Source organism: Plectropomus leopardus, chromosome 3 (genome assembly GCF_008729295.1).
Source record: "Plectropomus leopardus isolate mb chromosome 3, YSFRI_Pleo_2.0, whole genome shotgun sequence".
In the NCBI taxonomy this organism is placed as follows: domain Eukaryota; kingdom Metazoa; phylum Chordata; class Actinopteri; order Perciformes; family Serranidae; genus Plectropomus; species Plectropomus leopardus.
Genome location: NC_056465.1, coordinates 36,735,664 through 36,807,752, shown reverse-complemented (window position 1 = coordinate 36,807,752; position 72,089 = coordinate 36,735,664). Strand labels below are relative to the sequence as shown.

Here is a 72,089-nt window from a genome sequence, read left to right as displayed (position 1 = left end):
CAAACACATGGGCCCACGGGTTGGAAGGCATATTTTCTTTAAAAATGGACAGTCCTCATTTTTGTACCACCCCCTTCCCCTTCATAAATAACAAACAGTCCCTAACATTGATTAAAAGCCCTGGATCTAATAATCTGTCATTATATCCTGACTTGTACTTGACTAAATCTATTTAGTTGTAATCAGTTTTTCATTTGTTTTTTTGTGGCAGGATACACGTATATATCCCATGCTTTGGGTTTACGATTAAATCAATAGTAAACAGATCAATAAGCATTTTCATATCATGATTCAGCCGCTTTTAACACAAGCGCAAACTGTTTTTCAAACTTAAGTCAAAAATGTTCAATGATAGCAGCTGCAAAGTATTCTGTTTCTGCTCAATACTATTTTATAACTACAAATATTTATAGTATCACAGTTCATAATTAGAGTTTTGTTTTTTATGTTTTTCAGGGTAAATAAGGTACCAGAGTGTATAAAAAAGCATCAAATTAGAGCTTGTTCTTTAAAAAGGACGACCCCCCCCCCCCGGCCTGAGCCACCGACGTCCTGAAATCCTAGAAACGCCCCTGAACCCGCTTGACACAGACGCTGAACAAACAGATCAAAAACAACTCCCACGCAGTCTCACATTTCAGCCTAAATGCATGTAGTGTCCTAAACAGAGATTATCTGGGCCGCTGATCTTGATTGTCTTCCCCTTTCCGCTCCCAGGTGGCAGCGCGGCGGCCGCGTGTTTGCACAGGCACAGCAGCAGTCCCTTGGGGGCACTGCAGCTAAACTCTCTGATGCTTCTGATCGCACATCACTCTGTGTGTTTATCTTTCTGCGCGTACGACACACGGACACACACTGAAGGTACAGTTGATATCGCTCCCACAAAAAGATGGAGATAGCACCTGGTTGGCACGATGCTAATCTCCTTCGTGGAAAATGCAGTTTTACCTGAAACTCGCCAGATAATCAAACGTGAGGCTTCTTAATCTGGCTGCGTGATATAAACGATATAATATTATGATAAAGTAACGAACAATAAAATTGCATTAGTGGCTTTGTGCTGTGAAAGCTGACTGATTTGCCATCACTTGGATCCATGACAGTTGTTTATTGATGCCTTGGGGCCAGACGACAAAATGATGAATAGAGAGGAAGTAATCAGAAGCACTCTTGAGATGCACCACAGATACGCTGCCTCCACAGGGTCTGCTACACTGCCATATAACAATTAGACTGCCGGATGATTTTATTCATAGCAGACTTCAGACATATTTTTACTAATAAATTTCCACGACTATGGGGCAAATTTTAAAGACCATACATTCTCTGAAATGACCATCGATACTCCTTATCGTTTCTTTTTCTTTGCTATATAATATCTTTTTTAAATGTATAATATTTGAAAAAAATAATGAGTATTAGAACAAAATATTTTAATATATTTTATGGACTTTTTGTATATGTGAGAGGGGAAGGGATTGGTGCAAAACAGAGGGAGGCAAGTCAAAGTATTTTTTTTAAAAACTGGGGAAGGACTTAGGATATTTATTTTGGATTTGGGGGAGGAGCATACAACTATAAATGGTTGTATTTTGTCTTTATTTTTCTGCCTTTTTTTTAAAGAAAAAAATTAGCAATGTTTTCTACATAAGTGTTTTTGGCAATTTTTATTTTTCTTTAAAAAATTTGGGTGATTTTTAAAGAAAACATCTTTATTTGTTTTCTTAAAAAAGGCAGTTTTTCCAAGATTTTTTTTGTATTTTTTTTTTTTCCATTGTACATTTTTTTGCTAATTTTTTAATGGAAAAATGTTGAATTATTCTTCTTTAAAAATATTGCCTTTTTTTTCTTTAAAATCTGTGGTGCTTTGTTTTCTTTATATTTTGTGATCAAAGATTTTTTTGCAATTTATTTTCTTTTTTTAGTTTTTACTTTTTTTCAAATTTATTTTTATTTATTTTTTACTAAAACATTTTTCTTTAGATGTTTTTTTTGGTGACACCTTTTATCACAGCCAGAAACTGTAAAAACAGAAATTATCCTTGAATTTTCAAATTTCCTATGGTACTTAAACACATCATGCGTTATTATACAGGTTTGTGAAACACAATTCCATGACTTTAACAAAACTTTTCCAGGCCTGGAAATCTTTTTTTTTTTTTTCAAATTCCATGACTTTTCCAAGTTTTGATGACCATGTGAATCCTGTAATACTATTATTTCCGTTAAAATGCATCCAGTCAGTGAAAAAAATCATTTTGTGCTAAAATTTCATGCTTTAATGTTTCAATCAAATTCAAAATCAATACATTTTGTAAAACAATGCAGAAAAAATAGTTTATTTCTCACTTTGTAAATGACTATTTGTGCTATTTTTTCCGTGGTTTATCCTGAGGTCTCACAGTCGTGGTTTATGTGGGGATATTGGTGCCCAAGGTTAAACACATTACGTTCAGCCAGCAGTTTGCTCGGCTTCACACAATTAAAAAGAATTAAAGTCTGTTTTTTTTTCTTTCTCCAAACATAATTACAGCGTACAGAGTGAGTCATAGCCGAGTGTTAGCGTCTCAACAATGGTGGAGGAAAAACTTGTTCATCCGATTGTGACTGCCAGAACATTGCCCCGTGGAGACGGCAGGGAAACAAACACACACACGCAGCGACAAAAAAAATAAATCCAAATTCATCTCCTTATTCTTTCATTCTTTTATTTGAACACAGATGTATTCACTCCTGTGTCTGTCAGTCTTTTTAAAAACGCTCGCCTTGACTTTTTTACAGTAAAGCTGTGTTTGGGGGGGGGGGGGGGGGGGTGAATGCCAAAGATTTATTGTGACAAATTTCCTGCTGCTCGGAGACAAACTTTCTACCCCCCAAACTCCTTCTTTCTCGGGTAAATAGAAACACAAGGACACAAAGCGTGAGAGGGGGGAGCAGCGAGAGGTTGCGCGCCCTGTGGGAGGATTTGCCCGTGAAAATATTTTGCAATCAGGAATGAATCAAATAGATAATAAGTGTTTAAGAATCTGCAAACCCTATGGAGCGTGTTCCCTTCCCTTTTATCTGATGCAACTATCGGCTGTCTTGTCTTTATCAGCTTACAGTATGGGATGCCACACAGCAGCAGCAGCAGCACATGTCGGAGGGGAAAATGCTTGGCTGCAGTGCTCTCTTGTGGCGGCTGCAGGCATTTGGGTTGTGGAAACTTGAGGAGAAGTCCTCAAAGAGAGCGTGGTCATGCCTCAAGCTGTGCAGAGCCACCATAACCCTTTAAAGTTTTCACTGAGACACATTTTCCTTGCATTTTGTATTCCCCTGGGGCCATAATACCAAAAATCAGTGTTTATTTTTAAACAAACCCCATAGTTTGTTTCATATAGGACTCTACCAAACGATTAAGATGACTGTTCATCATATTAAACAGAAGGAAAAATCAAAATTACAAATTATTTACTGTTAAAATGTAAAATTGTAATATGTCAGTATACCAACTTATATCAATTTGTTACCATAGAATTAGTAGTATTACCAGTGCTAGTGTCACTTCCACGCATGTATTCAAGATATTTACAATTATAGTACTTGAAAACATCTCATAAATGGTGAAAAGTCATACTTATATCGTCATTTTCATCAAATATATAATGAAATAGCATTAAATATATGGTATTGAGACCCTAGATTAAAACCACTTTTCTTTTGCTGCATTCAGACACCTTTCACATGTATTTAAACCTTTAAACTCAGAGAAAATTGGTGCGATTTCTCTCAGAAACATGGGAAAAAAGGCAATGAGCAACTTGGTAAAACATTTGAATAATGAGAAGAAATTAGTAGATTTAGAAAACTGCTTTTTTTAAAAAGCTAGGGAAACAGCAGTGCCTTCTTTCAGTGCGTTTGAAAGAAATCCCGCCAATTCACTCACTTTCCAAAAGGCTAACAACAACATTTATTAATCCTTTAAAATAAAAAAAAATCTTACAAGATATAAATGTATCGCCTTTGCATCACTACTTTAACCATAAAAGGCCAAGAAAGCCATTTGGTAGAGCAAAGCTTTAGACAGTAAAAAAAATCAAACTTAGAAAATTATTTCACAATATATATATGTTGTATACCATTAAATTAAATATTTAATAGAATATTTTTTATTTCTTAGAAAATAATTAGTTTTAATGACATTAGTTTCGCTTCCCTATCTTTCCCCTAAAAGGATAAATGGACTGTTATGTATGTTTTTAATATTTGACCTTTATTAGATTCTTTTTCTATATAAAGTTACATAAATCTGTTTGGTAAGATCTCTGATGTAGAATAAACATGCATACCTTTGAAAATCTCATCACACAGAGCCCTCCGACACGTTCTCATCCCGCGTCCTCACGAAGTCAGTGGACTCTTACGTCAACATATTGCACTCGTAGGCTTTTGGCGTCGCCATCTTATGCCGAGATCACTGACAAATCGACGGTATTTGACGACTTATGAGAAGACGAACAGGCTGGAACTGAAAAGGCGGACTATTTTGAAGAAACAGCGACATCGAGTGGATGTTCTTTGCATAACAGACCTAAACTGAATGGAACAGGTAGCTCAGTCAGATGGCTCAAAAATCTGTCAAGTTCAGCACATTTTCATTGACATAAAGTGACTCAAAATGTCCTTAAACGGTTGAGCAGGATGTTAAAGAGATAAAAATGTTATTCTCTTTTGTGCATCACTTCTGGGATATTTTAATAGAGATTCACTGTGAGCGTGCAGGAAGAAGCACCACCGAGAGTCTGCCTGGTGCTCTGGTCAAGTTTAAAGCGTCTCTCTGTGCCAAAACCTTCGTTTGGCTTCTTTTGTCCGCCGCCTGCCCAAATGAGCCCCTCTGCCTGCTTCGGGGATGAGAGGACAGGAGATAGGATTATGCGATGACTTGTGTTGGGCGATGATGAACAAGCCCTCGTTAGCGAGCGCTTTAATGTGCGGACAGATAGCGCGCTCATTAGCTCTAGTAATGACCACTTCACAGTGTATTGCTGCTCTAATTGCATGTTTTGTTCTCGGCGAGGCTGCGGCGCCGCCGAGTGGAGCACATCTCCCCCCCTTTTTTCCAAGAAGTGCTATCGCTGCCTAACTTCCTGCCTTCTCCTCTGCCTCCGCCTCCGCCATATATCACAGTTTGAGGACGCAGCATATTTGTGGTCACCGTTCTGTCGGCAGATTAGAAGCTTCCCAAAAAATGGTAAAAAAAGGGAGCAGATGAGTGGATGGTTTTGTCCCTGTTAGCTGGGGCAGCGGAGGTTCCAACTCAATTGTACTTGTGTCGATTAATTCAGTTATGCAGCAGTAATAATTTTTGAAGATATTGAACGGAGAAATATGAAAAACTTAAGATCTCACCTTTTGATGCAGAGCGGGAAAAAAAGCTTCCGGCATCAAAAGCCCTAATCACATCATATTTTCAGAACATAAAAGGCTCTCCGCTTTCCCCATTTTATTTCCTCTGCTGTGCGGATATGTCATGTCAATCGTTATATTATGCACAAGTGCTGTCTTTTTTATTGTGAATTCCAGATCGGGTGGGACATTTGATATGGAGGCTCAGAGGATTCTGATGCCCTTCTATTTTCCTTGATTTCGTTACCAGTGGGACATTTTTGCCTCCATATTCTTTCATGTCCCTCCCTTCTCTGAAAGTAAGTTGTTTATTCTCCGTGATGACTATCTCCGGCTCAAAAAAATATCTTCTGAAAAGACTTCTGAGCAAATCTGTCCAGGCTTGGTCCCTTTTTTAAATCTAAGGCTTGGGTAGAAGCCTACAATGGCTTAGAGTCCTTGGAGGAGGCAGCTTTCTTTTACTCTCTTTCTCCATTCCCCGTCATCTTTGTGATACTTGTGAACACACAGCTTTATGACAAGGAGCTAACTTAAATCAATTTAAAACAGCTTTTGAAATGCCTTTCGATATGCCATTGTGTTTACTTGAAAAAGAATGAAAGGAAAATCTGAATTGTAACATCTGTCATATTGGTTGCCCCCCCCCTCCTCTCCCTTGCAGCTTTCGTCACACGCACAATGAGGTATTGATCGATTCAAGTCCATTTAGCTTTTTTTTTTTGAAATAAATATAAAAAAATATAATCTATCCGGGCTAGAAAGCAGAGAAAGCGGGAAGAAAGAATCGGAGGGCCTGCAGGCAAACAAACGCATTAAAGACATCCAGAGCACAGAGGCAGCCAAGCTATGCTAAGCCAGCGGGATGATTCATTTAAGCACATCTCTCGTCTCTGTAAGCGCCACACTCATTGTTGCTCGGCTGTGTACGCGCAGCAGCTTTAAGTGGAGGAGAACTGCGGTGGTCATTCTTTGGAACAGCGGTAAAAACTATCAAAGTTTGCTCCATAAAGAGACGCTCGCTCCGTTAAACGTGCTGTATTTCAGACCGAGTGCTTCTGCTGCCCGGGCGGATCAAGTGCCACTCGAAAATCAGAGGAGGTACTGACCATGAAAAAGACCTTATGTTCCACATTATATCTCGCAGACCATCAGCCTGTGCGCACAATACGACTCAAGACCCTTCAAGTGACATCTTAGTGCGAGGAGAGCGGGAGAATCGCGCCGAAATACCTCTTTGCAGAACCTGAGCTACAAGCAAATCCTTTTAATCCAGTACAGTATACTTAAGGACTGACCATTGGTAAACCCCGGAGAAGAGAGAAGTATTAATAAGCTGTCACAAGGCTTACTCATTCTGTGATTTCCACAGACACTTAACTGCCATGGTGAGAGGCAGGGGAGGGCTCGGGGATGAGTGCTCACCCCTGATCTTTACCCCTCTTAAAGCAGTAGGGAAAAATGGAGGCAGGCAGGGGATTATGGAGTGCAGTAATTGTGGAGAGGTGTTGGAGTCAGGATGCAGCGTTTCTGCTGGATTAAGACAAGAAGACAGGCTAATCTTGGATTGGGAGAGGAGACACAAGGGTCGGAGTTGTTCTGGAGCCCTGAGGCCGTTTGGAAAGCTTAAGTGGCAAAAAAAAGGACTGTTTATCCATACCTCTCTTGTGCTGCGAGACGGCCCTCTTCAAAATCATCTTTTAGCATATTAAACGCTCCCATATGTTGTCATTTAGTGCGATAGAAGCAGACACTGAATTTTCTTGCTTCTCAATGCAAAGGATGAGATCATTAGGCCTGGCTGTCCCAGTGTTTTACAGATAGTCCCCCAATAAAACGTGTCCCCCAATATAAACGTGTGTGTGTGTATATATATTACTCTTTTTAAAAAAAGAGTAGAGGGACTGTTCGTTATTTGTCTGTCAACGCTCCTCAAAGCTACAACTATACAGTTACAGGCTGTGCCAAATAGTGCACTTTTTGCAATCTTAATTTGTGGCAGGTCCACAGGTTTGGAAGGCATGTTTTCATTAAAAGTCACCAAAAATTTCAAAAGAGAGAAAACAAAAATGTTTAAAGAAAAAGAATTTATAAAAAAAGAAAAAAATCCTCAAAGTAAAAACATACCAAAATTTGTTAGAAAAAAAAAACTTTTTTTAAAACAAATCACCAATTTCTTATTAGATTGTTATATTATTATTTTTTATTCAAAATATTTTTAAAATAAAAAAGACATTATTTTTTTAGACAAAAAACCCCCAAAACAAAGTAACAAACAAGTTACTAAAGTAGCTATTTTGTTCTTATTTCTCCAAAAATGTTTAAAGAAAAAAATCACAAAAAGGTCCCTCCCCAGTACTAAGGAATTAAGAAAAAAACTGTCATTCTGTCCAAATGTGTTCTTGACTAAATGGACTTAGTTGGATTCAGACACTTCTAACAAAAAATACCAACAACTTTTCAAACTCTAGTCAGTACATTTTTAATGATAACAGCTGTTGGGTTTTCTGTTTCTGCTCAGTACTAATTACTAACAACTACTAATAAATCCAACATAACAATTCATGAGTAATTTTTTAAGTGGTTTTCAGGGTAAGAGTGCATAAAAAAAATCTCCAAAATAAAGCTTGTTCATAAAAAAAAAAAAAAAAAAAAAGGATCATCCTGGACCCCCCTTAAGGAGGTCTGGCCTGAGCCCCCAGCGTCCTCGGAAATGCTAGAAACGGCCCTGAATGAGAAAACGGCCACTGACATTCAGCAGCCCTTGATGCTTATTAGCAATAATAATAATGACGGAAAACGCTTGCAGATTGCATTTTCCCCTCACACACACTTTATTTCCCCTCCTCTGCCTGCCTCTCGACGCCTTTGTGCCGCCACAGTCCCCGGCTGCTTCCTCACTCCAGTTTTGTTGTTGTGCCTCCATTGTCTCCCTGAGGGGAGGTGACCCCGTGTCTGTTGGTTGTATCAGCAGCCCTGCATTGTACTCGGGGGGGGATTTAGACTCTCAAAGCATCTTCCCGCTGCAGCTTTCCCAGCAAACACCCAAAGTGGTATCTCGCCTTTTCTCTCGCTCAGACATTAATCTTGCTCTACCCTTCTACATCAAAAATGCTTGTATTGTCAGGGAGCGCTAATGTTTGCCTCCTATTCACTATATATACACATATATGTATTTTTGTGTCTGAGGGAATCAGTCGAATGCATTGTTCCCAAATCATTGTAATATCTATTTAGAGTGGCAACAGCACTGGCTGCCGATGCTCAGTATTCATGGAGCATAAACCAGCCTTAAGACTTAGAAAAGCTGAAAGGGCTTATCCCTATATTCTTAAACTCCCCTCTTTTATGTTGGTCTTAGGCATTAAGGATAGGATTGTGAATAGCAATTGTTCAACTGCTGCACTGAGAGTGAGTGTGTATACGTGGGTGGGGGTGTTTTATTCCCTGGCAAAATCCTTTCCCTTTTCTCCCGTTTTTTTTTTTTCTTCCAACTGTAAATATTAACTGTGTTCTTAACTCTTAACGGTGTATGGGACAGAGTAATGTGCTTTTAAGGATATATTATGTGAAAGATTTTCCACTGCATACACTGCTGCTTGAAATAAGAAAAGGCTATTTTATGGAGCCTGAAAACAAATTTGCCACGGCGGAAGAAAAAGACAGAAAAAAAAATAGATAGAAGTTTGCAGTATCAAGTCGTCAGCAAACAATGAAGGAGAGATCTCAAGGGGGCTGGGCGAATCTTAAAAAAAAAAAAAGGAAAAAAGATTGCATCCTGCTTTTACTTATTTATTTTTCTCTTTTTTTTGTTTCGTTGCTATGTATCAAATCCGTGCTTGGTCTTTCTTGTGAAAGTGTGTAGTGCTAATGCATTTCAAAAGCCCTTTTTCAAAGCACAATAGAATATCGCCATAGAAGTTTAGTGGTTCCGCTAAAGAAAGTGGCTCAGTCATTGAGAGCTGTACTCCATTGTGCCCGAGCCTAAGACGTTCTCGCTGAAAAGTCACCACCATTTTTTTTTTTTTTTTCAGTTTTCATAGCCACGGCTGGAGTTAAAAGGTTGTCGAAAAAGCTTACATATTCCTGTGTTGTAACCTGTTATAATAATTACTGTTGTGAATCTAATTGTGCGGGAGGAAAAATGAGATCTGCAGGAAAAGATTTCAAGTTGCACACAATGAGTTATTTTTTAAAGTGGACTCAATGCAGGGCCGTTTCTAGGATTTGAGGACATCAGGGGCTCAGGACAGACCTTTAAAGGGGGGGTCTGGGGTGGGGGGGGGCCCTCCTTTTTGATGAGCAAGCTCTATTTTGATGCTTTTCTTTGCCCTTTGGCACCCTGAAAAAACTTTTTTTTTTAACTTTGATTTTGAATTGTGATGTTAAAAATATCATTAGTGAAAGTAAAACTTTACGGCTGCTATCATTAAAAAAATAATTGACTAGAGTAGGAAAAATAGTCTGTATTTTTGAATCAAACGTAGTTCAAGTATTAACAGAGAAACAGCTCATTAGATCAGGGCTTATTATCATTATTAGGGACTGTTTGTTATTTATGAGAGAGGAGGGCCTCGGAGGAGGGGCCCATGGGTTTGGAACACACGTTTTCTTTGAGAATTTTGGTGATCTTTCTTTTCTTTAGAAATGTTTGGCTTTTTTTTCCTTTCAAAATTTTGGGTAACTTTTTATTTATTTTTGGTGATTTTTTTTTTATTTGTTTTTTTTTTGGGGGGGGGGGGGGGGGGGGGGGGGGGATTTTTAAAAATAAATTGGAATTTTTTTCTTCTTTTAAACCATTTTTGGTAATTTTTTAAAAACATTTATTTTAAATGTGGTGATTTTAAAAAAGATTTAAGTCTTGGACGCTCAGGCCTAATGATGCCACTGACTTCATGTATGTTTGCGTGTCCTGTATAAACATTTCGTCGAAGTGTAGAGAAGGGTCTAGAAGCCATTACTGGTACTGTAAGTGCAGTGGACTGTGTATAATCAAAACGGAGAGTGGCACTTGGGGGATTGTGACAGCTGCAGCCGCTCCTGTTGATATCAAATAAGACCTTCTGAAACCTTAAGGATGAGTTAGCATGAAACAAATTGCTCCTAATTGTCAGGAGGATAAATTGTGACTGTGAGCGTTTGTAATTCTGTCAGCTACCATTCACCCCCTCATCTCCATTCATCGAGGCCCCACCGCTTTAATTGAGAGGGTCTGGACCGGCTGAGTGAATTGGTAATAGAAATAAGGACCCAGTGTGGATATTTTAATCAGCGCTGACTTCTGTACCGGGGCAGAAATGAGCCAGCGCGCCACGGAGCGGCAGGCCATCCATCTCCAGAGCCTCAGGTGGAGATGGAGGAGCGGCGTCTCCATTGGATGTGACAGTCACTCAGGGGGGCTAATGGCTCAGCACTCAGCACTGATGGTTATTGGGATTTATGCTCCCCATCAAAAACAATAAAGTTACCTCTGTGAATCAGCGCAGGCAGCACTCGGAGATTCTCACGGTCACACTCACCAGGTTACTCTGGTTACTACAATACTGTATGTATTATTCTGCAAGTACTGCAGTTAAATGCAATATTGAACTTTTCACTCAACATCATCTCTTTAACACCTACACTTATCAAATTCATATTTCACAATGAAACATGTTATAGATTTAAGCAGAAATGCTCAGCCTTGTTTGGGGGCCACTTTTACAAATTGACAGGAGGCCAGGGGCCAGTCGCAGCGGACGTGTTTCTACGATTTTAGGACATTCCTATGATTTCAGGGCGTTTCGAAGATTTTAGAATGTTGCAAGGATTTTAGGGTGTTTCGAGGATTTTAAGACATTTCAAGGACTTTAGTATGTTTTGGGGATTTAAGTATGTTTTTAGGATTTCTGGACATTTCTAGGATTTTAAGGAGTTTTTTTTAAACACATGTCGAGGATTCAAGGACATTTTTGGGACATTTTTAGGATTTTAGGACACTTCTAGGATTTTAGGATGGTTCTTGGCTTTTAGAATGTTTTAAGGACTTTAGGACATTTCTATGATTTTAGGACCTTTCTTGGATTTAAGGATTTTTCTAGCATTTTAGGACATTTCTCAGATTTTTTGGTTGAGGGGGGGCATAATAATTTTTTTTAAAATTATGATATTCATAGCCTGGTCACCAGAAGACAATGTTGGTATATTACACTTATGCAAATGTTAATATGTGACATTTTTAAGTGTCATATGAATCATAATAATATTTCCACAGTGATGTTGAATATGAGCTTACTTTTTCATCAGGAGGTGGAGGAGATGGTCAGTTGTGAGACACTGAGGCGAGATGTGGGCATTTTTTTAGCAATCCGTCGCTGTTTCTCCAGCGGGGTTACTGCCACAACGAGCGAGTGTATCATGCAAACATCACTGCTTTTCCTGCAGAGATTGTGCCCCCAAAACTGGGTATTTTAATCCAAAATAATGTGTTTTCTAACCACAACTAAGTGTTTTTTGTGCCTAAACCTAAGCGTGTTATCTGCCACATTATGGCATACAAATGTGACATAACAGTGGTTTGCAGAAAAGTACATTGCCAACATTTCTGCTGGTGATTTGGTCGTTTTGGTCGTACTCTTACTAATGTAAAGGATCTGAGCTCCTCCTCTGTTGCTAGCTCCGTTTAGCGGTTTCTGACGGCTGGACGTCTCATCATTCACTCCATGTCTGCGGTTATTATCACACATGACAGCTGAAGCCTTTGTCCACATGAAAACACATACTGTCCTAGTTCATAAACAGGCCGACAGCACTATTTATAAAATTGGACATCGGGGACGCGTGTCTATTTATTTAGCTCGGGGATATTTGGCGTGGCCTGCTCATGCTAACTTGTGCATATTCTAATTTGTCCTTGTCATGTTTATCATTAATCTTTGGCCCTGGTTTGCTTCAGACGGGGTGATTTGTTGAGACGTCCCCTGGGAGAACTAAAAACACTCTCCAGTATGATAATGGCATTATGCCCGCCGCAGTGAAAATGTGTCATATAAATTATACATTATCAGCGGCTACATGCATCATATGTTGGTGTGACAGTCCTCATTCTGCGGCCAAACACTCGGATGTGTCGCTGCTAATGCATTTTAGGTCACCTACCAAAGCTCCAGTGTGGTCTTTGATTATAAATCAGGTCGTATTTATTCATCGACGGATGTGAAGAACTCTGACAGTGAAATAATGCACCTCAAGAACGTTTGCTGGATTTTATCAAGGATTTCTTTTACATCACAGCCATACTTTTACTATAATGTGGCGGACACATCGAAGTTTCGGTGGTGACATAAACATGTTTGCGGTGATATTAGTTCCCTCTTCATTAATCATTAATTTGACAGATGCATAAACTGTTTTTCGGCTGTCGACAAAACTCATCAATCAAACGACACAGCGCTGCACGCTGGATATTATTGAGCATTATTCACCATTGTCCCTCAGTGAGAACGCTTTCTGAACATCTCATATATCAATCACACGTATTGTTTAGTATTGGTTATTTTAACCAGTTGGAATCACAAGATTAAGAAGGAAGGATTAATCATGAGAGTCGGTGTTTCTTCAGTCTGATGCAGATACTTTTTCAGAGGCTGATGACGGGATGAAAGGCAGTGATAGTCACTTAAGGCCCGCAGGCCAAATTTGGCCCCTGATGGGGTGCTGTGTGGCACACTTCACCCTGAGAATTGTTTTTGTACTTCTAATATCAATAAGGTGCCAAAGTGCATAAAACAGCATCAAAATCGAGCTTGTTTCTAAAATAAGTGCCAGTGGAGGATCCCCCACACCCTATAATGTCTAAAATCCCCCAAATATCCTGAAATCTTAGAAATGTCCTAAAATCCCAGTAATGTCCTAAAATCCCAGTAATGTCCTAAAATCTTAGAAATATCCTAAAATCCCAGTAATGTCCTAAAATCCTAAAATGTCCACAAATTGTAGAAATGTCCCAAAATCCAAGACACATGCTAAAATCCCACAAGATCCTGAAATCCAAGAAACGTCCTTAAATCCTAAAAATGTCCTAATATCTGAGAAACACCCTAAAAGCCTAAAAATGTCCTAAAATCCTAAAAATGTCCTAAAATCTGAGAAATGTCCTCAAATCCTAGAAACATCCTTAAATTTAAGAAATGTCCTTAATTCTGAGGAATGTCCTAAAATCAGAGAAAAGTCCTTAAATTTAAGAAATGTCCTAAAACCTGAGAAACGTCCTAAAGTCTCAGAAACACCGATGGGTCTGCTGCGACTGGCCCCTGGTCTCCTGCCATTTTGCAGAAGTGGCCCCTGAGCGAAGCGAGGCCGAGCCTTTCTGCTTTACGAGGCCTCATTTTGTTGCGGTGCTGAAGAAAAGAGAAAGTGTGGACGTGCTGCTGGCAGAGATGAATTAGAGCTGTGGAAAAGCACTCTGATAGTAGCAGGTGACATTTGTGGCCCTGCCTCTCTCTGTTCCCTCTCTCTTCCATTTTTCTCTCGGGGAACAGAGGGGGGAAAAGGACTGCTTTGTGCAAAATGGGACAAAGTATAAAACATATTCAAAGAAAGTATGAAATTCCCCAACTTCAGAAAGCCATTTAGATCATCCGTGCGAGTGACGTAAGGGAAAATAATATACTTGACCCTTTTGTCTGCGCACTTTGAGAAGTTTGTTATAATGGCAAGCCCTGTAATAATTCACTGTACCTCATGTATATTAAGTAGAAATTCACTGGCTTTTATGATAAATTGCCAGGGTAACGCCAGGACACCTCTTTTGCATTTCAATGCGAGAGAGTGTCAGATTCTTATTTCATTACCAGGCGACACATTAGCTGATGGATTTTAATTTTCTTTTTTTTTTCTCCTCTTGCAAGCAAGAATCCTCTGAGACCGGGCCGAAACAGAAAGAATATGAGGATAGGTGAAAAATGAAATAAATAAAATCAGTGTCAAGAACATTTATTGCAATTTTGAGGCCATCACTAAAAAAAAAAAAGTCAGTTTACTTTGCATACCTTTGCGAATTGCCTGTCCACAGTGTGAAATGATGTATCCCCAATATCAGTGGTGCAGCTCTCGTGCTGAGTGGACAGAAAATCAAGGTTTAATTCATATTGTGATAAGAATCTGGATGTGGTTGAATCTAAGACATGCTGAGCGGGGCAATGTGGAGCAGACGTGAGAGCGTAGCCTTTTCAGAGCGTCACACAGCGGGGTGCTGAGCTGCTCCTCAGCCCTCGCCGCCGCCACCGCAAAGCTCCAAACTCTGCTCGGGGATTCTTTCTGCTCGGCTGCAGGGAGACGAGCACAAAACACAGGTGCCAAAAGCAATTATCAAATTACCTAAGCCTTTCTTGCTCCTGTTTAATCTGTTTTGTAGCAAATCCAGCTAATAATACATGAGGGTATTAAACGTGGCCCTCAATAGAGGTAATAATTACAGCCGCTTCAGTTTTCAATGGAAGCAAGAGAATGAACTAAACTAGGTCAGCGTGAAAACTCGCCTAAAACACCACTTCTCTTTCAGGTCGCGGCCTTTCAGGTGTTTGGTGGAATTTTGCAGGCTGAGGAAAGAAAATGAGAAATGTTCACAACTATCTCAGTGTGAATGTGCCCTTAAGCAAGGCACATAATCTTCAATAATCCCTTTTTAAACAGGCATGGTGCTATAGAGCTGCTATGAAGTCCAGCATGCTGGCACCGTGGAATCAAAAGTCAAGTCAATTTTATCTATAAAGCCTGTTATCACAAATCGCAGTTTACCTCTGGGGGCTTTACAGTGAATGACATCCCTCTGTCCTTAGACCCTCACATCGGATAAGGAACCCCCCCCCCCAAAAAAACCCAAAACTGGGAAAAAAATGGTGGAAACCTCAGGAAGAGCGACTGAGGAGGGATCCCTCGTCCAGGATGGACAGACGTGCAATAGATGTCATCAAAAACACTTAAATCACAATAGAAGACAAAATGATACACAGGGGAAAAAAGAGGATATTAGCTTCTGCATCAGCTTACAGTAAAACATCATCCCCGAGGCGCTCTATTAACCTTTTTTTATTTATTTAAAAATTTTATTTAAACTCAAAAGTCATTGAGGACAACCCTTATTTACAATGATGTTGAGCAGATAAAAGTAATGAAATGCAAGATTAACAAAATAATAAAAGATAAAATAGGCATACAGTCAATCAGTAATGTAAACCTCAAAATCAGTTAAAACAGGTGCAATCAGAATTAGAGAACTTAACTGAAGATCTAATGAACCTGATCTGGAGTCAGCTGTTACAAACTACACATATAAATATATTACAGAGTTTATATGTTTGGTCATTTAAGCCAGCGTCACTGCCAGAATGTTTTGTTATATGAAGTGTGTTGTTTTTGTGAAATGAAGCTCTACGTCACTGCAGGACGGTACACCTCCACCGTGCTCACAATTCGATTATTACGATTATTGTGTCAACGATTCGATTCCACGACGCATCGCTATGCTTTGCATCCTTAATTTTACATTAATGCTAATGGCTACCTTCTCACAGTTCAGTGCAGCATCGCTGCCATACAGCGCTGGTTTCTACCAGAAAATTGTCTTGAACTGTACAACTTTATTGTCCAGCCACATTCAGAAAACCAACAAGCCATGTAACGTGGCTATATTTGATTGTGTGGTGTCACTGCATCGATGCAGAATCGTTCATGTCCGCATCACAGTGCATTTTAGATCACTAGAGTCTTTTTTTATGAGGCGTCAGACATGTTAAACATATTACTTACGTCTCAGTCTATACATCTATTATCGCTAAGCTACGGCAGCTACTACATTGATAGTTATGGGATGTCTTTAATAAGTAATCTCTGTGAATCAGCCATAGATGGACAACAGGACAGTCCCCCCAAAGTGAAGCTTTTCGGTGTGTGTCGCCCCCTGGTGTCAGTCTGCAGTATAGGTCATAAAGCCCGCCCCTCCATGTTAGTGAATGGTCATAGACTAAACTAAAAACTCAGAGTACTCGCCAAATAAATGTTTCCCAAAGATGGTTTCTGTCTCTGAAGATAGTTCTCATCACCCTGATGAGAAGTTCGGTTGTAATGAATTATTAAATCATACAAAAAGAGGGAATTTTCTGCCATGATTGACAGCTGTTACAGCCAATCCATGCGCTCACATTCAGTGAGGCTGCTTGTGATTGGTTGGATGGGTGTTTTGGCGGGAACTCCTCAACCGCGGACGTCACATCACCAGCACAAAGTAGCAGCGTCAGTATCCAGAAAATTTAGCTTTACTCAAGCATGGTGGGAGCATGTTGTCCATTTTTATATACAGTATATGGCGTAAACTAGTCTGTGTGGTGCAAAAAATTTCAATTTAATGTAAAACTCCACTTTAACAAAGCTAAGTTTGATCGTAAAACCAGCTGTTGCAGTCATGTCTAACTGGAAATGTCTCGTTGGATCGTGGTCTGAACCAGTTTGCTGAATATTTCCACAGTCGTGCTGAGAGAGGAACAGCACTGCAGCCTTTCTGCCTCCCACATCTGACTATATTCACGCTCGGTGACAACAAGAACCTCCCCTCACTTCATCCCCAGTCCTCCGTCTGCGGAGCGTGTTCCTACCCTCCATTGTCACCGCATTAACCGTAGGCTAGCATAAAAGTAATTGGAAACTGATGCAAGCCAAAGCTTCAATTAATGCACCACCAAAGTCCCCGTTCTGTGTAATCGGCAATAATGGTTTCATGTTTGGGAGGGCGTTTGGTCACTCGCATTCAGCACTCACCTCCTGACAGAGACTGTTAAACCCTGCTCAAAATCCCCACTCCACAGTAATCTTCATTTCAGTCATTTTCCTTCTTTTTCCATCTCTGATGACAGCTCCAGTGTCTTCGCATTGCTCGCAGTCAGATCGTGCGCCCGAGTGAACAGGAGGTGTAATTGACTACTGACAACTCAGCGACAGGATTCTTAATTATTACTCTAGGGTATGGTGGCTGGCTGGCCTGGGTTCAGCTCTCTCACTGAGTATGCTAACAGAGTCATTTTCCTCTTCTCTGTGAATATTGAAATGCAGTTTTGTTCGCTGCGTTTCCGCGTCAGACCCCGAGACTTTGAATTTAGGGGATGATTGCAAATGGAAAGCATGTGCTGTTAGTTTAATGCTGCACAGATTTTACACCAGTGCACTGCGGGCTACACAAGTGCTGCCACTACAACCATATCAATTACTGACCCCATCAGTGCTGCTGCAAACAGGGATATATAAGTTTCAAAAACTGGAGTAGGCCTGAGGGACTGTTCTTTATTTATCAGAGGAGGGGGGATGCTGGGTTTTTTTGTTTCTTTTTTACCTTCCCCAAAGCTACAGCTATTTTTCCATGAACCTCCCCATGGGACTTAATGAAAAATGCATGACGCATTTGGAAATTTGCAAATCCAACAATAATTTCAATACATTAAATTTTTGCATTTTCTGGCTGTGATAAATGGTGCATTTTTGGTGATTTTTTTTGGGTGGCCCTGCTGGTTTGGAAAGCAGGTTTTCTTTAAAAATCATCAAAATTTTTAAAAAGGGGGAAAAAATAATTTCAGGGAAAATAATCAATAAAAACTTTAAATAACAAAAAAGCAAACAAACGTCGTATTAATGATCAGAAATCATTGAAGAAAATAAAATCACCCAAAATATTCTTTATTTTAAAAAATTCCAAAAACAACCCAGACACACACAATTAAAAAAAAAAACAACCACAAAAGCAACAATGTTAAAAGGAAAAAAAAACAACACCATTTAAAAAAATAAAAGAAAGGGAATATGCATTCCATGTTTTCTATAAAAAATCAGTCCAAAGTTTTCTGCCGCTCCTTGAAGACCCCCCCCCAAAAAAGTCCCACCCCAGTGCCTTTAACAGTTATTTGACATGCCTCCCCCTTTTTGTGCCTGCGCCTCCTTTCTCATAAATGACAAACAGTCCCTAAAAATGACTAAAAAGCCCCGGCGCCACTTTTAACAGAAATACAGACTATAGTCCTAACAACTAACAACTACTAATATTTATAAAAGCCCCCAATGTCCTCAAATCCAAGAAAAGCTGCTGGCTATTAACTAAAACTGTCGTTTGTGAGAATTTATCTGATGTACGTGTTTGATTCTCACTTAAAAACATATAATTTTTAGGCTCCAAACATGAGAGTACACGGCGCCTTTTGTTTTCTTTGCCTTTGTGTGTCAATTCTTCATCTGCCCTTCCAGTGATAAGACGTTACACTGACGCTTCTGCTGCTACTAGTGCTGCACAAGAGCATAATTCCTCTGGTCGCCGGCTGTTTGCGGCTGCACTGGGCCTGCTCAGTGTGATAGAGCAGAGTAAAGAGGGTGAGCATCGCTTTGTGCTGCAGTCTGTATCTTTTGTGCGGGTGGATATGGAAGAGGGCGTGAAACAATTGGACAAAATGGCCCTAATGTGCTTAAAGAATCTTCTGTCTTTAATCAAAGCTCACACACATGCACCACAAAGGCAGACAGAGCAAACCCAATTCTCCGCTGCTCCTCGCCGACTGACTGTTCCTCTGCTGGCTTCGCTGCTTCTCCTCTCGGTGCAGAAATCAGGATCAGGTTGGCTTTGTGGTGTGTTTTTGTTTTTTTTACTCAGCTGCCATTCACACACAGATTCATTGCCTCATCTCTTAAAAAAAGGGACAACAGGGATTAGAATTTAAGACCAGACAAAAAAGTGCAACTTTGTGTGTGTGTGTGTCGTCACGATTACATCGTATCAGATGATTAGATCACCTGATACGAGGGCCGGGCAATATACACGATACACACCGTTACCGTGGTATGAGACCACGTACCGTCTGAGATTTTGGATATCGTCATGTCATGATATGAAGTGTTGTCTTTTCCTGATTTTAAAGGCTGCAGGAAAGTGATGTCATTTTCTAAACTCTCTTCTGGACTAAAAGACTCTTCTGCTTGTTCTAATACTTGCATTTACCCACTTAAGTGATTAAACCCACATTAGTGATGATAAAATACCCCCCCAAAATCCCCAGAAAATTACCTGAAAAAGTGCTTAAACAGTTATAATAATGTTGTTTCATTACCATTTCAAATCTGTAATTATCATGATTATACATTATTTTTTCCCCATAGCTTTTACATAGATTATCCAACTCTACTAATTTCTTGCAGTCTGTTAAACTAACTAAACTATCTAGTAAGTAAGTCCACTGTTTTACCGACCAGCAGCTCCGGTTTGGTTCAAATAAATCCTTAATTCACCGAGTTAGATGTAAAAAAACATGCTGTTATCCCCCACCGTCTCTCTCTAACCGCTGACCGCCGCAGATCATTTGTTACCAGCCGACTGACATTGTGTCAAACTGATGAGTTCGTATTACGTCACCTTCCAGCGGGAGCTTTTATTGGTCTGGTGCGGCGCAGTGCATTCTGGTAGTTGTAGGTTTTATACTTTTTGAGTGAAAGTGTCCATTTTCTCTGTTTTCTCTGGCTGTGTAGCATCAACTTCAAAAGTATTTGTCTTTCTACTGCAGAGACGAACCTTTTTTTTCTCTTAATATCAGTGAAATACTTCTTTAAAAGCTTGGAAACACACCAAAGTCAAAAGAACAACTTTCCAACTTTGGTAAAGGAACCATCCAAGGAGCACAAGAATTTTAAAGGTATGATCGGAGGGCAAAACCAAACATGGTGAGACTTATCGGATGCTCAGTTGTGACTTTGAAACATATTCAGGCTTTTTTTTTTGTTTGTTTGTTTTTTTCTGATCACCTGACATAGCTCATATGGTTACAGTGATTATGGGATGGCACTTATGCTAAATGACAAGAGACTAGGGACCAGTCGCAGCAGCCCGTACGTATTTTTATATTTTTAGAGTTTCAGGACATTTCTAGGATTTTAGTACATTTTTTGCATCTTAGGATCTCTTGGTTTTTAGGATGTTTGTAGAATTTCAGGACATTTTGGGGATTTTAGACATTTCTTGGATTTGAGGATGTTTTGGGGATTTTAGGGGGGGATTATTTTGATGCTGTTTTATGCATGCTGGCATGTGATGTACACTAAAAGTACAAAAACAATTCCCAGAGTGAATCACTTGATTTTTTTATTGTGAATTAGAAAATGGTTGGGGGGCCACCAGGCACCCCATCAGGGGCCACATGTGGTGCTCAGGCTGTTAGTTGAGTCACTGATCTACAGTCTTTTTTGCAGTCTCCACGTTGTTTCCACATTACGACCTAAAAGCTCTTTAACGCAATGAAGTCGCAAGAACGATTTTCCAACTCTGGAAACGGGACCGTCGGAGCAGCGACTGTAACCTCATTTATGGCGCTCGTGACCTCAAAGCCTGACAGGCTTAGCAGCCGTAACCAAACGGGGCGACACTTATCGAACGGTCAATTGTGACTTTTAAACGTATTCAGCCTTTGTTTATGATCATCTGGTGCGGTTCATGTGGTTACAGCGATTACGGGATGGCCCCGCTGACATCGAATTTCTTTCTTCGTGGCGCTGCCTATCCGCCACAGTTAAGAGATCAAGAGAGCGATCAGAAATGGCAGCTCATCTCATCTGTAATTTGATGATGAAATAGATGGGAAGAAAGGGGATCATACCTGGGAGCGTAAAAAGCATGATGGCTGCTTCATGACCGCTCCTCTTGCCCTTAGTGTAACATTCAGGGGAAGAGTGTCCCTTTGTTATCGCCCCCCTCTCCCTGGCAATTATCACAAACTCCACTTCCCCTGCCCTCCGGAGCCCGGAGAACTGAGCGGCCGGAGTGGGAGAATAGCTACATTTATAATTTTTTTCTTCTCTTTCCATAGATTAATTTTCTAGGAAGCCCTGTCACTGCTGTACAGGAAAGCGGAGAGAGCCGAGTGTAGGGGGGGGGGGTTGGAGAGATTGGGGCTACAGTGCACAAGCCCTCTCGCTTTTTTTTTTTCTTTTTTTTTTTTTTCTTGACAGATCATTTTCCATGCAGGGGTATCAGGGGGTCTGGCCGATAATTGGCATGCAGATTGCAGCTGATGGCGTCCCGCAACAGAAGAAAAGAACTGGCTAGTTAGAATAATGAGCCAGCCGGGCTGATGGATGGGCGAGGGAGGAGGTCATACAAAATGTTTCAGACACAATTCCTAACCCCCCCGTCCTCCTCCTCCCAGCCGCACCCCTACCTGCACCCCCCCTTTTTTATTTTTCTATTTTTCACAAAGCCCTGATATTTCATTATTTCCTCCTCTCTCTACCCTTCTCGGGCAATGAAAGCGTCCCATCTTCCTCTTTCTTCCCTTTTTAAGATTTTTTTTCTTCTTCCTCGTGAACACTTCCTCCGCGCTGCAGCGAGGAACTCTCGGCGTGTACGGTTCGTGTAGCGCACGGTGACAGTACAGTTTTGGGTACACGGAGCTTCGAAAATGTCACAACTCATTAGGAGGCTGACACCCTTAAGAGACTCTGGTGTTTTAATTACAGTAAAGGAGTTAATTACTGGCCTCTCAATGGATTTCTGTTTCTCACCCTCCACTGGCTGCGACAGCCCAAATACAGGAAGTAGGCCGAAATATAACGGACTCTGACACGCTCACAGATGTAAAGCTTTGTGTTGAAAACTTTTAATAGGATTTGAAGATGGGATGGTGCTGAATCTAAAGTGCTTTTACTTGATTGTAATTCCTCTTTATGAGTAAAATTTTGACCCTTAGGGGCAGTATGGCACATTTTACACACTTTTCATTCTTCATTTTTTGATAATTGTGTGTGTGTTGATGCATATGGCATACATTCAGTCCAGATTGTGTATTTGAGTGTAATCAGTGAATTTGCAGCTCAGCTCCTACAATAAGTCTAAAATACACTGTGGAAACTAAATAGTTACATTCAGACTGTTCAGGTCCAAAAATGCTCCATTGAAACCCATTCAAACTGACATTTTTGATCCCACAGCCATCAGAGCAGAAAAACAGGACTTGTATTATTTCTGGGTGTCATTCTGGGCTTTTGACTCTGAATTTGTCATTTTGACTATTTTCCACCTGATGAGGTCATTTTGACCATATTGGGAAAAATATCTCGGGGAAAAAAAAGGAAAACTAGTGAAGAATTATGTCACAAGAATTTTATATTTTTTTAAACACTTTTTTGAATGCACTTTCTTTGTAATTTTTGTGTTTTTTAAACTAATTCTCAGAAAATATTTCTTGCACTTTTTGAACTAATTTCTTGCTTGTTTTTGAGTCATTTCTTCTTTCATTGCTCATTGCCTCCTTCCCATGTTTTTTTGAAGAATTTGCCCAGGTTTCAAAGGGTTAGGACATTTTAATACGAATTAAGACCTTCATTTAGATAGTGGATTCAGTGCCTTTTATGACTTTTTAAGGATCTGCAGGAAGCCTGTAATCGAGTTAAAGTACTGATTCTTTCTTTGCGCGGCTGATTATCAGACTCGAGGTTATGTTGCATGACATGCACACATGCATGCAGACTTTCATACGTGTTACATTAGTTGTAGTTTGACGTAATTATTCTCTAAAACACCACAGAGAGATCAACCGGCAAAACAAAGCAAAACGCACCAGTGACACAAACAAAATGACTTGATCCTCTCATGCACAACCAGGTGCTTAGTAACACTTACAGGCCTTTATAATTCCTCTGTTTACCTGCTGCTACCTGACCTGGGAGCCAGATGAAAAGCACGCCGATGTGCAGGCTAAAATGACAGTCTGGGTTAATTATCTGTAAAGCTGCATGGATTAGAGGAATTCACAATAAAATGCAACCGCAGAGGGTGGCGGAGAGGTAAAACAGGCTGCTAAAGGGGAAGATCTGCGGTCTCATACCAACAGAGACTCAACCAAAGAAAGAAGCCGCGTTAGAAATCAGCCTGAAATCTAAAACAGCGGTTTACATCAACACATTAAGCAGGTTTCCATTAACCCTCAAATTGCGCAAAATAAAATTGCGGATACAAAATACACCTCGAAAATATCACTTAAGTTTTGCACAAATCTGTGATGAAAAACCCACCTACGGTCATCCCAACTCGTCAGATATCGCTGCGTGGTCAGCGCCCTTCATGATGTGCGAGGTATCCGCCTGCATCTGTTGTTGACATTTCTTGCTGTGTCATTTTACGATTGTTCAACTCATTTTCTTTTCAAAATAAACTCAGTTCTCACAACAAATGTTAACCTTCTGCTTGTTAGTCTTTCTCAAAATAAACTTACGTCGGTAAACCCCCCACTTTTTCCGTTTACTTCAGCCCGTTCTCACGGTGCATGCCACTATACGCGACCACAGACTGTATATAAAGATGGACGACACACCCCCACTTACCCCCGCCACGCTGAAGTAAGGTTACAATATCTGAGATACGGGCGTTGCCATCTTTCGAGGGTGATGTCATTGAGAGCCAGAGCCTGTACAGTACCGATATCTGCGGTTGGGGAGTCGCGGCCAAAACACCCAACAAATCAATTGCTAGTGGCTCCATTGAATGGGAGCTTACGGATTGGCTGTCATGGCTGTCAATCATGGCGGAAAAGCCCCGTTTTGTTTAATTTAATAATTCATTTAAACCAAACTAATCATAAAACCAAACACCTGAACAAACGTCAGGGCGATGAGAACTACCTTCACTGACAGAAACCATCTTTGGGAAAAGTCTATTTGGCGTGTACTGTGAGTTTTTAGTTTGACCTATGAGCATTCACTAACATGGAGGGGCGGGCTTTATGACCTATACTGCAGACAGACACCAGGGGGCGATACAGATTGAATAATCTCACTTTGGGGGAGCTTTCATGTCGTCCATCTTTATATACAGTTTATGCGACCAGTTCGCCTCAATTCACCTCCGTCCTGCCGCACTGGTCACTTGTATCCATCTGAAATCCCCCGTCTCCTCCAGACAAAGTTTTACTTCAGTATTTGCTGTACTTATACACAGATGTTTAGAAAGTCAGTGGCTGTGTTGATGAGATCAGCATTTGAATTTTTGAAAACTGTCACCTCCTCTCGTCGTGCCGCCAGCTTGGTCCACGTCACAGGTATCCCAGCATGCTTTGTGCAGGGAATCTGTTGGATCCAATACAAATTGAATGGTAGCGGATTTATGGATCACGTGTAGTGGCGTAAAGTGGGCATGGACCGACTCTGAACTTATCAAATACGTCCTCTCTGTCGGTGCTCTCGGCGTACCTTCCTGAAGCTGTAGGAACCTGGTAGTACAATACTTAAGTATGCAGCTTTCTCCATACTATAGCAATAATTTAGTTAAAAAGTACAAAAAACTACCCTAAACAAATAACAAAAATATGAAAAAGAAAAAAGTAAAAATATATAAATTTAAAAAATAGCAAGGCAAACACGACTTAAAAAAAAGTAAAAAACAAAAGAAATAATTTTGCACCACAATTTGAATATGTCGTTATGATTGTTATGTTTTCCTCAGCTTTTTAAAAAACAATTTTTCTAAATCTACTTATATCTTTCAATTAACAAGTTGCACATTGCCTTAAAAAAAAATGCACCAATTTGCTCAGGGCTGAAATACTTGTGAAAGGTGTCTGAAAGCGGCACAAGAAAAGAAAAGGGATATTCTAGGTTTCAAAGGGTTAATGCAAATATGGGAAAGTATGTTGATTGATCACCTTCTATAGATAAATAATAACAGGAGAGTTATGAGAATAATAAAAATACTGTCATATGGCAAGTCGGGTCACAAGAGTTTCCTCTCATCAGCATCACTGATGCATTAAATCTGAGAAACTCTGGACAAAAAAAAAAAGTTTGGTGCAAAAAAATGTGGTCAATGTTTGATCAAGTTGTGCGTGTGCTGGTCTCCCAGCAGCTCTGCAAGCTTAATCTCACTTGCACCCTCATCAACACAACACAGAAGAGAACAAATTTACTGTTTCATCCTCATTCTTCGCGGCACGCAGAGGAGCTGTATACAGTACACACCAGATCAAAGCCTTAATTGAAAAATAATTATAGGTACTTAATCATAGAAAGCACTGGGCTAATTGAAGTGAAAACAAGGAGGCAAACGCAGACCCTCAGAATCGTGGCAGAAAGAGGATATTGTAAAAGCTTCTTCTTCAATCCCCATTGTCTTCCAGATTAAATAGGAGAGGGCTATTAGCGGAGTTAATTGGCTCTCTAATTTAGATCTCGCCCCACTGAAAGCATAACGGATGCGAGCCTGTCGACCAGTGATGTGTGCACTCTGTCACACTGTCCTGCTGGACTGTGATTGGTTAATTGCTGAGGGATTTTTGAAGTTTCCTCTCATTCTTCAAATTTGTGTTTGTGTGTGTGTGTGTGTGTGTGTGTGTGTGTGTGTGTGTGTGTGTGTCGTCTCTCAGGCTGCCCAGGTAGTGTCCATTGTTTTGGAGGTTTCAAGTTGGAACTCATGTGACTCATTTAGCACAACAAGCTCTGCCTTCTGGCTCACATTAAACCTGCTTTTTTTTGTTTTTTTACCCAAATGCTGTTGATTTCTACTGATTTCTGTCACACGCACCCTCGTGCACAGAAAGAAATATGCACTGAAATCCTGATTGTCCTCCTCTCGACCTGCTCGTATTTTTGTTAAAGTTCCTGCTGCCCTCAGAGAAATAGCACATTCACTCCGGGCCACGCTGCGTGAGAGGAGTCCTTATCACACTCCCAGCAAGTTTGCTCCCTGCTGCGCCCGCCGCGCACGTTCCCCGCGCTCACCCTGCCCTCTAGTGTCCGCCGGGCCGCAGTGCACTGATCACTGAATCAAAAACCCATTTAGACACCCAAAAGGTGGAAGAAAGTAAATGGGCCATTTTTCTACCATTTTCCGAGACAGCCTTTCATCATTTCAGCACATCTCTTTCTAGTGTTTTCTTATTGTAGCCTGAGTGGTAATGGAGCTCTTGACTGCAGTTCAAAAATAGAAGTTGGTGCGGAAATTTTCTTTCAAGGTCTCTGTCACCCAAACTTTTTTAACAAAGTCGGAGAAAATGACAGCAGATTATGCTGCGCGCCTTCGCTATATGACACACTGTCTGTGGGACTCACTGTCACGTTTTAACCCCTTCATGTACTGCATTTATCTTTTGTTTCTTGACTTAAAGTGACAGTTCACCCTCAAATCAAAAATATATATTCTTCCTCTTTCTGTGGTACTATTTTTTCAGTCTGGATCAGAAAAACTCATCTTGCTTTACTTTGGGGGCCACTTTTGCAAACTGACAGGAGGCCAGGGGCCAGTCGCAGCAACATTTCTCTGATTTTAGGACATTTCTTGGATTTTAGCATGTTTCTAGGGTTGTAGTACTTAGTACTTTGTACTTTTTTTTCAGGATTTTAGGACATTTCTCTGAGTTAAGAACATTTCTCAGATTTAAGGGTGTTTCTAGGATTTTAGGACATGTAGGGTTTTAGCACAGTTCTTGGACTTTCAGGACATTTCTCGTAATTTAGGACATTTCTTAATGACATTTCTTCTTTGTCTTTAAGACAGTTCGAAGATCTTATAAAATGTCCAGCATTTTAGGGCATTTCTAGGATTTTTGCACATTTCTCAGATTGTCAGACATTTCTCGGATTTTAGCAAAATTTCTCGGATTTTAACACACTTTGTAGAATTTTTGAACATTTCTAGGATTTTAGGACATTAAATGCATTAACATCATATTGTTAGTAACTTAATGTTAAAATATCCGCCAGATCTTAACAAACAAATGTAATGTATACATTGTTTGTAAAAATGTAAAATTGCCGATTGTTATGAATCTAACACATCTTCCTTCTATAAAACGAAATGACGTACGGTTACGTAACACGTCGTCCGACTTGTTGTGAAATGGTAAAGTTATGAAACATTGACGCACCGTCACCAAAACAACCACAGTGACCTGTACTGTTGATGTATTTTCTTTTTAAAAGCTCATCCGTGGAAATATGTGAGTATCACAAACTTTTGTGATCTAAAAATCTAAAATCCAACGGAAAAATCCCATCGGCTTTTTGACGAGGTAACTAGGGTAACGCTAGCTTGTGACTCTTTTTTTCTGACTATTTCATATTTAGTTTCACTTGTTCTGACCTTCATACTGTATGATGAGTGACATATTTAGATCTCTGACTCTTTTTTTGGTAATTTTTTTATGGCTGCACTGTCAGAGGAAATATTCCAGATGACATGTACATCAGTTTTTTTCATTGTCTCCAAATTCAGCGCGACATTTTCATTTGGATCTTCAAAATACAGTCATGTAGGTTCAAACAATATCTGGGCTCACGAGCTGATCCACCGGCTGGCTGCTGCGCTTTAAGGTTTACGAGTAAAACACCTCTCAGCACTGAATTACTGCTTCTTACAGAACTTGAGAAAACATCTTATTCACGGCAACATCTTAAAAGTGAGTAAATCTTGTGATCTTCGCTGCTTAGCAAACACGTGTGTGCAGTAGCTTCTCTTTTCATGTATGTTTGTAAAGGCAGCTCATGATAATTAAACTGAAGCTGGAAAAGTTGTTTGCTGAAGGCTCAGCCTGCTGGGGGACAAATGGCTTCGCACAGCAGACAGAAACAGTCATTAGCGCCGCGTGCTGCCTTTATTTCTGTTGACCGTGATCAAATCCAGACGGCTGAGTGAGTGTGTGCTGCGCTGGGCGGGTCTTTCCCTACTTTCTTCAGTGATTAACTGTGCAAGGAGTGAGTGAAGGCCTTTGAAAATATTTATTTAGCCTCATTCTGCACTCGTCATTAGCTGAAGCCTTATTTGTTCAGTGCTCACATTGAAAGTCTGTGCTGATATTCTGTGTTTTTTAAATGAATAAAATAGAAATAAGGATTTGTTACTTTAAAGCTGGGACGACAACAACAGGGGGCCAGGGGCCAACAGCAGCCCCAACAAGCTCTATTTTGATGCTGTTTTATGCACTCTGACACCTTATAGATACTAAAAGCACAGAAACATTTCCCAGTGTGAATCACTTTATTTTTTATTGTGAATCAGAAAATGGTTGGGGGCCACCAGCACCCTTCTGGGGGCCAGATTTGGTCAGCAGGCTGCACATTTCACGTTATATTATTGTAAAAATTACTGAAGTATTTGGCAATTGCTTCTTTTAATACTGAAGTTCCAAATTTAACATTAAACATGGTCTAACTTCATTAGCATGGTAAAAAAAGTTAATAATGATTAAAAGTCAAATATTTCTTATCGTTCCATTTGAAAAAGCAAGAGCACTAAACAAAGTTTAAAAAAAAGTCCATAAACCAACTTTTTGACACTGACTTTAGTTTAGCAAACTTCTGTATGTTGAAAAAAATGAAAAAATATGCAAATATTATAATAATTGAGGCTCTGTGTTTCTCGAAACAAAGCCCCGGCCCGGTTTCAGTTCCGTCCTGGTGTCTCGTATGTTCTCCTCCATCATATCAGCAGCAGGCAAACTGCTTTCAGTTCACAACAATCATATCAGTATTTACTTTTGCCTGACCGGCCGCTGCAGAGCTCCCACCCCGACAAACTGTCGTCCAGTATCGCTCAGCGCGGCCACACGCTGTACAACAGTATTCATCCTAAAACTTAATAACACTAAAATAAACGTATAACTTATGCTTTGATTTCTAAATAAACTTTACGACCTGAACAAAGCAACTGAGTTAATACAAGCACTTTTTTTGCATTGTAAAGCTCATATGACTTCCTTATTTCAGAGAGTTTCTATAATTTTTTTAATTTATTTTTTTTTTATTCTGGATCAAAACAGCGTAATTCTCAATGTTATTGTGTAATTTTGCAAAGTAGACATAAAACACAATACTGCTTTAAACTGGAGAAAATGTTGACATGTCTAAGCATCCTGACTGGTATCGCCACGTCCCAGCCCATCCCATAATATTCAAGTTTCCCATCATTAGGATGTGACTCAGCCGAGACGCTGTAAACAGGCTGCTGTGAGCTGGATGTTCATGCTTTTCAAATATGAAACTGAATGTCAGGTGATAAAGAAACATGAACGACAGCTTAAAGTTTATTATTCAGGGAAGAAGAGCTCTTTTTAAAACCCCTGAATATCTGAAGAATTTCTAAAAAATATGACATATTTAGTTACAAACAACCAAAGCAATGACGAAAAAAACATCCTTAGATATTATTTTCTATAATTCAACACTTAGGAGAAAATGCTCTCGTATCTGTCCATTAAGGGCTACAGCTAACAGCTGGTTTATTTTTATTTTTTAAAAATAATATATTATTTTTAAAAAATATATATTTTAAATATATACTTTTCCTGGCACTATGACTTCACATGAAACTTGGGCCTTTTTACCTGAAAATACTTGACGCCTTACCTTCCCCCAAGGCCAAAGATTTAGCACGTGAAAAAAAAGAAAGAAGGAAATGAAAATAAATAAATCAGAATAAATTTATTTATTAGCTATTACATACATATATATATATTATATATATATATATATATTTATATATTTATATATTTATATATTTATACATTTTTATATTTAATCTAGGTCACTACCTGGACAACAGTTAACATTAATGAAATATTACACTTTACATGTGATCAAAGATTAATATTTAAGTTTTAACACCTAAAAAAAATCAGCTGTTGATGGGCTGTATGAGGACTGTGTGGATGCAGTCTGATCTGATCTGATTGGACAAACAGCAGCGAGGCAACATAAACAAACACAACTGTTATCACATTTTGATTCAGATAGTGCTGAATCCTGATTGGTGTACGGTGACCTAATTTCTCCCAACTGATTTTAAACTATGATAACGCAAACAATAAAGCAAATACATCGATTTTTCATGTAAAACTAACAAAAACTGTTGTAACTTTTGAAAAAAAATGCTTGTTTATGATTTTTGGGTCTTTATGTCTGATGGTTTGAATTCAAAACAGCTTACAGTTTCAAATTTAAAGTAGTATAAAGTAAGTAGTGAGGGACATTTTTATAATAATCAAAAACTTTATTTATATAGCACTTTTCTTAACAAGGTTGCAACATTAAAAACAAGGCAGCAATAAAACAACAAACATGAAGTCGCATATTAGTTATTCATAAATGCTTTCCTCTAAAAGAAAGTCTTAATAAGGGATTTAAACGAAGCCAAAGCTACATTTTTGTATAAATCTGCGCAGAGAAACATTACCCGCAGCTGTGCAGGCTTTCGACAAACGATATTTGCATTAAAACGTTATAGTTCATGTTCAGAGTGAGTCACCTGTTACTGACCAGAGTTACTCAGCAACATTAATCATATTTTACTAATACGCTCCACCCAGATTCTGCTGCACCTGAACGGGCCGTGTGCAAACAAACAGGGTCACTGCTGGAGTCCTTTTTGACTCCAGGTCTGCAGATATCACATTCAAACACGCCGCCGCCGCCCTGAGGAGAGGCTGCTTTAGCTGTTTAATCCAACGTGTGAAAGACAGGCGGCATCATGGCAGCCACTCTCTGTCAGGTGCTGGGCTTCGTTCTGAGTTTGATCGGTTTGGCGGGAATCATCGCGGCGACGGGGATGGACCAGTGGGCGATACAAGACCGCCTGGACGACATCGTGACCTCCGTGTACGTGTCCTCGGGCCTGTGGAAGTCGTGCATGCAGCAGAGCTCCGGCTTCACAGAGTGCCGACCGTATTTCACCATCCTGGGACTGCCAGGTGAGCTCTCATTTGTCTTAAGCGTAAATAAAACAGATGAATATATTTAAAAAAAGATTAAGATGATTTGTTGATGAACACAGAAAATGATGTAACTTTACAGTTTGATGCTGTATAAACAGCTGATTGTTGGCATTACGCTGAAATGTTGGTAAAATTTTTTAATTTGAGCAGATTGGCTTGATTGCTTTCAAAAACATGTGAGGTAGCTTCTGCGCAACGACAGCAAGAAATTAGTAATAAAAAACAACAAAAACAAAACCATAGACTTTTTTTTTCTTACAGTTTGGGAAACATTTCTAACCAAGTTGCATATTGCTGGTTTTTCCCATATTTTTGACATAAGTTGCACAAAAACAGTGATGTCGCTTCAGGTTTCAAAGGGTCAAAAAGTTACTTATTGGTGTTATACTAAAATATTGTTTTTTTTTTTCATTGGGGGAAAAATTTGTTGTCATTGATAAAAAAAAAAAAGAACACACTGGGAGTAAAAAATATCGAACCATTTCAGTTGTGTTTCCTCGTATTGATGGAAAATAACGATGAAAGGTCAAACCACTCCCTCTGTCACCAAGGGGAGGAAATTCTCATCGCCACCGTTTCCCGAAACTGGCACAAAGAAAAAAATGAGGTAAACATCTGATAAGAGCTGTTCCCATTGAAGCGTACATAAAGATAAGCGGCGGCTGCGACTCTGCCATTTCATGACTCCACCGCGGCGTTGGCGGTAACTTTGACTTCTAAAATGGCTGCCTCGATGATCCAGTTGATCGGCTTCATGTTGTCGGCGTTGGGGCAATTCTTAATATGCGCCGCAACGGCGATGGACATGTGGAGCCTGCAGGACCGATCGTTTACAGTGGTCACCAATATTTACACCTACTCTGGGCTGTGGAACACGTGCGTGGGGACGGCGTACGGCACGACGCAGTGCAGGCCTTATTTTACCATCCTGGGCCTGCCAGGTGAGAGAATCACAAAACCTTTCTCCACATGTTGGATTAAGGGGAACATTTTTCCAAAGGTACTTTAGAATATTTGGGAGGTTTTAGGGCAGATTTTCTCCATTTCCCTCCTGCATGAAAAATGCAGCGCGCTGCAGAAAAAGATGGTGTCTCTCCGGAGTCAAATGGAAATTTGATGAGACATCCGAAGCTTAGCTGAGCAAGCACAAGCTTTAGCCGAGTGTCACACAATGTAAAGTACATTTCCACACTCTGCGCTTAACAGCTGAATGTAGTGTCGAGCATATTGTACATAAGGTCTTAAAGGCTTAAGTGGAAAAGAATACAGGTACAATATCTCAGGCCGCTGAAAGACGGCATTTAGGTCAATATGTTTTACTACAAGCTGCCTCCATTTATGCGTTTTTATACTGCAGTTTGGGTTTTCTTACTCTTTAGTTTTTTACTTTAATTGTAAACAAATGCCAGAAGATTTGAGCTCTCGAAGCCTTTTTAAAAGTATATTCCTAATGTTCATGTGCAGAAGTTGTATGTTATTATTCGTCATTGCTGAAAAAAAAAAGAGATTTTGAACCGATACTTAAACAGTTATTTCACTTAAGAGTAACTTAAGAACATTTTAGCACCCCTCTTAAGTAATTAACTAGATAGACCTATGTCTTTGTGCTTTATTGATGTATTATTCTTTAACCCTTTGAAACCTAAGGCGACGTCACTTTTCTTGTGCTGCTCTCAGACGCCTTTCACAAATATTTAAACCTAACTGTCAGCAAATTGATGCATTTTCTTTCAGAGACACGAGAAAGAAGCAATGAGCAACCTGAAGAGAAATGTTCCACAAACTGCAAGAAATTATTACACTTAATGTAGTTTTTATTTGCACTTTATCAATCAACGCAGGGCGACGAGTCTTTGCAGATAAGACTCCTTTTCAGATATTTTACATGAATATTGATTAAAAGAAAATTTAGAGAGAATTTCAAAATTTATTTTTAAAAAATTACAAAAGCAAGGGAAAAACTATACATTTATAACTAAAGCTCATAATATTTTTTAAATTATGTTATACTTTGAAATTTGAAGCATTGTTTCCAGGCCATTTCCTTTTTCTGTTTTTGAGTAATTTTCTTGTACTTTTACTAATTTCGTTTCTTGTTTCTTATTGCCTTCTTACCTTGTTTTTGAAAGAAATTAAGCCAATTTGCTGATGTTTCAGAGAATGAAAGCACCCTGAGCTACTTTTATTTAAAACTGTGCTGAACAGATGGAATCTGAAATTCGTTTTATGAGATTAAGAACTCACTTATGACTTTGACATCAGAGATATGTGAGACAAACAAATGTGGTTTTTGACATGCAGCCAGAAATGTTTTGTGATCTTTAAGTTAAGCTGCACTTAAACAGAGTACAGTACAAAGTAGAATAAAGAATATTGAAGTACACAGTACTTTACTTGAGTAAATATACATATGTGTGTGTGTGTGTGTGTGTGTGTGTGTGTGTGTGTGTGTGTCTGTTTGTTTGTTTTTCGCCTCATTGACTTCTTGCAGATCAATTTATGAGAATTAGAAAATAGTAAAAACATGATGAGAAATGTTCTGACTGCTGTAACTTTGGCTTTCAGCTCTGCTCCAGGCCGTGCGCGCCCTGATGATTGTCGGCATCGTTCTCGGCGCCATCGGCTGCCTGATCGCCATTTTTTCGCTGAAGTGCTTGAAAATGGGGAACATGGAGGACAACATGAAAGCCACGATGACTCTGACGTCTGGGATCATGTTTGTTCTTGCAGGTGCGATGATGTTTATGACGCGTAGTCGTGTTCTCGCAGATGAATTGTTCTACATTAATCTCATCGTTTGCTTCTGTAGGCGTCTGCGGCATCGCGGGGGTGTCGGCCTTCGCAAACTTGATTGTGCAAAGTTTTCGCTTCACGACATTTGCAGACGGCGGGTTCAGTATGTTTGGAGGAGGCGGGATTGGCGGACTCTCAGGGAATCTCACTCCGAGGTAAAGTCAGATTCTGATGGTGTTTTGCGTGCTCTGGTTCTCTGTGATGTTTTACCGTAACCGCCGTCCTCTTTCAGGTACACTTTTGGCCCCGCTCTCTTCGTGGGCTGGATTGGCGCCGCTATCTTGGTCATTGGAGGCATCATGATGTGTTTGGCGTGCCGTGGGATGTCTCAAGATAGGAACCAGCGGTGAGTTTCATCGTTGAAGGAAGCAAAAACTAATTTGTGACTTTTTATGACCTTTAACAGAGCTGGCGGCAACTCTGACAGCGGCTATCTCCTCCCGCAGTGAAGTAACAGCAAGTCAGCTGCTAAACACAACAGAGCTCCAACAGAAATGTCTAGTAAGCACATGCAAAATATTTGTGCAGATAGATGAAGTTTCGCTTCAGACAAAGCTGAACAATATAAAGCAGCAGGGGCGTAACTTACAGGGGGACACAGGGGACATGTCCTCTGTACTTAAACCTTTGCACTTTTTACAGTCCAAAAACTAACGTTATCTTTAAAAAAGGAACAGCAGTTAGCTGGCTGATAAAATGATCAGTAGCGATATCGATTGAAATATGAGACGTAGTCGATCGAATGTCGATAGATGTCGATAAAACGCATCCCAGCCGCGTTTTGACAGACAACACTTTGCCTCTCAGGACAAAGAAAAGCTCGGTGAAAGGGTTAAACATATACCGGACGCCGAATATATCAAGTTTATTCATAAACATAAATGAAAACACACTCACATGTAGGGCTGGGTAATAAACACGGAACGTACCGTTACCGTGACATGAGACCACGTGCCGTCTGAGATTCTGGATGTCGTCATATCACGATATGAAACAAGTGTGTTTTCCTGATTTTAAAGGCTGCAGTAAAGTGATGTAATTTTCTAAACTTATCAGACTCTTCTACTCGTTCTAATACTTGCGTTCACCTACTTAAGTCATCAAATCCACATTACTGATAACAATCAAAACTCTAAAAAATGAAGAAAGACATAATCCAGTTTTTCTCTATATCAGGTATCTAAAAAACGAAATCCCTTTTGAGGATTTGAACCCCAATAAACTTGTGTTTTTCTCCCTCCCTCGCTGTTTTTCCAGCAGGAACTGTTTCATGAAAACCAGCTATTATAAACCAAAATATGATCTTATAGCCAAGTGGCTTTTGTGCCTAACCACATTAACCACTGCCGCATAATTAAAGTGCAGACGTCACGTATCTGTGCTTTGCAGAAACATATGATAACAACATTTTTCTGGCGATTTGGTTGCCTCCCAAACCTCTGAAATCACAACCCCACCCCTGCACAGCGCGCTGATATATTCTGTTACACTGAGGGTAAAAATCTTAAGGACACAAACTCAGCAAAATGTAAATGCAGTCATTTGATGTGAGCATGTTTTTTTCTCTGCATATACATAATGCAGAGTTGCAAATGCTTCTATGAGGCTGGTGCAGAACAATAAGCAGAGACCCTCATATTCTCTTTTCCTCTTCATATGTTTTCACTTCTTTGTTTTTTTGCTATTTTAATATGAAGAATAAATATTCAGACTGAGGAGGATCGAGAGTGAGTCTGGATGTTCTGATCCATCCAGCAGCTTAATGCTTCAAACTCTTTATGCTTGTCTGTATTTCAGTTAAAGTTGCTTGTTTTTGGTGTTTTTTAGGTATGATGGGACGGCCTACAAAGCCCCCTCTCACCACTCTATCTACAAGTCTGAGGTCAGACCCCGTCCAGCCTACAACGACTCCTACAAGGCCCAGAGCATGGAGGGGCACCAGACCAACCAGAGATTCGACTACGTGTAAAATAATCTCACTATTTAGATACCTCTCTTTTATATTTTGCTACTCTGTGATGACTTTTTTCTCTTGTTTTGGTCTGAATTCGAATTCTTCTCTCTACTTTAATTTGGCTGAACTACAAAACATTTGAGGTGTTTTTTCTTTTGTTTTTACAAACATCATATAATCCTAATTATTGAAAAACATTTTTTGATTTGTGTTGTTACTTTTGTGTCATAAAAAAAATAAAGTGTGATTCATATTTTTTTTAATTCAATATTTGACACTTGAACACGTGAACAATGTTGTCTAATTCTTTACTTCGACGTTTCTTTCGTGTCACGGTGCAGCCAAGTTTACTAAACTTTGAATTAGTGGCTGTCTATGAATTTAATGTGGTTTTCCGCAGTAACTCAACCCAAACCTGACGTGAGCGGAGACGTTGCTGCTGCCGGCTTGTGTTAGTTATTAACCAGGTAGTTTTTGTGCCTAAACGTCACCACACTTCACCTCAGAGCTGTTCAGATGTGGAGTTTCAGCGTCGCCGCTGTTTGACTACATAATAACGTAAAAATGTGTCTGTGGTTTGCAGAAATGTTTAATGCCAACATTTTCCTCGGGCGACTGGACTAAGAGATTATTAAATATTTGAACCCCACTAACTTTCAGATGTATCTGTTGTGTCGGCGAGCTAACGGCACCAACAGCAAAAGTAGCTTGTTGACACAACGTTCATTTAAACTGTAGAAGAAGAGAGACGATAATACGGTCAATATATCGTTCTGACTTGATCAAAATGCTGTCATTATAAATTTCTGCAATACAAATACTGTTGTTATTATAACGGCACCAACAGCCAAAGTAGCTTGTTGGCGCACCACTCGTAAAATTTTCTCTGACCTCAAAGAAAAGCAAAAATAAAAAAAACGTTGGTGAATCCCAAAAATCAATGGGTACTAACAACATAAGAGCAAATCCTTGATAAGAGTAAAAATAAGACATAATAGTTTGTTTTGAGGCCCAGCGTGCACGATTTAAATAAGTCAAAAAGTTTCAAAGGTTAAAGAAATGCAGCAGGAAACGCTGATTTAATTTGTGTGCATCCTGACAAACAAGAAATCATCGAAGCAAATATTGATTGTTGTTTGTTGTTTATCCTATTAGTCTTATCAACAGGAAGTGGTCATCAGTTTAATCGTGGTAGTTAACCTGTTATCTGCAGCCCTCCGGCCACTTATGATAAATAAAATAATTGTCACGTTGTTTCGGGGTAACTGAATAAAATAAACGGCTGCGTGTTTGATGTAGACAGACGCTGTGTGTGTGTGTGTGTGTGTGTGTGTGTGTGTGTGTGTGTGTGTGTGTGTGTGTGTGTGTGTGTGTGTGTGTGTGTGTGTGTGTGTGTGTGTGTGTGTGTGCGTGCGTGCGTGCGTGCACGCTGTTTAAGGCAGAATACTTCTTTATTTCTCAGGATACAGACAGAAAATTGTTTAGATGATGTGAAATCACATTTCGTCATGATGCTGGAGGTTAAATGTGATCACACTTAAAGTGAGTTATTTATTGTTTTAATGAGACTGTAACAAAGTAACAGCTCTCCATCAAAACAATTAACAAACAATTAACCATTAAGCTCCGTTTTTGTGCTTAGTTGAGCGTCAGAGGTGCAGCTCGGCCTGCGAGGATCACACACTAATGTCTCCAGTTTGGTTCATGTGAGAGATCATGTAAATAATGAGCCAATAATAATGTTTCTCATTGTTTGCAGGTTTATTTTTGAAAGTTTCTCATTATTTTCAGATAAAGTCATTTTTAAGACTTTTTTTATTTATTTTTTTTTTATTTTGGAAATGCTTCTCATTTTGTTTTTTAGAAAGTTTCCCATAATCTGGAGATGCTAAGTCATTATTTTCAGATAGCGGAGTCATTATTTTGAGATACTTAGTAAACATTTTTTCAGATTTCTCCTTATTTTTTAGATACCTACTTACTTATTTGAGTGAGAATGTTTCTCGTGTTTTGAGATACTAATTCATTACTTTCAGATAAATAAGTTTTTATTTTTTGTCATTATTTTGAGATACTACATCATTAAATAAGACAGTTTGAAAGAGTTTTTAAATACTAACACGTTATTTTGAAAAAGCTGCTCATATATTTTGAGGTAACAACTCTTTTTTTTTTTAAGAAATTTTCCCATAATTTGGAGATAACTAAGTGTTATTCATTTTAAAGTTTCTCATTATTTTGAGATATTAGATTTTTTTTAGGTAGGCAAAATTCATTATTTTGAGAGTTTCTCATTACTTTGAAAAATGATTTTGTGATACTAAGTCATAATTAATGTCATTAGTTTAAAAAAAAACATTTTTTGAGATACAAAGTCATTAATTTCAAATAGTTAAGTGTTGTTTTGAGAGTTTGTCATTATTAATTATTTTCATTATTTTAATAAACTAATTATTTCGAGATAGTTAATTTTTTTCTTATATTTTCAGATATTATATATATACATACTTTGGATGAATGTTTTAAAAGGAGCAGCCCTTGTAAAGTCCAAACTTAAATTTAGTTTACAATATGGTTTTAATGGTGACTTGCTGGTTAAATGTCTTCATCATATTTGCATGAAAATCCCAACAACATATCCTCATTTTTGAAACTGTGGCGCCACCTTCTGGCTGAGAAATGCATCACTGCTCTGCTGGTGAGCTAACTCATGAAAACGCTGCTCTCTGCTTTACCTCCTCTGCTCTTGTGTATATTGTTACTGATGAGATTAATGTGGTAAAGCTTGACGCGGCGTGGCCTCCACCCACAGCCGCTCAGCTGCTTTGTTTCACCGCTTAAAGCTTCAGGGTCTGTGCTGGATCTGAGTCTGAGTCATTTTCCACAGACGGCTGCAGCTTTAACTGCAGCTCTGCTTCACTTTAAATACTTTAACGGACGCTGCTGACACCTGACGCTGTAAGAACATAGACACACCGAGGCAAACAAATGACAAATTACAGGCTCATTCCTAATTCAGTGCAGATTCCTGCACATTTTCTAGTAATATATAACATATTTGAAGTAATTACAGTATAATATATAGCGGATTTGTGACTTATAATTTACAGCTTTAACAACATTTGTCTTTAAAGTTTACAACATCATCTTTGTCGACTTTGCAATCTTCTTGTGACGAATCTGACTCTAAGTTTTGGGGCCGTGGTGATTGTCAAGCTCCCAAGTTAAGGTGAAAAAAATACACCAAATATATTTGATTGGAGTACAAAAATGTGTTTTTACTTTGTGCTCACATCAAAGTCACAACAGCGTCGAACTGCCAGGCCAGAAAAAAAAAGAAAAGAAAAAATGGCAAATAAAAAAAAAAAGATTTTCATGTTATAACAAGCAGCTTTTCGTGTAATAACAATAAATGTTTTATTTTGTTATAATGTGAAAGGTTTCATGTTATTGTATGATCCATAATCAGATGCTTTTATTCATTTTATTGTATTTTCTTTGGGGGTTTTTTTTTAATCTTTTGTATCTCTATTTCTCATTTCTCTACAAATCTCTATTTCAGTATTTCTCTCGATTTCTCATCTGTCTTTTTACCAATACCTGTTTGTGTCATGACTCGTATTATTCTGCCTTAATTCCTGTTTGGCCTTTTAGGTCGGCATTAATATCTTGCTTTTTTTGTGATATTGCCTTTGGGGTTTCATGCTTTGCTTTGTCTTGTTTGCACTTTTTTGAAAGCGGTATATAAATCAATCAGTTATTATTATTGTTGTTGGGGATTAATCAAATTTCATTGGAAATTTCTGCTTCCATAACCATTATATCACACTCACTGACCTCCTTTGACCCCTTTTTATTTTTTATTTTTTTATTAATGTATCAGGAACCTATCATTACCTGATACATCCCCAATTTTCTGGTAACATTGTTTGATATCTCCGCACACTTCCCTCCTCTCAGTGGATGAGGAAGCACACGTATTTGATATATATTGATATATTTGATTTGTAGATGTGGAGTTCAGACGGTCTTTCCTTTGATTGGACAGTTCGGGTTTGGTCAGCTGCTCTAACATGAAATCCCTCACTATGTTATCAGCGAATCACAGTTATGTCAATAATTTTAGGTTCCTTTGACTTCATTGTCTACAAAGCCTGGTGACCTTAGAGCATGTGTCATCGAAAAAGGCCTGAATGCAGAGGCGATGTTTCTCTTTGTAAAGCTCTCACAGATATTTAGCATAGATTGAGATAAATGGACAACCTGGCTGTCATCAAAATACAGTTTATCTCTGTGATTCTCTGTCACTGATGACCGCCAGAGACTGCTTTTTAACCCCAAATACTCAGTGATGTCCTAGCTAAACCCTAATGTCTCAAAATCTGAGAAATGTCCTGAAATCTTCAAAACATCTTGAAATCTGAGAAATGTCCTTAAATCCTGGAAATGCCTTAAAATCAGAGAAATGTCCTAAAATCCAGAAATGTCCTAAAGTCCTAGAAATGTCCTAAAATGTTTTTAATTTTCGTCCTTAGTCTGCCCCTGCTGAGTGAGTTTGTGGACTCCAAACTCCATTTTATGTTTTGTTTTTTTGTGTTTTATTTTATTTTGTTTTGCTTTGTTTTGTTATTTTATTTTATGTTAAGTTATTTTACTTTTAATTCATTTTTTTTATATTTTATAATATTTCAGGTTTTATTACTTTATTTTATTCAATTTTATTTTGCTCTATGTTATGTTATTTTTATTGTATTTATGTAATTTAATTTAATTTAATTTTGTTTTTTGTTGTTATTTTATTTCATTTATTTTATTTATCTAATTTAATTTAATTTTGTCAATTCATTTTATTTTGTATTCTGTCTTGTTGTACTTTATGTTATGTTATTTAATGTTATTTTATTTTAATTTATGTTGTTTTATTTAATGTTTTTATTTCTTTTTATTTTATTGCGTTTTATGTTATGCATTTCATTTATTTCATTTATTTATTTTTATTAAAGTAACCATACCGTGCATTAACAGGGGGAGGCGCTGTTTGACAGCGGTGACCGCAGTGCGGCGCGCTCTGGTCCGGCAGGTGGCGGTGTGTACACTTCACCTTTCTTTGTGATGCTGCTTTTGAACACACAGAAGAAGAAGCAGCTGCTCTGAAGTGATGCTAGCTGCTAACGGTCTCTGCTCACTGCTGCTCAAAACTCTGCAGTTTGACGTTTAATCTCCTCTAATCTTATTTTAAATGGAGCCTCGTGACCTCCGCGCGCTGTCGGTGAGAGCCCCGGAATCAAAACGCTTCTCCCGCGCTGTTTTGTGAAGATGACGTTAGCGTTAGCTCGTTTTGTTGGCGCGGCGGTTAGCGGCGGAGCTAACGTTGGGCTCCGGTCTTAACGGTGTTCAGGTCGAGTCTCCGCCGATGGCCGTTAACGAGATCCAGTGAATAAAGCCGGATTATCTGGAGCTCCTCTGCTGGATCAGCCGTCAGCATCAGAGACGTTCACCGTGTGATGATCCAGCGGGGCTTTGATGGGGCTCCTCAGGATCATGATGCCGCCCAAGTTCCAGCTTTTGGCTGTTTTGGCTTTCGGAGTGTCGATGCTTTTTATTGAGAACCAGATCCAGAAACTGGAGGAGTCCAGAGCCAGACTCGGTGAGACCCAGACGGACGTGGTGCTCTGTGGAAACAGGTGTTATTGTGCCGTTATTGTGGTGTTTGACTTCAGTAAAATTATGTTTTAAATGAAACTGTTGGTGTCAAAAGAGCTGAGTTACATTAAACCGAAGAGAAGAATTTATTAATCCCCAAGAATTTATTGAAGCTCAACAGTTAAAGAAGAAAAAAATCAACCTTTAAAAATCACCAAAAACGGCAATATTAAATAAAAAATAAAAATCGTCCAAAATGTGTTATCCAGAAATATCAAAAAAAAAAAAAAAATTCAAAGAAAAGGAAAGTAATCTTTAAAAATAATCGGTAAAATCAATACAAAGTACAGCCATTTATAGTTGCATACTCCTCTACAATCAAATTAAAATAGTCCCTCCCCAGTGTGTAATTTTTTGTTGTTGACATGCCTCCTTCTTTTTGCACCATCCATAAATGACAAACAGTCCCTAAGTCACATTTCAATAATCAGTTCTAATCCTGTTCTGATTTCAGTATATTTTTCAATAATATAGATTTTAAAAAACTATTATATAGTTATGTAAAGGGACCAATAAGGACCATTGATGGCTGTTTCAGAGAATATGTGGTCTTTAAAATTTTCCTCAAAGACCTGGAAAAGTCCTGGAAATGAATTCATAAAAATGTGTTCATGTGTGACATGATCACTTATGAGACTGCACATCTATCTCCCTCAAATACTTAAAGTTTCATCAAACGCCACAGAAAACATGTAGAAAAAAGTCAGAATCTGCATCTTAACACTGACGTTGTTGCTCTTGAGTAAAGCTGAACTTTGAGGGTAATGAGAGTAACTAACCTGACCGTGTACTGTATTATAGCATCTTTAAGGAGAGGGGAATCACAGGGTTAAAGTGCACAAACATCCTGCCGACACTCGGCTGATCCAAGAAACACTCACAAGGCCACTTCTGTAATTGGCTTTAATTAACATTGTAGTGGAGAAATACTTTAATTATGCTTCGTGTCAACGTTAAAAAAAAAAGTTAATTACGCGTTGTGATGTTATTGTATGTGAAGGACTATGTTGTTTTCTTTCATAAAGACACGCTAACAAGCCTCGCTGGCTAATTTAAAACTAGTTTTTCATGAATACTACAGATGCATCTTTGTATTTATTGTTGTGTTGGTGGCCTCACACCTGCTGTGTGTGTGTGTGTGTGTGTGTGTGTGTGTGTGCTTCTAAATCAATTAATTTTTGTCTCATTAAAATTCAGACAGTAGTGAATTTCCAAAGCGTGATCATTGATGTTAAATATATTTTGTGCCCGTGCAGAGCGCACCATCGCCCGACACGAGGTGGCTGAGGTCGAGCAGCGTCACAGTGATGACACCGGGAGGGAGTCGTCGCCGCTGTCAGAAAAAGACGACATGGTCATCATCTACAACAGAGTCCCCAAGACGGCCAGCACATCCTTCACTAACATCGCCTACGACCTGTGCGGGAAGAACCGCTTCCACGTCCTGCACATCAACACGACCAAAAACAATCCTGTCATGTCTCTGCAGGACCAGGTGAGACCATCATGGCTGTTCCTGTGAGTCTGGAAGGAAAGTTTTTCTTTAAGATCACCAAATGTTTTCAAACAAAAATAAGTGCCAATTTTTTTTCTTTAAAAAGATTTTTTTTTCTCCATACATTAAAAGAATTATGAAAGGGCAAAATTATTTTTAAAGGGAAAAAAATGCCCAAAAATTCTAGAGAAAGAAATTCGACAAAATTATTTTTCTTTAAAAATGACCCCAAAAATTTCAATGATGAAGAAAACAAAGGCATATTTTTCATTAAAAAGTGCCCAAATTTTGTTTTTAACAATTGTCAAAAAAATTAAAGATAAAAAAAATCACAATTTTCCCTTGAAAAATTACAAAAACATTTTAAAGAAAAAAAATTGAAAATAAAAAAGAAAAGTTTATATTGGGAAAAAAAAATCGCCCAGTTTTTTTTCTTTAAAAATCACCCAAAAAAACTCTAGAACAAAACTCTAAATGTCTTCAAAACTCACAGTCCCTGCAGAAAGCATGTTCAAAAAACAGTAAAGAAATAATAAAATAATTATAATACAACCATTTAAAGTTGTATGCCTCTGCCCTAAAGCCAAAAACAAAAACACAAGTCCCTCCTCAGTGCTTACAAAAAGTATTTGACTTGCTGCGCCTTTTGTGCACCACCCCTCCCCTTTCATAAATAACAAACAGTCTTTAAGTCATATTTAAATATGCATTTCTAACCCTGTTCTGAATTCCACATTTTTTTAAACAATATATCTAAAAAAGCTATCATGGTTATGAAAAAGAACCAATAAGGAATATTGATAGTCGTTTCAGAGAGTTTTTGGTCTTGAATTTTGCCACTAAGTCAGTGAAAAGTCCTGGAAATGTATTGATAAAATGTGTATGAACTTTGATTGCAGCATTTAAATATTTTAATTAAAGTGCAAATACTTTATTTTTAAAACAGCTGCTGGACACTGTTGTTAATACAGCAGACAGAAGAGTCCTTTGTTGGCAAACAGACGCTCCGCTTGTGACCGAGTTGTGGGCACTTTGATCATCACAACAGAAAATCTGGAATTAAAAATAGCCCATTTTTGTGGCCCGTGTTGTCCATGAAACCTCTTTCATGAATGTGCTTTTAATACTTGAAGAATATACAGAGCCTTTGAGCTCATATTAACAGCCGTACGTCACATGTTTGCAATGCAGAAGTTCAGCAGCAGTGTTTAACCGTCTGACTGCAGCATTTCTATCTGTTCTGAAGAGCATCTGCTCAGAGCTCAAATCTGTCAGCGATTTCTGCAGAAGAACACGCAGCATAAAATGATGGCAGTTAAACAGCGCTGCATTTTAATTTCTATCACATGCTACCATGTTTTAAAGGTTACATGGTCGGCATGCAAACCAAAAATATTTGGTGCTCAAGAGGTTTTGCAGACAGGAAGCTGTCGGTCACTGAAGGTCTTTACTTGAAGCAGTTGACGGTGGCGTCTGCATTAAGATACGTTCAGACTGATCTGTTGGTGGATGGAGATGAAGAACGATGAGGATTTGGTTTCTTACTCAATCAAAGCTGTCTGAGCTCAGTTTGATCGATCAGATAAAGTATTTCAGCTTCAGGAGAGACCGAGTTTCGGGGAAACATTGTTGGAGCCGAGGTTAGTCGGTAGTTTGTGACCTTCTCTTGTAAGATACAAAGCTCTGGAGAATATTCGTGGCATCAGCACATATATTACGGCCTGTTACTCCGGGCGCATTTATATCGCTGTCAGTGCAGCTCAGGACACAAAGTGTAAATGCCTCAAAGCTACGCTCGTGTTATTTTTGGCTGCTGGTGCCAAGGTAATATCCTGTCTGCTGCCTCCCTCCATCTCACCAACAGTCTGTTTCCTGTGAGCACGATAAACCAGACGAGGAGAGAGAATCAGTCTGCTGGCGGCGCGGAGCTCGACTCCTTTTACAGCGCTCAGATTTGTGTCCGGTGATAGCGTTTAGCTTGGCCCAAACTGGTCAGTGTGTTTGACTCAGTCGTATTTTGACTTTCTCAGACCGCAGAGTGTGTGTCGGAGATAACAGTAATAAATGGAGGCAGTTTAAAGCTGTTCAGGACCAAAAGGAAATTGGTGCTTTTTGATGTTAACTAATGAAATTTGTACTTCCATTCACATATATGTGATGTAAAAATAACAGCATTAAAACAGTTTTTGTATTAAAGTTGTGTGATTTCGGTTTAACTGAGGCTGAAACTACAACTGAAGACAAGAACAGTAGCTCCCAAACCATGGGACGTAATCCCCACTAGATGTCGCCAAAGCTTGACGAGGGGTTGCGAGGCCGTCTTGATTTTAAGGGATGTGAGAAAACTTTAAAAATAAATAAAATATACAGTAAGCCAGTGATAATACACTTACAGTCGTGGGCCGAATCTGGCCCCTGACAGGGTGGCAGGTGGCCCCCAAACCATTTTCTAATTTATAGTAAAAATGAAGTGATTCACACTGAGAATTGATTTTGTACTTTTAGTATTCAGGATGCCTGAGCGCATAAAACAGCATCAAAATAGAGCTTCTTTATCAAAAAGACACTCCAATCCTTGAAATGTCCTAAAGTGTTAGAAACGTTCTCATTCTCCGCTGGTGTCTCCGAATGTCCGCTCGCTCTCATTCGCTGCCGGTGTCCCCGCCAGTGTCTCCGAATTTCCGCTCCGCTCTCATGGTCCTTCAGGTGATTCCAGTCTCTTGATGCGGCCCCGACACTGTCCTTTATCAGCATTCTCGCTGCTTACAGTAACCGCTGAACACCGCTGTAATGTTGTAAATCCCAAAAACCTCCTAAAATCCTTAAAACATCCTGAAATCCAAGAAATGTCCTTAAATCCTATAAATGTCCTTCAATCTGAGAAATGTCCTAAAATCCTCGAGACATGTATGGCGCTGCTGTGAGTGGCCCCTGGCCTCCTGTCATTATTGGCCCCAGATTCAGTAAAATCCAAACGTGCGAGTCTTCAGCAGAGCCGGACGTTTTCTCTCCTCGGTCTCGTCTGTTTTCTGTGTCTCCTCTGTGTCTCCTCTGTGTCTCCTCTGTGTCTCCTCTGCTGTCCCATAATGACTTTCCATTATCTTTGGCTACAGGTGCGCTTTGTCAGGAACGTCACCTCGTGGAGGGAGATGAAGCCCGGCTTCTACCACGGCCACGTCGCTTACCTGGACTTTTCAAAGTAAAGCCCTTCATTTCCTGTCGTGGCATTAATATCCAGATTAGTCACAAACAGTCAGCGGAGCAGATGGAGGCGGGTCGTGTCGTGTGTTGATTGCTGACGTGAGCTTTAGCGTTGATTAATAGCATTGTTGTGCGTATCTCCCCCGACATCGTTTCAGCGATCGCAGGTAATTATCCTGACGGTGTTCTTCAGCCGGAGACGCTGATAACTTACAGACTCTCCCTGACGCAGAACTCAGTCAGATCACTGAAAGAAAACCTGTTTCTGTTCGCCAGTAAATGCCGTTAACCCTTTAGGGTGTGCTTCAATATGACGCACACTCATATCGCTCTGCGCACAAAATTCACGCTGCGCAGTGTCAGATATTCACATTTATATGATTTCTACTTTCATTGAGTTTATTTTTAATTATGAAAATCAAATATTCATCAGTTTTCAGAATTTTAACCCTTTCAATGCCAGGTTTTGTAAAGATGCCACTATGTTTTAGATGAACACAAACACAAAAATGTAATTATTTTCATTATACTACATGCTGAGTGTGTTATTATTATTATTATTATTATTATTATCACAGTCAGGGATATGTCAATAATTAGCAGCAACATTCATTTTTCTACATTATTGTTTTTTTGTGTAGAGTTAAAATACTCACACTTGTACCGCTTTGCACACAAACTGCACTTTCATTAATATCATCATCATAAATATCAAATATGCCAAGTTTTTGTCATGTTTTGTCATGTTTTTAGATGAAAAAAACCCACAAAACAATTACAATACATTACAATGATTAGGTTTTTTAAGTGTCTGTTTAATGCAAGTAAAATCTTCAATCCTTTTTTTTTTTTTTTTTTTTTTTTAGATACGGGGCAAAGAGTAAACCCATGTACATAAACGTGGTGAGGGACCCCATCGAGCGCCTGGTGTCGTACTACTACTTCTTACGTTTTGGGGACGACTACAGACCCGGTCTCCGACGCAGAAAACAAGGAGACAAAAAGGTCTTCATGTAGAGTCCTGTTTGTCTTATTATTGTTTGTCTGCACATTAATGCTCGATAGCAACGGTTTCTGTTGTCTTTCAGACATTTGACGAGTGTGTGTCATCGGGGGGGTCGGACTGTGCCCCCGAAAAACTCTGGCTGCAGATCCCCTTCTTCTGCGGACACCACTCAGAGTGCTGGTGAGTGAGCTGCTCGTCAGGAGAGAGAGACGAAACCAGCAATAATGGTTACAATAACATAACATTTACCAACACTAATAAACATAAAAGTAATAAATTATATTTATGATAGCATATAATGTTACATGCAGATATTGTAGTTTATGTATGTGGCAACAGCAGTCACATTAAGCACATTTCAAGGTTGAAATTTGTATATATTGCCTTTAAAAAAAAAATCCGATATCAAACCACCTGTGATATGTCTTGAACTTTATCTAGAATAGAATAAAATAGAATAGAATAGAAATACTGATGATAAAGTTATGTACAGTATGTACAGAGAATAAAAAAAGCCAAAAAGACGTGAAGATCTCATAATGACTGTTAGACCTGTTTTATTAAATATGAACATTTGATCGTGATTGTGACTTCAGTCACCTAGTTGTGAAAGTTGTAAGACGATGTTCAATTTCTGTCCGCACTACGTGTTCAGGGAGATGCTCCACTCTTTAGTTTTTTTTTTAATAAAATAAAAATAAAGATTTGTGTCCTCTTCAACATCAGAAGTGAATCATTCGGTTTTTCCTACATTAGGGATTTATTGATCATATCTGATTTTGCGTGCAGGAATGCGGGCAGCCGATGGGCTCTGGAAAAGGCCAAATACAACCTGGTGAACGAGTACCTGCTGGTCGGAGTCACCGAGGAGCTGGAGGACTTCATCATGATCCTGGAGGCAGCGCTGCCACGCTTCTTCAAGGGAGCCACGGACCTCTACAGGACAGGTACACACACACACACACACACACACACACACACATTACTCAACATCATGGACTTTGCAAATAGCAATTTCCAGGCCTGGAAAAATGTTGGAGAACTAAATATACCCTGAAAGTCTTGAAAAAGTCATGGAATTTTGTTTCACACATGAGGTGTTCAAGAACCGTCCATCTGTCTCTGTCTACATATCTATTTATATATCTATATATCTATCTATCTGTACACTCAAATACATACAGACTGATAGATAGTTATGTAGATATATAAATAGATATGTGTATAGATAGATATCATTCATAACGAAATATTTCCTACAAATTGGAATAATACGTTTAATTTATAAGCAATTTCTCATATATACTGTAACTTATATAATATTTATTTCATTTGTCTTCTATAAAAATATATATGTACATCCATATACACACATACTCATGTATATACACAAGTACACTCACACATGCACATATACAATCATATACATACACAAAGTCCCGGAAATGTTTTTGTAATTTGTTATTTATGGTAAAAATGTGTATGAACTCTGCGAACTGGTGACACTAATTTTGGGTGTCAGAGTGTGTGAAGTATCCGTGTTTTCACGGACGTGGATGTAAACTGTAACAGTGACCTGACGGGTTTTCGGAGGCGTGCGCTGGCGTGGTGATGTTCTAGTTTTTCTGCTGGTCGTGAAATCATCAAGTGAAGCTTTTTTTACGCTCACTGATCCGAGTTTTTTAGACTGACAATAAACCCTCTCGTGTGCTTCCAGGAAAGAAGTCCCATCTGCGAAAGACCACCGAAAAGAAACCCCCCACCAAAGAGACGATAGCCAAGCTGCAGCAGTCCGACATCTGGAAAATCGAGAACGAGTTTTACGAGTTTGCACTCGAACAGTTTCAGTTCGTGCGCGCTCACGCCGTCAGGGAAAAAGACGGAGAGCTTTTTGTCCTGGCTCAGAGCTTCTTCTACGAAAAGATCTACCCCAAAGTGAACTAAGAGTGGGACTTTCCAGGACTTTCCAGGACTCCATTAGAAGTCATTTACACTGGGAGGAAAAGACCATCAGCGAGTGGTGCTGGTGAAAGCTTTTTTTGACCGTGTTCGAGAGCAGAGAATCCGTCAGACTGCACAGAGGAATTTCTCTGTCTTTTTTAACGCCGGTGCAGCTGTTGAACTTAACGTGGACAGAAAGCGTCGGTGTGAGCCGATACATCTCAAAACCCCCCAGACGCAAGCGGCCGTCGATTATGAATTTCTGCGTTTGGTTTTTAGTTGGAGAGCCGAGATAAAAGCAGCAAACCTCAACAAATTTAAAACCACTTTAACCCTTTGAAACCGGGATCCACATCACTTTTTTGTGCTGCGTTCAGACGCCTTTCACACGTCTTTAAACCTCTGATCCCTGAGCAAAACGGATCCGTTTCTTTCAAAAAACATGGGAAAAAAGGCAATGAGCATTTTGGTTACAAATGTCTGAAAAAAAAGTAAATTGGAAAGTTTGAGAAATTAGAAAATAGAAGTTTAAAAAATATATTTTAAAAGATGTCCAGATAACTGTGTTTAAAAATGTTATTATTATTATTATTATTATATTTCCTTTTCTTTTTATGTTTGGTTGTTTTGGTGTTGTTTCTCCTTTTCCTATGATTATGATAATTGCTGTTGTTATTATTATTATGTCCTTTTTTGTTTGTTTGTTCTTTTGTTTTATTATTTAATAAATTTCCCTTTCTTTTTATGTTTGGTTGATTTGTTCTTTTTTCTGCTTTTCAGGTTATTTTCTTGTAATTTTTACTCATTTCTGGCTAATTTTGGGGTCTCTTCCTCTCAAATTGCTCTTGCCTTTTCCCTGTGTTTCTAAAAGAAATACAATTTTCCAGGTTTCGAGGGGTTACATGTGTTTTTCTGACTGATTTTTAAAGCTCCATGTTATATTAATTTTTTCCTCACATTTCAGATGCACAAAGTCTTGTTTACAAGTTACGGATGAAACTGTAATAAAATCAGCATTTGTATATAGCGTATTAACATGCAGGGAACATGTTTTTGGACCAAACGGTAGCAACAGAGAACAGATTGGACCATTGCATCCTTCGGTGCGTGACTGTTTTTTTTTTTTTTTTATTCCACGGAGATGTTCTCAATGTGTGGGCATGTTTAACACGTCGTCTCAGTATTTTATCACAGAGACGGTGCTGCTGCGTCTCTGATCGAGCAGCAGCTGGAGCGGGACGGAGGTACGAGTGAGCGGGATGTGAGTACAGGGTTTCCCAGAGCTTTCACAGGGTGACGGGGGAGAGGTGATAGTGCCTTTATTATAACATTTAGGACTTTTTTTTTTCTCATTTTGATCCCACTTTCATAAACTCTCTTTTTTGTGAGTGTATGATCGATAGTTTCTGTTTTTCTTGTTTCACACATTAACAACCTAAAGATAAATTCTGTCTGCACATGTCTTGACTTGTTTTTATTCCCTTCTAAGAGTTGTTGGTTGTGTTCATAGACCAGAGGTATTCAACTTACGGCCCGCGGGCCAAATCTGGTCCCTGATAGGGTGCAGGGTGTTCCCCAAACCATTTTCTAACTCACAATAAAAATAAAGGGATTCACACTGGGAACAGTTTTTGTACTCTTAGTCTCCATAAGGTGTCAGAGTTCATAAAACAGCATCAAAATAGAGCTTGTTTATCAAAAAAAGTGCCAGTGGAGGATCCCCCACACCCCCGACAGAGGTCCTGGATAAGACCCTTATGTCCTGAAATCCTGGAAATGTATTAAAATTCTACAAACGTCCTAAAATTCAAGAAACGTGATAAAATCCCAAAAGTGTTCTAAAAGCCTAGAAACTACCTGAAATCCTCCAACTGTCCTAAAATCGAAGAAACGTCCTAAGACATGCCCTTAAAACCCGCAGGCCTGCGGGTCTGGAAGGCATGTTTTCCTTAAAAATCAACTATCAATCATTATAGTATTGAAGTATAGAAGTATTGAAAGGCATATTTGACAGAAAAACCTTAAAGAATAAATGTCATTTGTTTTTCTTTCAAATTTGCCAAAATTTTAAATGACAAAGAAAGGACAAACACGCAGGCCTGCGAGTCCGGAAGACATTTTTCTCCAAAAGTATATATAATATATATACAAAACCATTTAAAGTTGTACGTCCGACCCGTGAAGCCCAAATACAAAACATAAGTCCGTCCTTCGTGCTTGAAGAATGATTTGACCCGGACCCAAGTGGGATTATGAGCACCGGTGGTGGTCTTCTGACATAAACAAACCCAACACGGCGGCGGCCCTCTGACCCAAGCTTCAGTCATGATTGTGGACACTGAGAGCTGCTCGGCCAGCAGCACCTCGCGGTGTTTTGATGATCTGGGGAATCGGTCCCTCCCCATTTCTGTTCTCGCTCCCTTTTGTTTCTCTTCTTTTTTCTTTCTTCTCTTTCCTTGTCCTTTGCATGTCTTTGTCCACTGAGGCGTTCATGCCGTCCTAAGAGGGACGGTGTTGGTTGCATGCGCACACTCACAAAAGAACAAACTGCATTCATATTTCAGTTTGTGACAAGTGTGACACAAACCAGAAATATATACGTGCAGACAAACAAAAATAGGGAAAAAAAGACATAAATGTGAAACAAATTATAATAAACAAAAAAAATAATGATTTGACACGACTTCTCCTCCCCCAAAAATAACCAACAGTCCCTAAGTGACACTGAAACATTCAGTTGAAATCGTGTTCTAAATTCGTTACCAGTATATATTTTAAAAAGCTGTTTTATAGTGATGAAAAAGTACAGATACAAAGTATTGATGGTCATTTCAGAGAACGTTTCGTTTTTCAAAGTTTTGTAAACTAGTAAAAATGCGTATGAGCTCTGAACTCTGAACTAACTAAAGTCGCCGTCGACAGCCAGTCCAAAAAACTGCAGATATACAAATGATGCAGTATTTTCGTCAGTGGACCAAAGTCTCAGTCACCTTTGTGTTAATAATTTGTGGACAGATGGAGTTAAGAAACATTTATTTAAGTGAAAATATTTAAAATGATTATTTTAAGTGGGATCAGCTTGTCAAAAGTTAGTGTTTGTCCAATGTCTCCTCTGCATGTGGACAGTCGGGTTTGTGTTTTTGCTCTTTTCGGGAGTCTCGCAGTGATTTAAACGAGCCCACTAACTCTCGACTCCATTTTTTCGTCTTTTGGCTCCATAATTACAGAATAATTGCCTCGCTATATCTTACTCAACGGGGAGTGCTTAACCACTGAAACCGTGAAATAACAGACTGGGGACGGGATGATCTGCTGAAGTCAGCGGTATCACCAGCGACTCTGCTGGGAGGAGAGACGGGAGGGAGGGAGGGAGGCTGTCTGCAGGGACAGACACTCGCACGCTCCACCAGTCCACAGCCTGTTCTTGTGTCGACACAGAGACGAGCACAAAGGCCCCAACCCATATTTGACGCTTTGTGGCCATGGACACAAGGAGAGGCCGCCCGTCTCAGAAAATAGAACTCAATTAACAGTTTAGCTGCAGGCATATTGGAACATTGTTTCATTAACGAGATGAATACAGTCTGATAATTACTTCATCTCAATTAGGAAAAAAAAAAGGCCACACTCTGTATTGATTGTGGCTGATGAGCTTGAAGGTTAATTAGGAACACAATATTTCTGCTTTGTTGTTGTTTGACAGTAGTGGGAACTGTTTGTTTTTTAAGGACTCAAAAAAAAGGTGATTTTTATCTATTCAACAAAAGCTTTTGTTGCAGCAGAATAACTCTGCTAACCTTGACTCCAGCTTGTGTTTGCACAGTTTTGGCAGCAGTTTGTGTCTTGTTGTTCCGCTGTGAGCCACTAGAGAGAGCCGTGGTCCTTCCGAAAACCTCGGACTGACGGAAACGCTTCAGCAGGCCCCCATTAATGCACCTGTGCAAAGCCGAATGGAACAAACTAATAGTGCATTACCATTAACAATACAAATTACACCATTAGGCACACTTGGCTCTCAGGCCTTGTGATCGCTATAAATAGTTTCACTTGGTCTTGGACAATTTGTGCTGTACTTGCATAATGACAGCACTCAAATTAATTCTGGTGTGCAGATGGAGTATTGCTGTGTTTTGTGAAAGGGGACTTTTTTTATGATGTTCCTCCTGCAGAACCACCTTTTGCAAGAGATCAGAAACCCAAAAATCAGTAAAATGTCTCTGTTACAGCCCATTCAGAGCATTTGATCCTGTTACGGGGCTCATACGGTCAGGAAAAACCTGGAAACGTCATGGAATTTGCAAATAGTAATTTCAAGGCCTGAAAAGTTTTGGAAAAATAAATATAATCCGGATGTTTTGGAAAAGACATGGAAATCTATTTCATAATCCTGTGTAATATAACATGATGGGTTGAAGAACCGAATTCAGAATCAAAAACTGCCAAATGAAAAAAAAAAAACCCAAAACATCCTCAAGAAAATGGCCCGAATGCTCATCTTAAAAATTGCCCAAAAATTTTAAAGAAAACGAAAACTGTCAAATGTTTTCTTCAAAAATTGCTGTACTTTTAAAATTTAAAGGCCTTTTTAAATACAAACAAACAAACAAAAAGCTTTTCTTTTAAAATGAATACAAAATATAGCCATTTAAAATTGTATGCCTCTCCCCTAAAGCCAAAATAAACTAAAACTAAAAAAAGTGCTTAAAAAAATATTTGGCGTGCTTTTTTGCGCCACCCCGTCCCCTCTGATCAGTAACAGTCTCTGAGTTATATTTAAATGTTCTGAATTAATCATTTTTCTTGAGTTTATTATTTTTTAACATATTATACGTTCAAAAAAACCATTTTATGGTGACGTAAAAGAACCCGCAGAGAGTACCGATAGTCGTTTCAGAGAATGAATGGTCTTTAAAATTTGCCTCAAAGTCCTGGAAACGTCCTGGAAATGCATTGGTAAAAATGACCCCTGCTGTTATTGCAGAAGCTGTGCGCAGAGCAGTGACCTCTTTTTGTCAATGAAAGCTGGCCGGATTAGTAGAAATGGCCCTCTGGATCGGTTCTGGAGCCGTTTCCAGCGGACCATAGGAGACCCAGCACAGTTTTTGCAGCGAGCTGACCTCAAAGTGGCTTCACTCCTGCTCCATAAAACAAACAGAGCAGAGCAGAGGCAGCTTGACTGCCCCTCACTGGGACTGTGGACAGGACCTTAAAGCGCTTAGCCAAAGGGGACCATTATGTGGACTACTTTTTCTCCTCTATGTAAATGCGCCACACTGAAAGGGGAGGTAAAATTGAGCCAGCATGTCGGAGGCAGCGGGCCAAGAAAACTTGCTGATATTCCTGCTTGATGCAGATGATGGAGGAGAGAAAATGATGGCAACAATCACCGTCATAAAGCTTCGCCAGATTCATCCGATAATGGTTTTTAATCGTCTCCCAGTTACACATCGACATCGGATGACGTGCAAAGAAAGTTAACCAAAACTGAAGGTCCAGTGCAGGAAGACTCAGCCGGCTTTGACTGAGGGCCGCTTTTAAAAAATGACAGGAGGTCAGGACCAGTCGCAGCAGCCCAAACGTGTTTCCAGGATTTTACAACGTTTCTAGAATGTTAATAATTTTCTATGATTCTGGATGTTTGTAGGATTTTAGGATGTTTCTAGAAATTTAGGATGTTTCTCAGATATTAGCATGTTTTTAGGATTTTAGAACATTTCAGGATTTCAGGATGTTTCTAGAATTTTTGGATGTTTCTGGGATTTTAGAAAATATTTAGGACTTAAAGAAATTTCTCGGATTTTAGGGAATGTTTAGAATTTTGTTGTGTTTGTTGGATTTTCGGATGTTTAAGACTTAAGGACGGTTGTAAGATTTTAGGACATTTCCAGGACTTTAGGACAATTCTCAGAATTTGGAACATTTCTAAGATTTTATGACTTTTTTAGATTTCATGTCATTTCTAGGATTTTAGGACAGTTCTTGGATTTTATGAACTTTCTGGGATTTTAGGACATTAGGGTCTTAGCTAGGGCCTCTGTTAGGGGGTGTGGGCGATCCCTCATGTGCAGCGTAATCCCACCATGTGCTGAGTAGCCTCAGAAGGATACCTAGAGCGTAATATGTGGACTTGAAAGTTCACTAACAAAGCAGCGATGTGTGACTGATCGGATGAGAACGTGTTGTCGACTCGCTGTTGGAGCCTCAAGTGGACTTTTGATGAACTGCAGTTTTTGGCACCTTCAATTTGGCTTCACTTTTACTTTCTTGATTGAAGGCTGAGGCCAACAAACAACAATGCAGTGGTGATTTACCAACACATTGCTGTGTTTCAGGCTCCCAGTGTTCGTGTTTTGTAGTGACCCAACGCTGTTCCTCCAGCTGGGATTGTGCCACAAAAGCAGTTGTTTTTACCGAGACATTTCTACATTTCGGGTGGGGATTGTGCTCCCATATTTTAGGCCAAGACGTAATCTTTTCCCAACTATAACCAGCAGGTTTTGTGCCTCACCACACTTTAACCACAGCACATATTGGTCACATAATAACATGCAAATGGTGTCTGAGGTTTGCAGAAATGTATAATGCCAACATTTTTTCTGGCGAATTCTATGCGGCATAAATCACAGCCGACACTTTACCTGAGCAGTAACCCGTGCATACATCCTGCTGGTCGCAGAGACTCTTTTTATAGATGCACTCTTATCAATTAAAAAGACGGCAGACGAGGAGATCACAGCACCACATCCATCATTTACATGTAGGAGAACATGATGTAATACATAATGGACAATATGAGCCTGTGAGCACAACAGGGAGGTTGACCCCGCACAGGAAACTCTCTGATACTCTTAATTAGATTGCAGTATTGTAGTTTGACCTTGGTGGGAGACACTCTACACTGCTGCGTCTCTCTCTGTGTCTTTCTCTCGCTCGTGGTTGTGCTGGCAGGCTGAGAGCACAGAGTGGAGCATGGGCATTTTCTCCTGGAGGGTAGGAGAGAAATGCAATCAGCAATTCAATCGTGGCCATTGTGTAGCAGTGCTGATGAGCTTTGCAGAGTAGATAATGGATTAAATTATTTATCCCCCCCTCCTCCTCCTCGGTGCTTATTGTTGCCTCCTCTTTGTGCTGCTACAGCGGTACACAGACGTAGGTTGAAGGCCTAGATCACTTGCTGCCTTTCATAGATCTAATTTTTCTAATTAGCGCCTGAATGCAGAACGTTCTCTCCCCCTTTACCCCCTGCCTCCGCCGCGGCGCTCATTGTCTGGTACGTTCCATGAGGTGAGCATGTGAACCTTTCAGCGTCCAATTCAATGACAGAATACCGCCGTAGCACCACATCGCCGTCACTCCTCCACGCACTGCTCTTATTGAGACGCTAAATGATCTTGATAATAACCTAATCAAGGACACTTTCTGAAGATGAACGCTGTTCGCCCGCAGCAGCTGTGCGGAGGAGCGGCTGATCCAGGATCAGGAACGCCCTGACCGCAGCTTTCACAGCTCGAAGTGTTTTCTGTTATATGGTGAGCGTACGGAAAAACAGATTATCTACAAATGGAAACATGGGCGATCTATACACGATATTGATTATGGAGGCCATCAGTCACTTTGAGACTCAGCTGCAGCACCATCGTTAGTGGTCAGCTCAGGGAAGGCTAACGTTAACGATACTGAGCTAGCTGCGAACGAAAGTCTGTTGCTGTGCAGCAGCTCTCTCATTCATTGGCTCCAGGTGTGTATGTTAAAATGTCACAGAGTTAGCTGCTAACAAGAGTCTGTCGCTGTGCAGCAGCTCCCCCTAATTCATTGGCTCCAGGTGTGTATGTTAAAATGTTACTTGGCTGCTAAAGAGAGTCTGTAGCTGCGTGGTGGCTCACTGTTCTGTTTGGGGAAAAAATAAGTTTTATGGTACAGAGTTTGCTTCTAACGAGAGTCTATCCCTGTGCAGCAGCTATCTCATTCATTGGCTCCAGGCGTGTATGTTACTATGTTACTTAGCTGCCAGCGAGAGCCTGTAGCTGTGTGGCGGCTAGCTCTTGACTCAGGAGATGTGTGCTCGCTACTGAATTAGCTGCTAAAAAGAGTCTGTAGCTGCACAGCAGATAATTCTTCATTTTGGGAAATTAGTAGGCTTTGTGCTGCAGGGTTAGCTGCTAACAAGAGTCTGTAGCTATGTGGTGGCTTGCTCACTGTCTCTCACAGCTTGGGAGATGTGTGCTTTTTGCAAGTGAGTTAGCTGCTAATGAGAGTGCGTAGCTGCGTGGTGGCTTGCTCACTGTCTCGGGAGATGTGTGCTTTTTGAGACAGAGTTAGCTTCTAACAAGAGTCCGTCTGTGCATTGGCTTGCTCTTAAGCAGGGGAGGAATTTAGGCTTTGTGCTACTGACTTTGCTGCTAACGAGAGTCTGTAGCTGTGCGGCGACTTGTTTTTTGACTCGGGAGATGTGTGCTTTTTGCTTCTGAGTTAGCTGCTAACGAGAGTCTGTAGCTGTGCAGAGGCTGGTTCTTGGTTCGTACAGAGTGGGTGTGTGGTTATGTTATGGATGAGATATTGAGCAGGCTTTTAGGCCCGACTAAAAAATCCTGCACACAGAAACTGTTAAAAACAGTTTAACGGTTTAACTCCACCCTGCAGCACAGTTCAGTCTTTTCATGTTTAAAAAACATTTTCTATCATTTCTAAAGTTTTTAGAAAGAACTGATTCTGCTTTACCTATAGACTTTGAGATATGTTTACTTCCACGATATGTCCAGTAGTACTTTTAGCACCAGCATACAGTCCTTTATATATACAGTTACATACATGCTTGTGTCTCAGTGAGCACGCAAACAGGAAAAACTCATCTCTCCACAGTGGATATTGTTCCTGAGTGTCAGATCTAGCAGCTAACACAGGCCCGTTTTAGACTGTTGACAGATGATGCAACTGTTGTGGTCACATCTGAAAAAAAAAGTGCCACCATGATGTCTCACATGCAGACTCGGTGTCTACAAACACTCTCTTTTCTTCTTGTTGTGGCCGGTGGAGGCTTGCATGTACTCTAAGTTCCACAGCAGTGTGGCCTGCTTGTGTTACATACTTTTGTGGGCCGCCTCCCTGACAACTGGCAACAAAGGACCCATTGAGCGGAGGCAGCGACGAGGGGCTTTGATGGGTAATCTGCATGCGTTTGTAGAGGGAAACTGGAGCTGGGTTAAAGGAAACAGGTGCAACTAATTACAATATCCCCAGTCCTTTTTCCTCTGGATTTCCTCGCGCTTTCTCTCCTTCTTTCATTTTGCTTTATCATCCTTGTTTTCCTTTTTTGCAAAATCTTTTGCACGGGGTAAAAATCCCTAATGAGACTCCACTATACACACAGGCTGCAATAACACAGAGCGTGCAGCGTCGCGCTCCTCCTCCTCCTCACAGGTCAGACTTCAAAGTTTCGAGGTGAAATCTATGAGAGAAGTAACAGGAAGACGTTTTAATTTAATACTTAACACCGCACGTGTTACGGCTTTGTTCTTTGCACGTCATCGACGTGCTTTCCAGCTGAAAGCAGGACGACACACTCCTCAGTTCAATATGGCCTCTCTTTGTCAGAATGTATTCTGTGTTTGATTTTTTTAAACTTCTTTAAAACTTTGTGGGCAATTAAAAATATAAAATAAATATTTTTTTTCCTCAAAGTTTTTGTGATTTATTCATTTTTTAAAAATTGGCAATATTTAAAAAAAAAAATAAATTGGTGATTTTTAAAGCATGCCTTCCAAACCCTATGGCCTGCCAAGATAAAAAATTACAACATTCCTCGACATTATATGAAACGAACGGCTTTGGAAGGCATGTTTTCTTTATATATAAATATATATGTATGTATATGCACACACACACACACACGCACACATATATATATATATACACACACTGAGGCCTAATGACACCACTGCTGTGAACAATTGTGTTCTTGCAGCCGCAGTCTACTTTGCAAAATAATGGAAATGTGAGAGGTTTCTAAAGCACCTGGCACTAAGTAATACCTCCACAACAGATCCAATATTTCACATGTCAGGCTCTATTTTGAGTCTAGTGCAGCTCTCTCATACAGGAGAGGTCATTCTGTGTAGACACACGAGATGCAAATTAAAAACATGATCCATGGTCAGACCTTTTGCTTCCAAACGTCTCCTTTCCTCCATTTTCCCTCCGAGCTTGATTTGAGCACAGGCGATTGGCCAAATCCGTACAGATAAATCACAAAAATAAGCTGCTCAATACACATTATGTGTCTGGCAGTGTCTGTGGTGTTTTAAAATCATAAGCAGATTTTTTTTTAAGGAGTTATAGTCTGATCTTAAATTTGGCAGCATGTAGAGCGGGAGGGATTTCCATGTTGATACTTGAGCTTGAAATGAAACTGACATAAATTGACTGTTCGTCAGATAGTTTTAGCAACTGTAACCACGCAAGGCAGTCAAGTTTTGGATGTCTCCACAGGCCGATGTGATGTTATGTGGGGCTGTTGTCAAGAAAAAGAAGAAAGAAAGAAAACCTGCATTTTAAAACTTTTCTCCAGCGTGAGATGCAAATGTGGGCATTTCAGGTTGACTCCCTGGCTACCTGCAGCAGTTAGGCTGATGTTGCAACATGTCCAAAATATCAAAGATTAAAGGGATAGTTCATCCAAAAATCAGAAATACACATTTTTAATTCTTACCTGTAGTGCTCTTTGTCAGTGTAGAAAGTTTGGTTTGAGTTGGAGATATCAGCCGAAAAGATGTCTGTTCTCTTCAGTATAATGGACCTAGATTAAAATGAATAAGTAAATAATAATAATAATAATAATAATAATAATAATAATAATAATAATAATAATAATAATAATAACAACAATAATAATAATAATAATAATAATAATAATAATAATAATAATAATTATTATTATTATTATTATTATTATTATTATTATTATTATTATTATTATTATTATTTATTATAATTATAAATAATAGTAGTAATAATAAATAAATGATTAAAATAAATATTTAAAAATAAATGAAAAAGCAATGCCTATTTCAGAAAAATAAGATAATCTACTGAGCTTTTTGTGAGCAGTTTCATGTAGGAACTATTTTTTTTTTTCAAAACCAAACCTGCAAACCGAATCACCGTGCAAAAAAAAAGCATGCACATGGACGAGAGGCACATGCTCGTGCAGCCCGTTCTCGTTCTGATGTCATCAAATGCCATCACGTTTACAGTGATTTGGGCGTAAGATCCTGACGCCAAAAGCCGCCTTTTGCGTCTCCATGATACGCCACCAGATGTTTTAGCTTTGCTATTTAGAATCAGCCAAGGACACTAAAAGATACTCTACAAGGTTTCTAGATAATCCGTCATATTTTAAGATTTGATGAGTCCCAAAAAACAGAAATCCGGCCTTAAATAAATCAGATCTATGGTTAAACAAACTGAGGAGGCTCAAGTTTTCTTTTACGACATAAAAAACGTACAAAAATACCCCACTACGAACTCTGAAACTAATATGCGTATTCAAAAAGGCGGTTGTTAAGTATCTAAATGAGACTATACAGAATGTCATCATGCCAAACTGCCGGACACGGATCACAGCCTCGTAGCGGAGGCGATGCATTCCGTACTGTAGTTTGTTTATAGCTTTATAACTTTTTACTTGTGGCGATTGCATTTTGGCTTCAAAAATCGGGTTTATTTTTCCACAATGATCCAAAAATCAAACGGAAAAATCCCACAGGCTTTTTTTTTTGATGAGGTAACCAGAGCGATGTGAGCTTCTGGGCTGGCCTACAGCAAAACGTCATCTCTTCAAAAATAACTAATTTGGCTGCTGTAACAATTTATTTCTCCCAGCAATCTGCCGACTTATACGTCATCATCCTGCACATGCTTGAAAACGAATCCAAATTTATATATTATTATATAACTCCTCATCGACGCCAAAGGATGTGGCAGGATTTACAAATTTAGGACAAAATTTAGTTTCAGTTTATAAACTCTGTCTAAAAAATGACACATAAATCTACCTCGTGGTGCAGCCTTTTAGTAAAAACTGTACATCATAAGATTTTCAGTTAGAACCAACAGAACACACTCATTTATATGTTGTTACACATGTACATTCATAACTTTAAATTAAGAACATCCTTTGAGATAAAATTACCAACCCTGGATATAATATTAAAGTAAGATTTCTAAACATTCATATAGTCAATATGACTCCATGTCAGTGCAGCTGAAAAATGCCTCGGAGACTTCTTTAACGCCGCAGTTTCTTTGACATAAAAGCTTGCTGTTAATTGATGCCCTCAGATCTCTGTATTTTCTTTTGTTCTACTTTATCTCGCACGTGTAGTCCTTGAGCTCTCCTTTCTATCAGTGCACCATCAAAAATATGGAGTCATTAATTTGCAGTTCTGTGTCATGTGGTTTCACTCGCCGCAAACACAGTCAAAGACATTTTAATTAAACAGGGTGCTGAACTTGTACCGTTTCTCTTGTGAATGTTGGAGAGCTCATACGTGGTTTTCCTCTTTACGATAAGTCATTATAATCCCGGCGGATACAGAGAGGTGACTCCCTAAAGAAAAAAAAGCTGTTATTTAATGATACAGTTCATAGCCACCAAGTGAGTCACATTAAGACAATTCAAAGCCGGCTATCTTACAACAACACATTCCTATGTCTATGTTTCATGCAGGGTGCAATATCTTCTCCTGCGCCGCCACACACTCTCCAGATTATCTCCATCTACGTGTGTGCGAGGGGGAAAGGAAAACAATCCTGCACTAACAAAACCATTATTAGTTCATTATGAATTAGAGAGCCACATCTGCAACTAATACACGGCCAGGTGGGATTTGTAAAGAGAGTACAGTGCGGAGTTTGTTCCACTAATGCATTATAAACACACAGCGAGAACATGTGGCCTTTGAGGTTACGGTTTCACTGAATATGGAGCCTGATGTTGCTCGGATATAATGTTTCTCACATGGGTCAACAACATTTTTTCAATTAAACAATCCGGGATGAAACGAAGCAGTGCCCTTGTTTTTGCTCGCAGACAGCTTTCATTTTTCAGCACTTTAGTCCCACTTTTTATGAAATATCAGGGCTGCTTTCTGCGGCAGACTCTGTCCATTTGTGAATAAATAGTGCTTAATGGGTAACACTTTACAATGCAGTACTCAAAAAGAAAGTTAGTTACTAAGGGACTAATGAGGAATGAATTAACTATTAGTTAATGCTGTGTTCGTGAGTAACTCCCAATCAAATGTCATACAGCAGCTAATCATTAGTTAATAATCAGTTAATAGAGAATTAGGGAACACTTAACAATGCATACTGGGAATATTTAGTAATAAGTCGTTATTAAGGAACTAATGAGAAGAATGAACTGTTAGTTCAGCAGGTTCGTTTGTTAATAACTCCCAATCAGATTTTATAGCATGTATTTCCTCCATATGCCAAATATGGTCAAAATGACCTCATCAGGTGGAAAATAGTCAAAATGACAAATTCAGAGTCAAAAGCCCAGAATGACACCCAGAAATAATACAAGTCCTGTTTTTCTGCTCTGATGGCTGTGGGATCAAAAATGTCAGTTTGAATGGGTTTCAATGGAGCATTTTTGGACCTGAACAGTCTGAATGTAACTATTTAGTTTCCACAGTGTATTTTAGACTTATTGTAGGAGCTGAGCTGCAAATTTAAAAACTAAACAAAAATACGTAATCGTACCAAAATGTATGCCATATGCAACACAAAAAATTATCAAGTGTTCCTAATCATTGTGATTGTGATTTCAGGAGCCTGTGAAATGTAATTGAACACAGCCAAAAATTATCAAGTGTTCCTAAGGTTTAGATATGTCTTGATTGTGATGAAAAGCATGTGAGTGGTGGTTTGAAGTTATTCATAAATGTATATTTGTATTTTAGATCTCTTCATATGTAAATGTTCAGTTCAGATTTATTGATCATATCTGATGAGCTGTTTTGCGTGCAGGAATGCGGGCAGCTGATGGGCTCTGGAAAAGGCCAAATACAACCAATACAACTTCATCATGATCCTGGAGGCAGCGCCGCCACGCTTCTTCAAGGGAGCCACGGACCTCTACAGGACAGGTACACACGCACGCACGCACGCACGCACGCACACACACACACACACACACACAGTCCGCCTCACCATCATGTTTTCAGGCTGTCCGTCCCATTCTTGTGAACTGCAAAAACACTTTTCTGTCCATAATCCCAAGATTAAACTAAAATATGCAATCTTGCCAAATTTATGCCATAGGCAATGAGCACAGCCAAAATTATCAAAAAAATGAAGAATGAAAAGCATGTAAAATGCACCAAGCAGTCCTTAATGGTTATGTAATGTTTCAGTACGTATTATTCTGCTCTTTACTTTAGGGGACACAAAATGGATAACTCATGTCAGGTCTTTTTTTGAGACAATGATAAACCTGAACGTGAATCCAGACCACGTGGACGGGCAGGACTATCTCTGACTAGCAGTTACTGAAGAACTGAACATTAACTAATAGTTAGTTCTTCATTTGTTCCTCATTAATTCTCTCAGTTATTTATTAACTAACGATTAGCGACTGTATGACGTTTGACTGAAGTTCTGAACATTCATTAATAGTTCCTCATTGGTTCCTCATTAGTTTCCTAGTAACTACTTGTTTTTTGTCCCTTATTGTAAAATGTTTCCTAATAATCAAATCCACCGTGAATGACCACAAATAGATGAAAAATACGTCTTGAAAGCAATCAGGAGCCTCTTCATTGCAACAGGAAGACACAAGCAGTTTTATTTGGTCTCAACATTCATCTAAATCTAATTTAGCTCTTCGCCGTCCCATCAACTGTGAGACAAGGAAGGTGGGTAAAAGGCCGTTTTCCCCCAGGCTGCTCAACCAGATTTGGGCTTGAAAGAGAAGCACCGCAATGAGAGAAAAGGGACATCAAAATTGGCCTCTTGTCATCAGGCCCCGGTATGATCCCCATTTGCCTTTCTCCGGGCGATCCGTCAGCAAGCCTTGATCAAAAAGGGATACGTCTTGGAGCATTCCCCCCTTTCCAAGAGATGAGTGTCCCTCACTGTCCCGCTGCAATCACTTCCTGTGAGCCAGGAAGCCCCAAACAAAGGCCTGCCTCTTTCTCCCGAGCAGCGTGAGCGCAGAAAAAGAAATACAACACATATTTATGAGATTATCTGGCATCTCATGTTTCATTATAATGAAAGAAACATTTGTTTCAGCCTCACAGAGTTGAAACCTGTGACACCAGGAAATGGTTTGGTGCTGTTACTCTCTTGTCTGTGAGGAGTGTATTTTTTTGGCAAGCCAGAAACATGATGATGCTATTTAGAAACTGGTTTGACAGTTTGGAATCAGCGGGGGAGAAAAGCAGCATGCTGTTTAGAGAACATACTCACGATGCACTTCATGTATTCCATAATGAAGACAATAATGGTGTCTTCTTAGCGACCTACACGTTTTATTTCTGGATAACCTTTAGCAAGAAAGCAGGAGCCCAAAAATGAGAGAAGAGGGTTTGTATCACACCAGCTGGGAAAAGCTCTGTGCTGAAAAGTAATGAGTAATGTCTTTGCCTCCAAAAACAACCACTTTTGCACCCGTTTCTTGCACTCATGCAGCTCAAAGGCCAAAGACCAAATGTCACGAAAGCGAGAAAAAAACATGCATGTTTTGCAAAAAGCTTCCCATGATAAACAAAGGGAAGTTACCCACAGTCAGTGAGATCATCTGAGGCAAAACTTAAAGTTACAGAGGAATCAAGTGTCAGTTTTAATGTGGTTTTAAGCTGTTTTTGGGACAGGTCATTTTTTGACATTTTTGCCATACTGTAGCCTTACCTTCTAGTCCTTTTTTGGAAATGCAAAATCATTGCTTTTTTGGCCATTTTTGCAACTTTCTATGCGATGGTACATCTCAGAAGGCTATTTCATGTCCTTTAATGTGGTTTTAAACTGTTTTTGGGACAGGTCATTTTTTGACATTTTTGCCATAGTATAGCCTTGCCTTCTCTGTCATTTTTTGGACATGCAGAATTATTGCTTTTTTGGCCATTTTTTGCAATTTTCTATGCAATGGTACATATCAGAAAGCTATTTCATGTTGTTTAAGGTGGTTTTAAGCTGTTTTTGGGACAGGTCATTTTTTGCCATTTTTGCCATACTATAGCTTTGCTTTTTTGTCATTTTTTGGACATGCAGAATTATTGCTTTTTTGGCCATTTTTGCAACTTTCTATGCTATGGTACATCTCAGAAGGCTATTTTATGTCCTTTAATGTGGTTTTAAACTGTTTTTGGGACAGGTCATTTTTTGACATTTTTGCCATACTATAACCTTGCTTTTTCTGTCATTTTTTTTGGACATGCAAAATTATTGGTTTTTTTGGCCATTTTTTGCAACTTTCTATGCTATGGCAAGTTTCAGAAGGCTATTTTATGCCCTTTAATGTGGTTTTAAAACTGTTTTTTTGGGACAGGTCAATTTTTTGACATTTTTGCCATACTATAGCCTTGCTTTTTGGTCATTTTTTGGACATGCAGAATTATTGCTTTTTTTGGCCATTTTTGCAACTTTCTATGCTATGGCTTGTGTAAGAAGGTATTTTATGCTTTTTTGTGGTTTTTTTTTCAGCTGTTTTTGGGACAGGTCATTTTTTGACATTTTTGCCATACTATAGCCTTGCTTTTTGGGTCATTTTTTCGACATGCAAAATTTTTGTGTTTTTGGCCATTTTTTGCAACTTTTGCTATGCAATGATGGCAAGTCTCAGCAGGCTATTTTATGTTGTTTAATGTGGTTTTTAAGCTGTTTTTTTTTGGACAGGTCATTTTTTGACATTTTTGCCATACTATAGCCTTGCTTTTTTGGTCATTTTTTTTTGACATGCAGAATTATTGGTGTTTTTGGCTTTTTGCAACATTCTATGCTATGGCATATCAGAAGGCTATTTTATGTCATTTTTAGTGGTTTTTTTAGCTGTTTTTGGGACAGGTCATTTTTTTGACATTTTTGCCATACTATAGCCTTGCTTTTTGGTCATTTTTTTGACATGCAGATTATGGTTTTTTGGCCATTTTTTGCAACTTTCTATGCTATGGTGTCATATCAGAAAGCTATTTTATGTTGTTTTCAAGGTGTTTTAAGCTGTTTTTGGGACAGGTCATTTTTTGACATTTTTGCCATACTATAGCCTTGCTTTTTGGTCATTTTTTGACATGCAGAATTATGCTTTTTTTTTGGCCATTTTTTGCAACTTTTATGCTATGGCGTGTCTCAGCAGGCTATTTTATGTCATTTAAGGTGGTTTTAAACTGTTTTTGGGACAGGTCATTTTTTGACATTTTTGCCATACTATAGCCTTGCTTTTTTGGTCATTTTTTGGACATGCATTTTATTGCTTTTTTGGCCATTTTTTGCAACTTTCTATGCTAATGGTACATGTCAGCACGCTATTTTATGCTGTTTTAAGGTGTTTTTTAGCTGTTTTTGGGACAGGTCATTTTTTGACATTTTTGCCATACTATAGCCTTGCTTTTTGTCATTTTTTTGGACAACATGCAGAATTATTGCTTTTTTGGCCATTTTTTGCAACTTTCTATGCTATGGTACATGTCTCAGCAAGGCTATTTTATGCTGTTTAATGTGGTTTTTTAGCTGTTTTTGGGACAGGTCATTTTTTGACATTTTTGCCATACTATAGCCTTGCTTTTTGGTCATTTTTTTCAACATGCAGAATTATTGCTTTTTTTTTGGCCATTTTTTTGCAACTTTCTATGCTATGGTACATGTCTTAAAGCTATTTTATGCTGTTTTTAAGTGTTTTTTAAGCTGTTTTTGGGACAGGTCATTTTTTGACATTTTTGCCATACTATAGCCTTGCTTTTTTTTTTTGTCATTTTTTTTGACATGCAGAATTATTGCTTTTTTGGCCATTTTTTGACTTGTTTGCTTGGACATTTTATGCTATGGTACATATCAGGAAGCTGTTTAGCTTGCTTTTTTGGCTATTTTAAGGCAACTTGGTTTTTTCTCAGAAAGTGTTTTCAGGTGTGTTTTTTTTTTTGGGACAGGTCATTTTTTGACATTTTTGCCATACTATAGCCTTGCTTTTTGGTCATTTTTTTGACATGCAAATTTTTGGGTTTTTTTGGCCATTTTTTGCAACTTTCTATGCTATGGTACATGTCTCAGCAGGCTATTTTATGCTCATTTTTTAGTGTTTTTTTTAGCTGTTTTTTGGGACAGGTCATTTTTTGACATTTTTGCCATACTATAGCCTTGCTTTTTGGTCATTTTTTTCGACATGCAAAATTATTGCTTTTTTGGCCATTTTTTGCAACTTTCTATGCTATGGCAATGTGTCTCAGCAGGCTATTTTATGTCTGTTTTAGGTGTTTTTAGCTGTTTTTTTGGGACAGGTCATTTTTTGACATTTTTGCCATACTATAGCCTTGCTTTTTGTCATTTTTTTCACATGCAAATTATTGTTTTTTGGCATTTTTTGCAACTTTCTATGCTATGGCGTGTCTCAGAAGGCTATTTTATGCATTTTGAGTGTTTTTAGCTGTTTTTTTTGGACAGGTCATTTTTTGACATTTTTGCCATACTATAGCCTTGCCTTTTTGGTCATTTTTTCAACATGCAGAATTATTGCTTTTTTTTGCCATTTTTTGCAACTTTCTATGCTATGGCGTGTCTTCAGCACGCTATTTTATGCTTTTTTTAAGGTGTTTTCAGCTGTTTTTGGGACAGGTCATTTTTTGACATTTTTGCCATACTATAGCCTTGCTTTTTGGTCATTTTTTTTCAACATGCATTATTGGTTTTTTTGCCATTTTTGCAACTTTTATGCTATGGCGTGTCTCAGCACGCTATTTTATGCTGTTTTTGTGGTGTTTTCAGCTGTTTTTGGGACAGGTCATTTTTTGACATTTTTGCCATACTATAGCCTTGCTTTTTGGTCATTTTTTCACATGCAAAATTATGGTGTTTTTGGCCATTTTTGCAACTTTCTATGCTATGGTGTGTTTCAGCACGCTATTTTATGTGTTTTAGTGGTTTTTAGCTGTTTTTGGGACAGGTCATTTTTTGACATTTTTGCCATACTATAGCCTTGCTTTTTTGGTCATTTTTTTCAACATGCAAATTATTGTTTTTTTGGCCATTTTTGCAACTTTCTATGCTATGGCATGTCTCAGCAGGCTATTTTATGCTGTTTTTAATGTGTTTTTTTCAGCTGTTTTTGGACAGGTCATTTTTTGACATTTTTGCCATACTATAGCCTTGCTTTTTTGGTCATTTTTTTCAACATGCAAATTATTGTTTTTTTGGCCATTTTTGCAACTTTTATGCTATGGCGTGTCATCTCAGCAGGCTATTTTATGCTGTTTTGTGGTTTTTTTAGCTGTTTTTGGGACAGGTCATTTTTGACATTTTTTTGCCATACTATAGCCTTGCTTTTTGGTCATTTTTTCGACATGCAGAATTATGCTGTTTTTGGCCATTTTTTGCAACTTTCTATGCTATGGCGTGTCTCAGCACGCTATTTTATGTTGTTTTAGGTGTTTTAAGCTGTTTTTGGGACAGGTCATTTTTTGACATTTTTGCCATACTATAGCCTTGCTTTTTTGGTCATTTTTTCGACATGCAGAATTATTGGTGTTTTTTGGCCATTTTTGCAACTTTCTATGCTATGGTACATCTCAGGCAGGCTATTTTATGCATGTTTTTAAATGTGTTTTCAAACTGTTTTTTGGGACAGGTCATTTTTTTTGACATTTTTGCCATACTATAGCCTTGCTTTTTTGGTCATTTTTTCGACATGCAAATTATTGGTTTTTTTGGCCATTTTTGCAACTTTCTATGCTATGGCATCTCAGAAGCTATTTTATGTCTTTTTGAGTGGTTTTAAGCTGTTTTTGGGACAGGTCATTTTTTGACATTTTTGCCATACTATAGCCTTGCTTTTTTGGTCATTTTTTGGTCATGCAGAATTATTGCTTTTTTGGCCATTTTTGCAACTTTCTATGCTATGGTACATCTCAGCAAGGCTATTTTATGCTGTTTTAAGTGGTTTTCAGCTGTTTTTGGGACAGGTCATTTTTTGACATTTTTGCCATACTATAGCCTTGCTTTTTTGGTCATTTTTTCGACATGCAAAATTTTATGGTGTTTTTGGCCATTTTTTGCAACTTTCTATGCTATGGTACATGTCAGAAGGCTATTTTATGTGTTTTTTGGTGGTTTTTAGCTGTTTTTTGGACAGGTCATTTTTTGACATTTTTGCCATACTATAGCCTTGCTTTTTGGTCATTTTTTTCGACATGCAGAATTATATGTTTTTTTTGGCCATTTTTTTGCAACTTTCTATGCTATGGCATGTCAGAAGCAGCTATTTTATGTTGTTTTTTAGTGTTTTTTAAGCTGTTTTTTTGGGACAGGTCATTTTTTGACATTTTTGCCATACTATAGCCTTGCTTTTTGGTCATTTTTTCAACATGCAGAATTATTGCTTTTTTGGCCATTTTTTGCAACTTTCTATGCTATGGTACATCTCAGCAGGCTATTTTATGTGCATTTTAAGTGGTTTTAAGCTGTTTTTTGGGACAGGTCATTTTTTGACATTTTTGCCATACTATAGCCTTGCTTTTTTGGTCATTTTTTCGACATGCAGAATTATTGGTGTTTTTGCCATTTTTTTGCAACTTTCTATGCTATGGCATTCTCAGCAGGCTATTTTATGTCTGTTTAATGTGGTTTTTTTTAGCTGTTTTTGGGACAGGTCATTTTTTGACATTTTTGCCATACTATAGCCTTGCTTTTTGGTCATTTTTTTGGACATGCAGAATTATTGCTTTTTTTTGGCCATTTTTTTTGCAACTTTCTATGCTATGGCATGTTTCAGAAGGCTATTTTATGTTTTAATGTGGTTTTTAGCTGTTTTTGGGACAGGTCATTTTTTGACATTTTTGCCATACTATAGCCTTGCTTTTTTGGTCATTTTTTTCACATGCAAAATTATTGCTTTTTTTTTTGGCCATTTTTTGCAACTTTCTATGCTATGGTACATATCAGAAGCTATTTTATGTTGTTTTAGGTGGTTTTAAGCTGTTTTTGGGACAGGTCATTTTTTGACATTTTTGCCATACTATAGCCTTGCTTTTTGGTCATTTTTTGGACATGCAGAATTATTGCTTTTTTGGCCATTTTTTGCAATTTTTTCTATGCTATGGTGTCATCAGGAAGCTATTTTATGTTGTTTAAGGTGGTTTTAAACTGTTTTTGGGACAGGTCATTTTTTGACATTTTTGCCATAGTATAGCCTTGCCTTTTTTGTCATTTTTTTTGGTCATGCAGAATTATTGCTTTTTTTGGCCATTTTTGCAACTTTCTATGCTATGGTACATCTCAGAAGGCTATTTTATGTCATTTAATGTGGTTTTAAACTGTTTTTGGGACAGGTCATTTTTTGACATTTTTGCCATAGTATAGCCTTGCCTTCTTTTGTCATTTTTTGGGCCTGCAGAATTATTGCTTTTTTGGCCATTTTTTGCAACTTTCTATGCTATGGTACATCTCAGAAGGCTATTTTATGTCATTTAATGTGGTTTTAAACTGTTTTTGGGACAGGTCATTTTTTGACATTTTTGCCATAGTATAGCCTTGCCTTCTCTGTCATTTTTTTGGGCCTGCAGAATTATTGCTTTTTTGGCCATTTTTGCAACTTTCTATGCTATGGTACATCTCAGAAGGCTATTTTATGTCATTTAATGTGGTTTTAAACTGTTTTTGGGACAGGTCATTTTTTGACATTTTTGCCATACTATAGCCTTGCCTTCTTGGTCATTTTTTGGGCCTGCAGAATTATTGCTTTTTTGGCCATTTTTTGCAACTTTCTATGCTATGGTACATATCAGAAAGCTATTTTATGTTGTTTAAGGTGGTTTTAAGCTGTTTTTGGGACAGGTCATTTTTTGACATTTTTGCCATAGTATAGCCTTGCCTTTTCTGTCATTTTTTGGACATGCAGAATTGTTGCTTTTTTGGCCATTTTTCCAACTTTCGATGCAATGGCAAGTTTCAGAAGGCTATTTTATGTCATTTAATGTGGTTTTAAACTGTTTGTGGGACAGGTCATTTTTTGACATTTTTGCCATACTATAGCCTTGCCTTCTCGGTCATTTTTTTGGACATGCAGAAATATTGCTTTTTGGCCATTTTTACAACTTTCTATGTAATGGCAAGTCTCAGAAGGCCATTTCATGTTATCACATGTGGTTTTAAACTGTTTTTGGGATAGGTCATTTTTTGCCATTTTTGCCATAGTATAGCCTTGCCTTCTCGGTCATTTTTTGGACATGCGGAATTGCAAATGCAATTTTCCATCCTATGGTACGTTTCGGAAGGTTATTGTATGATGTTTAATGTGGTTTTCAGCTGTTTTTGGGACGGGTCTTATTGTGACATTTTTGCCATATTATGTCCTTGCATCCTTGGTTATTTTTTGGATATGTGAAATTATGGCGTTTTGAAACACGTCATTGTATCGTATGTTTAATAAATGGCCAAAAACATCATTATAAAGGAGTTTGAAAAATGTCTGAAAAAGACATAGTATTTTATGTCAAAAAAGGGCGGAAAAAAATAGCATGTCAAGGCATTTTGGACAACATGCTATAGTATGACACTAGGTGGTATTTTGACAACATGCTGTTGTATGAGCTTTTGGTGGAATTTTGGTCAACATGCTATAGTATGACTTTTTGGTGGTATTTTTGACAACATGCTATA

The 72,089-nt window shown here is 38.8% G+C and overlaps 2 protein-coding genes across 2 annotated transcripts; both read left to right on the top strand.

The window, feature by feature from the left end:
* Positions 1-30,886: 30,886 nt before the first annotated feature.
* On the top strand, positions 30,887-35,892 carry LOC121941428 (claudin-18-like). Its single transcript, XM_042484233.1, has 5 exons — positions 30,887-31,106; positions 33,696-33,860; positions 33,940-34,078; positions 34,156-34,269; positions 35,751-35,892. The coding sequence occupies exons 1-5, from the start codon at positions 30,887-30,889 to the stop codon at positions 35,890-35,892; spliced, it is 780 nt and encodes a 259-aa protein (XP_042340167.1).
* Positions 35,893-41,001: 5,109 nt separating this feature from the next.
* On the top strand, positions 41,002-49,751 carry hs2st1b (heparan sulfate 2-O-sulfotransferase 1b). The gene is made up of 7 exons (XM_042514292.1): positions 41,002-41,524; positions 42,837-43,075; positions 46,189-46,274; positions 47,143-47,281; positions 47,365-47,462; positions 48,072-48,229; positions 49,000-49,751. The coding sequence occupies exons 1-7, from the start codon at positions 41,401-41,403 to the stop codon at positions 49,224-49,226; spliced, it is 1,071 nt and encodes a 356-aa protein (XP_042370226.1). The 5' UTR covers positions 41,002-41,400; the 3' UTR covers positions 49,227-49,751.
* Positions 49,752-72,089: the final 22,338 nt, after the last annotated feature.

Bases quoted from the DNA above. Each gene is read 5' to 3' on its own strand.
- LOC121941428 (XM_042484233.1), top strand. From the start codon at position 30,887: ATGGCAGCCACTCTCTGTCAGGTGCTGGGCTTCGTTCTGAGTTTGATC. The intron at 34,079-34,155 runs GTAAAGTCAGAT...GTCCTCTTTCAG, and splicing joins TCAGGGAATCTCACTCCGAG to GTACACTTTTGGCCCCGCTC. The intron at 34,270-35,750 runs GTGAGTTTCATC...GGTGTTTTTTAG, and splicing joins TCTCAAGATAGGAACCAGCG to GTATGATGGGACGGCCTACA.
- hs2st1b (XM_042514292.1), top strand. From the start codon at position 41,401: ATGGGGCTCCTCAGGATCATGATGCCGCCCAAGTTCCAGCTTTTGGCT. The intron at 43,076-46,188 runs GTGAGACCATCA...CTTTGGCTACAG, and splicing joins TCATGTCTCTGCAGGACCAG to GTGCGCTTTGTCAGGAACGT. The intron at 46,275-47,142 runs GTAAAGCCCTTC...TTTTTTTTTTAG, and splicing joins GCTTACCTGGACTTTTCAAA to ATACGGGGCAAAGAGTAAAC.